Source organism: Glycine soja, chromosome 20 (assembly GCF_004193775.1).
Source record: "Glycine soja cultivar W05 chromosome 20, ASM419377v2, whole genome shotgun sequence".
Lineage (NCBI taxonomy): Eukaryota > Viridiplantae > Streptophyta > Magnoliopsida > Fabales > Fabaceae > Glycine > Glycine soja.
Genome location: NC_041021.1, coordinates 12,556,816 through 12,619,286, shown reverse-complemented (window position 1 = coordinate 12,619,286; position 62,471 = coordinate 12,556,816). Strand labels below are relative to the sequence as shown.

The following is a 62,471-nucleotide window of genomic DNA, read 5'->3' as shown; positions in this document are numbered from 1 at the left end:
TTAAGCTCTTGCAAACCAAACCCTCATCCAACAACTCCTTTACTTGAGGAATAAACTCAAGCCCAAGAGGTGTGACAATGCTAACAAGTGTCTTTTTACAAAGGAGAAAATGTGGAGGTTTTCTAAGAGATAAAGTTTCTGTATTGTTTGTCTTTATTGTAAAATGATTTTCCTTCTTAGCTAACCTTTTGGAGGAGGCACTTACCACCTTACGTTCCTCCTTAACCATTAATGGTTGTCTTTCTTCTTGGGGGTAGTTTTCTTCATTAGATTCTTCCCCTTTTGCTTCTTCACTTTCAATAGAGGAAGGTGAAGTAGTAGCCTCATCTTGGCTACTATAAATGTCTTGGCCCCTCATAATCATGGTTTTCTTGGTGGGGCATTGAGAAGTAATGTGTCCTCTTCCAAGATATTTAAAGCACTTTATAGAGCTAGTCTTCTCTTGCATACTCGCCTTATGGGGTTGCATTTCTATTGTCTTCCCCTTATCATCTTTGGGTTTAGAAGGTGCTGCCCCTAAGATGCCTAGACCTTGGTCTTTCTTTAGATAAGAGTGAGAGCCATAAGATTTTAAAGTAGACTTTCTTTTAAGTTTTTGCTCTACCCTTATTTCCCAATCTAGGTAAGCCTCTACATTGTCCTTCCCATGGAAGTGTGGGAGGTTAATGTTAGCCTCTTGAGGCTTTCTTTCATTTTCTCTCCTATGGGAGTGAGGTCTAAGATGTGACCTATGCCTTCCTTCATAATAGTCACGAAGTTCTTCACTTAGGCTCTTGCAAGAGTTATGACTACTATAGGAGGCATGTTTTTCTTTTTTTTTTAACTCTTTTAGTATTTCCTTTTTTTCTTCTTCCCTTATTTGTTCCCTCTCATCTTGATTTATTTTTACCCTCTCTTTTCCTTTTTTTTTCTTTTTAGTTTTTCTTTCCATAACTTGAGGGAACTCAACTCATCTAAGATTCTAGATAAAGGGTCCTTATGACTAGTACCCTCACCATTAACACTAGATGAATGATGACTCATGTTGGTTCCTAAGTTGTGGTTCTTTCTTGTTGGGGGTTTGAAAATAAGGTAAAAGCTAGGGTTCCAAAAGAACTCAAGATAAGCGTGATAAGCAAGAATAAAGTATTGTGCAATAACAAGATAAGCTAGGTGTGACTAGTAAAGAAAATAAGCTATGAAAGTAAGCAACAAATTAAAGTGAAAGAAATGTAAACTAGGCGGTTCCTAAGAGTGTTTGGATGACCTCATTTAAGGTTCCCAACAAAACACTCACTATCCTAAGGAAAAATTACCTAAAATTATTACATACAAATGGAAGTAGGGTGACCTATTGGAGGCTCCCAACTTACTTCCAATGAAAGGCCTTTTTGTTACAAAATTTGAAAGCAAAGCAAATTGCCAATTACAGAATTACAAAAAAAAGTCCTCAATTTTGGTGGCTATTCTCTCTTTGGTGTTTCACTCAATTTGGAGTGCTTCTTAGTTCAATAGCTCTTAAGGTGGTTGGCCCCTTGCTTCTTGACTCAAATTCTTCAAGGGATGACACTAATCATCCTTTCCAATTCCCTATATGGCAACTCACAAACAAGGAAACAAAGAGACAAGCAATAACCAAAGACTAAGAAAATTAAATGAAATTTAAACAAATAGAGTTTTAACAAGACAAATTTTCAAGGATTATTCAACAATTAAAGCAATAAAAAGCACACAAAAGTAAGCTAGGACTCAAAGAGAAACCTAGAATGGATCTAGAGTAGAGTAATAAAAAACAAAAAAATAAGACTCAAGAAACCTCTAGTTTTGGAACTTGTTTTCACACTAATTTTCAATTGAAATTTCAGAACTAAGATTGGTATGAAATAGGCACCAATTATAGAACAAATTTCGAGCCAAAACAACAAGCACACTTCCCTTTCACTTTTTTTTCCTAGACACTGATTTTTCCTGCCAACTTATGTGATTTTTCGTATTTTTTCGTTTTATCCAAATCACTTGGTTATTTTTTTTTTAAATTTTGTTCCAAATGTCTAGAAAAGTCAGTAAACATTTCAGCTCAAACTTTGTAGTGACCAATTCTCAGTAATTTTTACAAGTTCGTATGTTCAAGCTGCCAGCACCAGCGATTTTAACCTAGAAGTCAAGAGTAGTGTTTATGTTGCTTAAGGCTTGGATTATTACAATTTGTGTTTGCTTATGCTCAAATTTCTTGAATTACAAAATTCAAGAGAGCTTAAGACTTATTTTGATTCACAAATCCAGCCACAACTCAGCACCACAACTCAATTTCTTCATAGGCATCAGATAGGAAACTCAGAAAACAAAACAAAGTTCAACAACAAGACTACTTCTAGGGATTGATTTAGAACATGTTATGAACTAAGTAACATGCATGAATTAGACTCACAATTCAAAAGATAGGCTAAGAATGATAAGTATACAAGAACAAATGTATCTAGAATTCAATCAATGAAATCAAAATTCAACACAAACTTAGAACACAATGTGACAATTATTATGACTAAACATGACTCTAAGACAACATGGATTAAGTGATTTACACTAAGATTTTTGTGTTTTTTTTTCTAATCAATATTTTGGAAGAAAATTTAGATCTAAAGGTTCAGCACAAGAAGATTATGACTGAAAAATGATAGAACCTAAAATCAATACAAAAACATGATTCAAGAGTAGATCTATAAAATTTAAACCATAGAAATGCAAGAACAGATTTAATCGGTTTATTTTTTTGAATCTACTCTAAACAACACCAAACCACAAAACAATGGAGGATATACATGGAGAATAGGATGAAGAATAAGGAATTAAAGTGAATTGACCAAACAAAAAGATAGAGGAAGCAAAAGAACATCATCTAGATGAAGATGCTCTAATACCACATGATGTAGCTCCATTGGAGCTTGTAGGCCTTGGATCTTCTTCATCAATGGAGTCCTTTGTTTCTTGAATTTTAATGGCAGCGGAATGTACAAGAAGAAGAGTTGAGAGGAGATGCCACTTCAAGGAGAAGATGAGTTAAGAAGAAGCTCACCACCATAGGAAGCCATGGATAAGAGCTTGAAGGTAGAAGAAGATGAGTGGAGGGAGAAGGAGAGAAGGGGCACAAAATTTTGTGCCTCAAAAGAGGTCTGAACTTTGAAGTGTAATTATCAAATGATCAAAGTTGGAAAATGCATACACATGGCCTCTATTTATAGCCTAAGTGTCACACAAAATTGGAAGGAAATTTGAATTTCTATTCAAATTTCACTTGAATTTGAAATTGAATTTGTCGAGCGAAATTTTGGAGCCAAAATTTCACTAATTATGATTAGTGAATTTTAACTATGGTTCAGCCCACTAATCCAAGATCAAGTCCAAGATTCTCCACTAAGTGTACTTATGTGTCAATGAGGCATGTAAAGCATGAAGGACATGCACAAAGTGTGACTATATGATGTGGCAATGGGGTGTAGCAAGCAAATGCTCACCTCCCCCTCTAAAATTTAATTGGATTGGGCTTCTCCCAATTCAATTAAATTTATTTTCCAACACACACATCAAATATTCACTTAATGCATGTGAAATTACAAAACTACCCCTAATACAACAACTAGTATAGGTGCCCTAAAATACAAGGGCTGAAAAATCTTACATTTCTAGGGTACCCTACCTACATTATGGAGCCCTAAATACAAGGCCCAAAAATAATGAAACCTTAATCTAGTATGTACAAAGATAAGTAGGCTTATACTTAGCGCAAGGGCCCAAAATCTACCATAAGGCTCATGAGAACCCTAGGGCCTTGTATCTCTGGCAATCTTCTTGCAGTCTTCTATCCAATGCCCTTCGGGGGTAGGATTGCATCAGAATCTCCTTGGGAAAGACATCTTTAAATTCCTGCAATAAGGGTTCAACACTAGGAGAAATAGAAATAGTTAACTCATTAGAATTTTCAATAGAAACTCTACTGCCTTTGCAGTATAGTAGATAGAGCAGCTCACGAGCAAGTAACACTTTCCTCACTTCACTCGCCTTTACTACACAATTAATTTTTCACGAGCAAGTTACACTTTCCTCTTTGGTGTTTCACTCTTTTCTTTCTCTTGTTCTATCTTTTCTCTTATTTTGATTTGGTCATCACACACTTTTCTAGGGGTTAGAGGTTTAAGAATAATTTTTTGGTCATGGTGCTGGAAAGAAATCTTGTTGGTGAAGCCATCATGCATTGCTTTGGTTTCATACTGCCATGATCTTCCTAACAATATATGTGTCACCCCCATTGGAACCACATCACACAACACCCTATCATTGTATCTTCCAATGGTGAGACACATCTCAACCTGCTGAGTCATTTTTACCTCTTCATCTTCACTAAGCCACTGAAGTTTGTTTGGCCTAGGATGGGGCTGAGTATCCAAATTCAGTTTGGACACCAACCTAGAACTTGCAACATTGGTACAACTTCCCATCAATAATTAAAGAGCAAAGATTACAATCAATTATACATTTGGTGTGGAAACTATTTTCTCTTTGGGTGTCGTCCAGTGGCTGTATTTGACTTCCCAAGAGCCTTCTCACCATTTGCATATCACCCTGCATAGCTTCCTCCTCAAGCTCTTCTTCCACTTTTTCTTCTTCATTGATTTCAAATTCATTGGTGATTTCTCCATCTGCCTTCATGATCATGGTCCTCCTGGTTGGATAGTCAGAAGCAATATGCCATCTACATAAGCATTTGAAGCATTTTTTGTTTCTGGTAGCAGTGTTGGATGATGAGGCAGAATTATGCTTGGTTCCAGTACTGGATGCTGCTGACTTTTCATGTGGAGACTGTGTTGATGGACTGGATGAGTTGCCTCCCTCTTTTTTGGATCTGTTGGTCTAGTTCTGGTTGAAAGTGTTGAGTGAGTTCCTTCTTGCTACAGTTTTCCTCTTCAGCTGTTGCTCAACCCGGACGAACTTATGTAGCAAGTCATCCAATTCCACGTACTCCTATAATTCAACAACATCTCTAGTGTCAAGATTTAGGCTACTCAGAAAACGAGCCATTGTGTCCTTAGTTTCCTCTTCTATGTTTGCCCTCACTAGTGCCATCTCCATCTCTTTGTAGTACTCCTCCATAGTCAGACTTTCCTGGGATAGCCTCTGGAGTTTCTGTTGCATGGTTCTACTATAGCTAGTTCGAACATACCTCTTTCGCATAACTCTTCTCATCTCAGTCCATGTATCTATCTCCCACCCTTCCTCTCTCATCATGTCTCTTTGATTTTTATTCCACCAGACAAAGGCATAGTCTGAGAATTCAACTGTTGCTAACTTCACCTTATGCTGTTCAGTATAATCATTGCAGGAGACTACATGCTCAATTTTCATCTCCCAGTCAAGGTAGGCATCTGGATCACTCCCTCCCTTGAAAGGAGGTACATTGAGTTTTAATCCCTCAATTCTGTTCTACCCCTCCTCCATTCAGTTTGGTCCATCATTGCCCCTTCTGTTCCCGCCATAAGGTTTTCCAGCATTCTTATTCATTTGGTGCTCTAGTCCTTCTATTTGTCCGTAGAGCTCTTCATTGGTACGGTTCAGCAAACGTTGCATTTGTGTAGTCATCACGTCAAGTAATAAGTGCTAAGATCCATCCAGTTGATGATATTCACCACCACCATCACCATCTCCTGCCATAATTAAGGGACAAACAATTCTACAATAATTTAAACAAGGTTACATGACCTTTCCACACTCTACTCACATGTTCCTCTCTTTGATGGTAGTTCACTCATGTTTGATGCTCTTAATAGGCTTTTATGTGATGTTTTTCACTCTTGCCTTTTACCACTCATTCCCTCTTAAGTTCCTGGATGAATCAAATTGGACGCACAAAGGTAATAGAACAGGAAAGACAACTTAATTATCGAATAACAGATTGGATAACAACCTTGGATAAAAAACAAACTAACATATTGAATAACAAACTATCAAACTCAATAACAAACTAATAGATAGAAGAAACAAAGAGTCAACGAAACTACTCAGTGACAGAGAACACGAAAAAAAACAGAAATAGCACAAATGACGTGTAAACTTCAAATAGGCATAACTTTTGACGGTTGTCCTTTTGAGGCCCACTATATGTCAAAATACTCAGAATTTAGAGGAGAATCCCTAGGCAAATCCCAATTGGCCTGAGATTTTTTCCAAAAAACGCCTCTAACTGCCTCAAATTCGCATTCAAAGATCAAACACCTTCTCTTTTTTTAATAATGCTTTCTTCTTCTTTTTTTTTCAAAATTCATCTAGGATAATAGACTGTTCATCAATCAATCAACCCCACTGGTCCAAATTCAATAGGCAATCAGGCAATTCATTCAATAGGCAAATTGATTCAAGAGCCTACTAAACCCTAAACCCCTAAATTCTTCCAGGAAGCCAAATTGTCCCCAAACTAAATTTGTAACAGAAGTTGAAACAGAATTTGTAACAGAATTTGTAATAGAATTCAAAAATAATTTCTGCGACACAGAATTTGAAAGAAACAAGAACAAGAGGAAGAACAAGAACAAAAATAAGAACACAACAAGACGCAAACAAGAACGTAATAAGACGCAAACAAGAATGCAACAAGACACAAACTAGAATGCAAACAAGAGCGCAAACAAGAATGCAAATAGCAGAACAAAACATGAACCTGAGACAAATTACAAAAAGAAAAAAATAAAAATTGGATAGGATAGAACCTGTAACAAGAGCCAAAGCTTTGATACCGGATGATGTGATCCTTATTAGGAGCGGATCACTTGATATAGGTTACAGAGTTTTGGATGACGCCACTTCCAGAGAGGGAAGATAAGTTAGGGTAGACGCCACAAGGATTACCTTGATAAGTCTGAGATTGATTTAGTGAGGAACCCGGAGAGAAGTTCTCACAAAGTTTTATCAAATGCCTAAAGTCCTTCTATTGAAAACGAAATCCATACATATAGTGTATTTGAACGGAACAAATAGAAATAGAAATCGGCCTTCAAAACAGTTTGGGCCAAAATTACAATGAAAAAAATTATAAATAAAAAAAGGACATATTTGGCATGGGCCTTCAACAATAATTAATATTCTTAGTAGTGCTTGTGCCTCTGACCCTTCATCTTTCTCCACTTGGGCCTTGTTAAGTATGTCTGCTACCATTTGTTGGAAGGTATCCATTAACTGTTTAGTCCTACTCTTGGTCATAGGTCCTTGTATTTGGGCAGTTTTAGAATTCTCATCAACTGGAAAGTAATCTTAGAATTTGAACTGAATGATTTTACTCTCTAAGTTTCACTGCTAATAATAAAGCATACCGTTTTGATTGTAAAAAGCACAAGAATATAATTGTAATGCTAAGATATTTACTGTATATGCAAGGGATCAATATTTAGTAAATGTTCTTAGGTTCCAAGTGTGAGGAATCGACTTGGGATAATTATGTGTGCATCAGTAATATTAGAAAATGATTTATACATGTTAATCTTATTAAGATACTAAGGGTATAAACGATGAAGTCCAATCCTATGTTTTCTTGAATTAATTTAAATTGTTTTCGCAATTTCCGTATTTCTGACACAATAAATTTTGTGATGGAAGCTTGCATGTGGAGCTTCTATGGAGGATGGATCTTTGAGATTCAATGAGGTCCTTCAATGGTGATTTTCCACCATGGAGATGCAGTGGAAGGCAAAGGAGAAGAGGAAAGGGGAGGCACCATCCACTAGGGAATAAGCCATGGAAGAAGGAGCTTCACCACCAAGACTGTGCCTTGGATAAGAAGCTTGAAGAGGATGCTTTAATGGAGGAAAAGAAAGAGAGAAGGGCGGAGCACAAAATTGAAGGAATAAAAGAGGGAGAGAAGTGGAACTTTGAAGTGTGTCTCATAAGACTTTCATTCATCAAAGTTACCACAAGTGTTACTCATACTTCTTTTAATAGCCTAGGTAGCTTCCTTGAGAAACTTCCTTGAGAAGATTTTTTGAGAAGCTTCCTTGAGAAACTAGAGCTTAACTACACACACCCTCTAATAACTAAGCTCACCTCCTTGAGAAGCTTCCTTGAAAAACTTCCTTGAGAAGATTCCTAGAGAAGCTAGAGCTTAGCTACACACACCTCTCTAATAGCTAAGCTCACCTCCTTGAGATGAGAAGCTAGAGCTTATCTACACACCCCCTATAATAGCCAAGTTCACCCCCATGCCAAAATACATGAAAATATAAAAAAAGTCCGTACTACAAAGACTACTAAATGCCTTGAAATACAAGACTAAAATCCTATACTACTAGAATTGCCAAAATACAAATCCCAAAAGAAGGAAAAACCTATTCTAATATTTACAAAGAAGAGTGGACCCAACCTTGGCCCATGGGTTTAGAAATCTACCCTGAGGTTCATGAGAATCCCAGGGCCTGCTTTAGCAGCTCTAACCCAATCCTCTTTGAGTCTTTTATCCTATACCCTTGCTGGGTAGGATTGCATCATCCCCTCCACGTTGGAAAGGATTTGACCTCAAATCCCGAGGTTCTTCATACTCTAGGCTCCTTCCCTCGACACCTGTAAAAAGAATAAAAACATATGTATTAGTGGTGTTGGGTATGTTAGAGTAGGGTAAGATCCGAAAACCCCTTTCATGGACATCTTCCCATGGGGAACATGGTTCCTCACCAACTCAATGAGTGGTGCTTCAAGTATAGAAAAATATGGGACAAACCTTTTGTAAAAGTTTGTTAAGTCATGGCAACCCCAGATTTCCCTTATACTTGGTGGAGTGGGCCAATCAGGAATGACCTTTATTCTCTTAGGGCCCGTGGGAACCCCTTGATCACTATTTAAAAAATTAAGGAAGGTAATACAATAAAGCGTACCTTTTTTCTGTATTTTCATGTTGATTATTTCTACAAAAAAATATGACAAACCTAAGGTGTCCCATATGAGCACCTAAGTTTGTATTAAAACCAAAAATAAGAACAAACCTACTTAATGAGTCCCTATGTACATGAATCATGAAGATATTGGGTGCATGACTGATTTTACAAAAGAGGGTTGCAACACTCAACATATTCATCATATAACTTATTTTAGGGATTTGGTGCCTAATAATACCTATTTTGGGCACCAACAAAGCACAAGGATTTAAGCTCTTACGAACCAAACCCTTATCCAACAACTCCTTGAGGAATAACCTCAAGCCCAAAACATATGGCAGTGCTAACAAGTGTCTTTTTAGAAAGGAGAAGATGTGGAGGTTGTCTAAGAGGGGAAGTTTCTTTAATATTTGTCTTTATTTCAAAATGACTTTCCTTCTTAGCTAACCTCTTGGAGGAGACACTTACCTCTTTACACTCCTCCTTAACCATTGAAGGTTGTCCTTCTTCTTGGGGGTAGATTTCTTCACTAGATTCTTCCCCTTTTGCTTCTTCACTTTCACTAGAAGAAGGTGAAGTAGTAGCCTCATCTTGGCTACTATAAAAGTCTTGGCCCCTCATAATCATGATTTTCTTGGTGGGGCATTGAGAAGTAATATGCCTTCTTCTAAGATATTTAAAGCACTTTATGGAGCTAGTCTTCTCTTGCATACTAGCCTTTTTTCTATTGTCTTCCCCTTATCATCTTTGGGCTTAGAAGGTGTCACCCCTAAGATGTGTTGACCTTGGTCTTTCTTTGGATAAGAGTAAGAGCCATAAGATTTTGAAGTAGACTTCCTTTTAAGTTGTTGCTCTACCCTTATTTCCCAATTTAAGTTAGCCTCTACATTGTGCTTCCTATGGAAGTATGAGAGGTTAATGTTAGCCTCTTGAGTCCTTCTATCCTTTTCTCTTCTTTGGGAGTGATGTTTAGTATGTGAACTATGGCGCCTTCCATAATAGTCGCTAAGTTCTTCACTTAAACTCTTGCAAGAGTTATGACTACTATAGGAGACATGTTTTTCTTTTCTTAACTCTTTTAGTATTTTCCTTTTTTCTTCCTTCCTTATTTTCTCTTTTTCATCTTGACTTATTTCTTCCACTCTTTTTTATTTCCTTTTTCTTTTCTCTCTTGTTTTTATTTCCACAACTTAAGGGATCTCAACTCATCTAATATCTTATACAAGTGGTCCTTAGGAGTAGAACCCTCACCATTAACACTAGATGAAGAATGAAGACTAATGTTGGTTTCTAAGTTGTGGTTCTTTCTTGTTGGGGCTTTGAAAACAAAAGGTAAAAGAAAATATGGTTGAAACTAGCCAAAATAAACACTAAAAGAGGTGTGAAAGATAAGGTAAAAAGTAATTGGTAAATGGTAAGCTATCTAGGCGGTTTGACAATGGAAGGTAAAGGAAATAAGCTATGAAAGTAAGCAAGAAATGTAAACTAGGTGAATGCTAAGAGTATTTGGATGACCACATTTAAGGTTCCCAACAAAACACTCACAATCCTAAGGGAAAAATTGCCTAAAATTATTACACTCAAATGGAAGTAGGGTGACCTATTGTGATGTGATCCTGACTAGGAGCGGATTGCTTGATACAGGCTACGGAGATTTGGATGACGCCACTTCCAGTGAAGGAAGATAAGTCAGGGTAGACGCCACAAGGATTACCTTGATAAGTCTGAGATTGGTTCAACAAGGAACCCAAAGAGAAGCTCTCACCAAATTTTATCAAATGCCAAAAGTCCTTTTTTGTTTTTTATTGAAAACAAAAACCAATACTTGTAGCGTATCTGAACAAAAAGATAAAAATAGACATGGGCCTTCTATACAGTTTGGGCCAAAATTACAATAAATAAAAATTATTAATAAAAATAGAACATATTTATTATGGGCATTCAAATTAATTTGGGCCTTCAGCAACAATTAATAGTATTGATAATGTCTCTTCCTCTAGGCCTTCATCCTTCTCCACTCGGGGGCTTTGTCCTTCTCCACTTAGGCCTTCGTCCTTCTCCACTTGGGCCTTTAGCCTGTATTTGGCCAGTTTCAGGATTCTCATCATTCCCTCCTTCTTGGAAAACATTTGCCCTTAAATGTCCAGGATCATCACCGGGTTCAAGTACCACTTCCTTCCTTTTCTTGTTGGCTTGCTTGGTATAGCTTTCATTCTTCTTTGCAATTTGCACCTTCACTTGGTCATACAATCTTTTCACATAATCAACTTTGGCTTGTGCATCCTTATGCTGAGTCTCTTGGGGCTTGCTGTTGTAAGTTGGCCTGTTAGGCAATGAAGCTTCTGGAAGGAGATCAACTTGATGTTCTATGCTTCTTGAAGGTGGCAGTCCATGAGGAATGTCCTTGGGAAAGACATCTTTAAATTCCTGCAATAAGGGTTGAACACTAGGAGAAACATAAATAGTTAACTGATTAGAATTATCACTCTCTCTCTTGTGTATCACTCCATCTCTCAAGTGTATCACTCTTCCTTTTTCTAATTCTCTGTGATGCCTCACTATTGTCTCTCTCTTGTTCTCTCTTTTCTCTCCTTCTGATTTGGTCATCACACACTTCTCTAAGGGATAAAGGTTTATGAATAATTTTCTGGTCATGGTGCTGGAAAGAAATCTTGTTGGTGAAGCCATCATGCACTGCTTTGGTGTCCTCTTCAATGTTGGCCCTCACTAGTGCCATCTCCATCTCCTTGTCCTCAACAATCAAATTTCCCTGGGATAACCTCTGGAGTTTCTGTCGCATAGTTCTACTGTAGCTAGTTGGAACATACCTCTTTCGCATAACCCTTCTCATCTCAGTCCATGTATCTATCTCTCGCCCTTCTTCTCTCTTCATCTCTCTTTGATTTTTCTTCCACCAAACAAGGGCATAGTCTGAGAATGTAGTTGCTGCTAACTTCACCTTCTGCTTTTCCAGATAATCATTGTAGGAGAATGCATGTTGAATCTTCATCTCCCAGGTAAGGTAGGTGTCTGGGTCACTCCTGCCTTTAAAAGAGGATACATTGAGTTTTACTCCCTCAATTCTGTCTTGCCCTTCTATTCGGTTCGATCCATCATTGACCCTTCTGTTGCCACCATAACGTCTCCCAGCATTTGGATTCATTTGGTGCTCTAGTCCTTCTATTTGCCTGTAGAGCTCTTTATTGTTACGTTTCAACAAACGTTGCATTTGTGTAGTCATCACGTCCAGTAATAAGCGCTGAAATCCGTCCAGTTGATGATATACACCACCATTGTCACCAGCTCCTGCCATGATTAAGGAACAAAGAATTTTGCAGTAATTAAAATAAAAATTCAGGACCTCACCACACTCTACTCACGTGTTTCTCTCTTTGATGGTAGTTCACTCGTGTTCCCTCTTAAGTTCCTGGATGAACCAAATTAGACACACAAGGTAATATCAAATAAAAGGAAAGACAATATAATTATCACAGACTGAGTAACATATTTGATTTGGGATAACAACTTCGACTTGATTTGGATAGCAGATTGGATTTGATTTAGATAAAAGATTAGATTTGATTTGGATAATATATTAGATTTGATTTGGATAACAGATATGATAACAAATAAGATAACAGATAGGATAATAGATAAGATAACAACTATGACCAGTAAACTTCAAATGCTCATAACTTTTGCTACGGTTGTCTGTTTGAGACCTACTATATATCAAAATGCTCAGAATTCAAAGGAGAATCCAGATAAGGGGATTTGGTACACGATTTTCCGCCCAAAAAAAAGCCTCTAACTGCCTCAATTTCGTGTTCAAAGATCAAACACCCACTTTTTTTTCTTTCTTCTTTTCTTCTCTTTTTTTTTTCAAAATTTCTTCAACTTTTTTTTTACTTGAAACAAAACTCAAGCATATTTATTTTTTTACACAAGTCTGAAAGACACAAGAAACAAGAACAAGAACACAAACGTGACAAGAACAAGAACAAGAATGAAACAAAGACACAAACAAGAACGCAACAAGACACAAACAAGAAAACAAATAACAGAACAAGGACAAAACACGAACCAGGACAAATTACAAAGAAAAAAAATAGGATAGGATAGAACCTGTATCAAGAGCCGAAGCTCTGATACCAGATGATGTGAACCTGACTAGGAGCAGATCGCTTGATACAGGTTATAGAGATTTGGATGACGCCACTTCCGGTGAAGGAAGATAAGTCAGGGTAGACGCCACTTCCGGTGAAGGAAGATAAGTCAGGGTAGACGCCACTTCCGGTGAAGGAAGATAAGTCAGGGTAGATGCCACAAGGATTACCTTGATAAGTCTGAGATTGGTTCAACAAGGAACCCAAATAGAAGCTCTCACCAAATTTTATAAAATGCCAAAAGTCCTTTTTTTTATTGAAAAAAAAAACCAATACTTATAGCATATCTGAACAAAAAGATAAAAATAGACATGGGCCTTCTATACAGTTTGGGCCAAAATTACAATAAATAAAAATTATTAATATAAATAGAACATATTTATTATGGGCCTTCAAATTAATCTGGGCCTTCAGCAACAATTAATAGTCTTGATAATGTCTCTGCCTCTAGGCCTTCATCCTTCTCCACTCGGGGGCTTTGTCCTTCTCCACTTGGGCCTTCGTCCTTCTCCACTTGGGCCTTTAGCCTGTATTTGGCCAGTTTTCAGGATTCTCATGATATTGGAGGCTCCCAACTTACCTCCAATGAAAGGCCTTTTTGTTACAAAATTTGAAAGTAAGTAAATTTTCAATTAGAAAATTACAAAAAGGTCCTCAATTTTGGTGGTTGTTCTCTCATTGGTGATTCACTCAATTTGGAGTGCATCTTAGTACAATAGCTCTTAAGGTGGTTGGCCCCTTACTTCTTGACTCAAATTCTTCAAGGGATGACACCAATCCTCCTTTCCAATTCCCTATATGGCAACTCACAAACAAGGAAACAAAGAGACAAGCAATAACCAAAGAAAAAAATGAAATGAAAGCTAAACCAATGGAGTTTTAACAAGACAATTTTTTCAAGGATTATTCAACAATTAAAGCAATGAAAAGGACATAGAAGCAAGGTAGGACTCAAAGAGAAACTTAGAATGGCTCTAGAGTAGAGTAAAAAAATTGAAAAAAAAAGACTCAACAAACCTCTAGTTTTGGAACTAGCTTTCACACTAATTTTCAATTGAAATTTAGGAACTAAGATTGGTATAAAATAGGCACCAATTATAGAATAAATTTTTAGCCAAAACAACAAGCACACTTCCCTTTCACTCTTTTTTTCTTGGATACTGATTTTTCTGCCAACTTGTGTGATTTTTAGTATTTTTTCCTTTTATGCAAATCACTTTGTTATTTTTTATAACTTTTTTACGGATGTCTAGAAAAGTAAGTAAAAAGTTCAGCTCAAAATTCGAAGTAACCAATTCTCAGTAATTTTTAAAAGTTTGTATGTCCAAGCTGTCAGCACCAGCGATTTCAGACTTTGAAATTTTTTTTAGCATGGAATATTGATTGCCTTGGGCTTACTGTCAACCTTCCTATGTATGTTTAACTCACTAGACTTGTTTACCACAGTTTTAGGAGTTCAATATTCACTTAGAATCAAAATTTCAGCCAGCAATTCATTCACCAAAACTCAAATTCACAATAGACACAATCATAAGGAAACCTAAAAGACCAAGAAAAGGATCACAATCAAAGACTCTAAGAATTTTACATGAACATGTTAAGGAATAATTAACATGAAAATATTTGACTCAAATCAATAATAGGCTAAAAGAATTTCATACACTCATGAACAAATGAGTTAGACAAAGAAACAAGAAAAATAAAATTCAGCACAACATAAGAAATCTTATGAGACAAGTTTCATGACTAGACATGACTTCTATGACAAAACTACAATAGGTGAACAAGTCACTCTATATTTTTGAGTTTTTCATGGACTTTAATGTTTTTGTAAGAATTTTATGGTTTAGGTTTCAGCCACAAAAAATAACAAGACAAAACTCAAAGGAACCTAAACTCAACACAATTCATGGTTCAAGAACAAGAACAAGAAATTTGAACCATAGAAAATCAAATCTAGCTTCTATAGCAAGTTTAATCGGTGGAAACTCTAAAGAATCTTGTTAAAAACATTTAGCACAAGACATGTGAGGAGATACATGGAGAAAAATTAAGAGACAACAATGGAAGAGAAGGTAAAGCAAAAAATTAATGGAGGTTTAAGGAGCACTTACTTGAAGCTCTTGTGCTCTGATTACCACTTGATGGAAGTTTGCTTGTGGAGCTTCTATGGAGCCTGGATATTTGAGCTTCAATGAGGTCTTTCAATGGTGATTTTCCATCATGGAGAAGCAGTGGAAGGCAAAGGAGTAGAGGATAGGGGAGGCACCATCCACTAGGGAATAAGCCATGGAAGAAGGAGAACCAAGAATGTGCCTTGGATAAGAAGCTTGATGAGGATGCTTTAATGGAGGAAAAAAAAGAGAGAATGGGGGAGCATGAAATTGAAGGAATAAAAGAGGGAGAGAAGTGGAACTTTGAAGTGTGTCTCATAAGACTTTCATTCATCAAAGTTACCACAAGTGTTACACATACTTCTATTTATAGCCTATGTAGCTTCCTTGAGAAACTTCCTTGAGAAGCTTTCTTGAGAAACTTCCTTGAGAAGCTTCTTTGAGAAGCTTCCTTGAGAAGCTAGAGCTTAACTACACATGCCCCTCTAATAACTAAGCTCACCTCCTTGAGAAACTTCCTTAAGAAGATTCCTAGAGAAGCTAGAGCTTAGCTACACACGCCTCTCTAATAGCTAAGCTCACCTCCTTGAGATGAGAAGCTAGAGCTTAGCTACACACACCTCTATAATAGCTAAGCTCACCTCCTTGAGATGAGAAGCTAGAGCTTAGCTACACACCCTCTATAATAGCTAAGTTCACTCCCATGCTAAAATACATGAAAATATAAAAAAAGCACCTACTGCAAAGACTACTCAAAATGCCTTGAAATACAAGGCTTAAACCCTATACTACTAGAATGGCCAAAATACAAGTTCCAAAAGAAGGAAAAACCTATTCTAATATTTACAAAGAAGAGTGGACCAAACCTTGGCCCATGGGCTCAGAAATCTACCCTGAGGTTCATGAGAATCCTAGGGCCTTCTTTAGCAGCTCTAGCCCAATCCTCTTGGAGTCTTCTATCCAATACCCTTGGGGGGTAGGATTGCATCATTCTGTTATTTTTACTATTCTTTTACTTTCAGTTAGTTAAACCAAAACCAAATGACATTTGATTGAATTTGTACATAACTATTAAACTAATAACCTTTATTCGAATGAATTAACTAACTCATGTCCCTGTGGAGACGAACTCTTTATTAATGTGAAACGTACAACTACAATTGGTATGCTTGCCAAAAGTGTTAACACTGGGCATGGCATTTCGCGTCGAGCAAATTGTCTCCTTTGTGTGGAATTTCACTTAGGCACTTGTCTCGCTAAATGAGCTATCCTAAGGTTTTATTTTACTAATCCCAATGGTCAAAGTGTGCAGATGTGGTTTAGGAACCGACAATCCAAATGTGACGGTGATCCAATGGTTAATGAGTCTGCAATCATGGTTTTAGCGAAACAAGTTTTGGGTGAATCTCAAAACCACACAATTTCAACATAGATCAATTAAATTCCATATAACTTGGCATCCACACCAAGAAATCTCACAAGGATAATTCACATAACACCTCAATTAATTCAAACTAATCAAATAACACAAGAAATACATCAAACATCTATTTTCAGTTATCAAAATTTCATGGCATTATGAGTTGCACCTAATTGGATCACTTTCCTACAAATTGATGGTGGAGTGTTGCTAGGTGCACCCAGAAAAATTTGTAAATGGCAAAAATGCCCCTGGTGTTTTATTTCATTATAAAAGCCTTTTTTTTCCTGCGTTTCACACAACTGCCATTTCTGTTCGCTGTTTTTTTTTTGTGTTTTTGTGGTTTTTGTGCGGCATTGTCTCCGGTTCGTTGGTTTGTTGTGAAAGGTTAGGTGCGGTGAAGGTGAAGGTGCATTGCGGTGGTCGGCGGCAGCAAATGAGGTACGCAGAAGGTGGTGGCTGTGTAACTATTTTTAAAATTTGATGTTTTTTGAATTTAGTTTCCATTTTTTTTAAAATTATTAATTTGTTTGTATGGCCATTTTTTGTTTGGGTTGGTTAGATGGACGAAGATGAGTGGATGTATGAAATAATGTCTGAACAAGTGGATATGGATTATGAAAATGAAGAAGCATGTGGTGTGAATGAACCACATGTTGATTGTTCGGATGCGTTCAATACTTTTCAGGTTATAATGTTAATGTTTGTCACAGATTTAATAAAATGAATACTGGTAGAAAACTTAAATTATGTGGATTGTTTTGTAGGTGTTTGAGTGTCGAGAGGATGTTTAGCGGTGGGCTCGATCCGTTGCTCATGAAAACGGATTTGTGGCGGTGATTTTAAGGTCGGATACAAACACAGGTAGTAGAGGAAGGACTACGTTTGTGTTAATTGGTTGTGAAAAGAGTGGCGAGTATAGGTGTAGGAAAAAAGAATTTATCTGAAGAGACACTGGGACTAGGAAATGTGGGTGTCCCTTCAAGCTTCGTTGCAAGCCAGTGGTTGGAGGAGAAGGCTGGATGGTGAAGTTGATTTGTGGAGTGCATAATCATGAATTGGCCAAGTCATTAGTTGGACATCCATATGCAGGGCGATTGACTAAAGTTGAAAAAACACTTATTGTTGATATGACGAAGTCCATGGTGAAGCCAAGAAACATTCTACTAACTCTGAAGGAACACAATGCCAATAGCTGTACGACCATTAAACAAATATACAATGCAAGAAGTGCATTCCGTTCTTCCATAAGAGGAAGCGATCTTGAAATGCAACATCTGATGAAGCTTCTTGAACGTGATCAGTATATTCATTGGCACAGAATAAAGTGTTGGATCAAGTGGCCTCAGAATAATTAAGAAGGGGGGGGTTGAATTAATTATTAATGTACCTTGGCTAATTAAAACTTATTCTTCTAGATTCAATTAGGCTTTACTACTAAGTTATGTAACTTAAACAAAAGTAAAGCGTAAAAGTAAAGTGCACAACGGAAATTAAAAAGTGTAGGGAAGAAGAAGACAAACACAAGAATTTTATACTGGTTCGGCAACAACCCATGCCTACATCCAGTCCCCAAGCAACCACCGGTTCTTGAGATTTCTTTCAACCTTGTAAAATTCTTTACAAGCAAAGATCCTCAAGGGATGTACCCTCCCTTGTTCTATTTGAACAAGCAAGTGGATGTACCCTCCACTTGAACTGATCCACAAGAGATGTACCCTCTCTTGTTCTCAGTTACAACAGCCCAAGTAGATGTACCCTCTACTTGTACCACAAAGGATGTACCCTCCAATGTGTTAAGACAAAGAATTCTCAGGCGTTTAGTCCTTTGAATCTTTGTAAGGGGAAACAAAAGATATCTCAGGCGGTTAGTCCTTTGAAATCTTTTGTTTAAGGGAAAGGGAAGAATCAAAAGAATTCTCAGACGGGGTCCTTTGAATTCTTTTGGAAAGGGAGAAGGGAGACACAAAAGAATTCAGGCGGTTAGTCCTTTGTTCTTTTGGAAAAGGGAGAAGAGAGACACAAAAAGAATTCAGGCGATTAGTCCTTGTTGAATTCTTTTTGGCAAAGGGAGAAGAGAATGAAAAGATATAGCACAGTTTTGTTTTCTGCAGAATTTTCACTTGGACAAGAACAAGGTTTAAAAAAGAAACTTTAGAAAGCTTTTTGGCAAAGGAAGAAGAAGAAGAAAGATGAGTAGGAAAGAATTGTAAAGATAGTAAAGGTTTAAAGGTTTCTCCAAAGTTGTTCAAGAAGATGTTCAAAAAGAAGAAAAGATTTTTTGAATGCAAGTCAAGGTCTTGCTTTTATAGACTCTTCATGTCTAGTCAAGAAAACCATTGGAAGAATTATAACCTTGAGAAAATCATGTCAAGAGTTACATCTCTTGACCTTTTATTCAAAACTTGTCACTGGTAATCGATTATCATAATCATGTAATCGATTACACAATGCATTTTATGAAAAGATGTGACTCTTCCCAATTGAATTTGAATTTCAACATTCAGATACACTGGTAATCAATTACCAATATATTGTAATCGATTACACCATTTAAAAAACATTTGGAACATTGAAAATTCAGTTAAAAGCTTTTTGAAATCAAATTCTAACATTGGTAATCGATTACAGGAAACTGCTACTCGATTACCAGAGAGTAAATACTTTGGTAACTTAGAAAAATTTGAAAAAACTCTTTTGTAAAAAAAAACTGTGCTATGTTTGGTTTTTGAAAAATGCTTTTCAATACTTTCCTTGTGAAGTCTTCTTGATTTCTTCTCTTGAATCTTGAATTCATCTTCTCTTGAATCTTGAAATCAACTTCTCTTGAATCTTGAATCTTCTTGATTTCTTCTAATGAATCTTGAAATTAATCTTGATCTTGAACTTGTTGACTCAATCTTGAAGTCATTCTTTTGGGCTTTTTGTCATCATCAAAACTACTTGATTCATACTTCAATCATCATCATGAAGCTTGCTTCTACATAAAGGATGAAGACGTGGTTCATGATATCTTTTGGTGTCACCCTGATGCAGTGAAGTTAGTCAACACATGTAATTTGGTGTTTTTGATAGACAACACCTACAAAACAAACCGGTACAGACTCCTATTGCTCAATTTTGTTGGGGTGACACCGACTGGGATGACATTCTCTGCCGATTTTGCATATGTGGAGGGTGAACGCGTTAATAATTTGGTCTGGGCTTTACAATGCTTTCAAGGCCTTTTTTTAAATTGTGATGCCCTCCCTCGAGTTATTGTGTCACTGACAGAGACCAAGCATTGATGAATGCAGTGAAGGCTGTATTCCCTGACTGTACAAATTTGTTGTGCAGCTTTCACATAAACAAGAATGTGAAGGCCAAATGTAAAGCACTAATTACGCAAAAAAATGCTTGGGATTATGTCATGGATTGCTGTGGATGTCTAACTGATTGTCCTTCAGAACAATAGTTTGATGAATGCCTGAAGAAGTTCAAAATGGCTTGCGCACCTTGGCCAATGTTTGTTGACTATGTCAAGGAAACATAGATAATACCACACAAGGAAAAATTTGTTTCCGTCTGGACTAATAAGGTGGTGTACTTAGAAAACACAACAAAAAACATGTATGAAACTGTTCAACTATTTCTATTAACGTTGATGAGTTGATGGAATTATATTATTGTATATGTTTATTTTTATTTGTGTATTTGAAATGTAGGGTTGAATATGCTCACTCGTCTTTAAAAAGACTGTTACAAAATAGCCTTGGAGACTTATGCAGTGTGTAGGATGCCATGAACAACATGATTACGTTGCAACACATGGAGATTAAAGCATCATTTGAAACAAGTACACATGTCGTTGGACATGTGTTCAAAAAAACCTTATACAGGAGGCTTCTTGGAATGGTTTCAAGGTATGCTTTAAATCAGATTGCTGCTGAATTAGAGCGTGTTGACTATGCTGGCAAGAATCCCTCAAGTTGTGGTTGCATGGTGAGAACCACACTTGGTCTTCCTTGTGCTTGTGAGCTATACAAATATGTTAGTGGTTGCATCCCACTGAATTCAATCCATATGTTCTGGAGGAGACTAAGTTTTTCAGACCAAGGGTTATCTGAGCCCGAGGTGAGCATCAAGGAAGTAATGGAAACAATATCCAAAAGATTCGAAGAACTTGATGTTTGTGGCAAGTTTAATCTGAACACTAAACTTTGGGAAATTGCATACCCTGATCAGAATTCGATGTGTCCTCCTCCAATAAAGGTTAACACAAAGGGGGAACCGAAGAAAGCTATGAGCAGGAACCCAAGGTCAACAAAGCGTGATCCATCTTACTGGGAGTATGTAGATGCTTTTGAATCTATGAAAAATAGCAATTCGCCGGTGAGGCATACTGCATCATCCTCTGAGCAACGGAATCGAAGAACGATGATGCCTATGTTGGACCAGTTTCAGCCATTTATGCATGACTTCATTGATAAGATTGTTGATGTCAAAGCTGATGGTAACTGTGGATATCGGTCGATTGCCGGTTTATTAGGTATGGGTCAAGACTCTTGGTCGGTGGTCTGCAACCATCTGCTTAAAGAACTTGCCAAATTCTCAGAAGACTATATCAAGCTCTTTGGTGGCACAGATAGATTTGAGAAATTAAGGATGTCACTACTTGTTGATGGGTTAACCAAGGTATGTAATTTATGTATTTGATTTTTAAGACTTAACTTTGAAATTAAGTTTGACGTGTATATTTGTTTCATTCAGGTGACTACGGATAAGTGGATGGATATAACGGACATGGGACATGTCATTGCATCAAGGTATAACGTAATCGTTGTATGCTTGTCTAAACAACAAAGCACGACATTCTTTCCTCTTAGAAGTCAACCGCTGGAAAATTCTTCATTGCATCGTACAATTTGTATCGGTCATGTGTATGACAATCATTTTGTTGAGGTACACTGTACATATGAAGTGTTTTTTTATTTATATTTATGCAATGAGTTTTGTAGGATTGAGTTAACACTTTTTTCGCATGTACCACAGGTTTATTTAAAGAACGTTGTCCCTTACCGCCTATAGCATTGTTATGGTCTAGCAATTGTCATCCACAGGCGAAGTCATGGCCAAATCCATATATTAGCAGAATGCAGCATTACAAGAGCTTCATAATGTTCAAGAGAGACTATGTTGACATAAATGATGATTGAACATGTAATTTATAATGACTGATCATTTTGAATTGGATATTCACATTTATGTGTCTTTGTATATTTGTTACGTCCACAACAAAATTATTACTTAATTCTAAAAAAGCATGTATGATATATCGTTGTCTGAGTTGACAACGCATTGTGAAAAAACGTGTATGATAAATTGTTGTCTGCATTAACATAAAGCGCGTGAAAGGACCTTGCACAATATGGCTACACATGCATATATGATGCAAGCTAAAGCATGTCACGTCATTGGTGTAGTTGACCACAGATACAGAAAGCATGTGCATGCGTATTTTTAATCTTTAAAAAATGTAGCACTGATATTAAAACTCATCTATATATATGACACAACCTAACACTGTAAAAAACCACAAGTTTCAGTCGTAACCCAACTCTTACAGAAACTATGGCATTCTTGGGAGAGACAAGCAGACAGACAGTTGTGAACTCCACATTAGGTTTTATTTTTCCAAATGGATCCATTGTTCACAACGACAGTGGCGTTTCCTTTCAAGCTTCCACTCCAGTTCCCATTCGAATGCCTAACAAGTGTGATTTTCAAACGCTAAAAACCAGAATACACAATACCCTTAAGCTAACCAACAAGCAATTTTTGGATGAAATTTACTACCGGCAGCCTTTCACATATGCAGGTAATGAATTTCAGTTTCAATGTATGCAACTGAAAGATGATACTAATGTTAACACAATGTTAATGTGTAATCATGAATTTTCGTTTGTTGGTCTGATTGAGTTATTATGTAGCATTGCTAGAACCCCAGATGGTATTTTAAACTTACTTCAAGTCACTATGACCCCTACTCATGATGCCCTGCTATATTACAATGGGAGGTGGAACATGTCATGCCAAAATGAGTTTGTTGGTTACTCGTTCATAGGAAAAAATCCCAAAAAGTTTGACATTCCCACTGGATGTACAATGGATGAACTGAAGGATTTGATCAAGCAAGTTGCGCCTCCTGGGATTCCCCCTTATGGTATTGATGAAATACAAATGGTAAGACGATTGTTTTTTCGGAAACCAAGTCACCATGAGTATTCAGAAAAAGTTATAAAATTTGAAATAATTGAACTCAAAACCAACGATGACGTGATGAAGGTGTTGATTGAGTCTAACTACTAGAAAAAGATTAGGCTAATAGAAATTTTAGTTGTTTTTAGTAAACCTGTATCAGAAATGAAAGACGAGTTGTCCTTGTCACAAAATTAGCATGAGTTAGTTGTAGTATTTGATGCAAATTTAATTTTGTTCGACTATGCTGAAGTTAATGTACTGTTTGAATTCATGTATCGCAAAATTAGCATGAGTTAGTTGTCGGTCTTGCAATTTTATTTTAAATATAAAAAAACAACTACAATAACCGAAAAATAACAATTAATTATTTAAACTCGAGTAGTTCATTTTTTTTTAATGAAACAACTATAAAATTAAAATTTAATTAAAACATATTTTGTCATCAATTAACAATAATTTAATGTTGAACTAATTAAAAATATTTAACAAAGTACATTTAACTCTGATGCAAAAAATGGATTTTTATTTTTTAGTCTCTTAAAATAAAATATAAATGTTACGCCTAATAATAAAATTATAAAATATAAATACGGATTTTTATCTTAGGAGGAAATAAAAAAACATTTTTTTAATTTGATAGAATAAAATTATAACATTTTTTTAATTAGAAGTTTTTTAAGCATGCGTGTCCATGTTTTCAACTTCTTTATTTCAATTTCCATTTTTTGTTTAATTTATTCTTTTCTACACCCTTTCCATTTTTTTATCTGATGAGAGAAATTAAAAAAAACATTTTTTTTTAATTTGATAGAATCAAATTATAAAATTTTATAAGCTAGATTAGGCAAAGTGAATACACAATCAATGGAAATAAATAAAACTAACATTACTAATGTAAATAAATAAAACCAACATTACTAATGAAATGGGTTCAAGTACAATATTTGTATATACATCGAATATCAATATAAAATGTGTAAATAAACTATGCCTAATTCGTGCGCCACCTGCATCGAGACCTAGCATATACTAGCTGGTCCTGTGTGACACTCCTGACCATCTTGAGGCATTCTTCGATCAGCTCAAGTGTCGATGAGCCTGGCGTGACCACCCCTAGGCTCAGATGGCGCTCCAACCTCTCAGCAATCCCATAGCAAACTTCTTGTTAAATATAAAACAAATAGATTACACAAATTATTATGAAAATATTGACGTAAATGACGTAAATTATTAGTATTACTTATCACTCCATGTCTAGGCTCCTCCACAACGGGCCTCGCAGATGTCGATGGTGCTCCTGGCTCCGACACGTGAGGGATATCTGTCTCTGGGGCCTGAGGGACGACTCGGGGTTACGGAGCATGACCATCTAGCAGAGGATCTGATGCCTGGCCTGGTGCCATGAAAAAATGGGAAATGCGGAAGAACCAGTCTATGTAGTCGTTGGCACACTGACTTGGCACATCGCACACCTCACCTGCTAGAACCATATGATCCGAATAGTGTATCCACTTGTCGTGTATATCATCATACGACACCCATGAGTCGGCAGGCGGAGTAGGAATGGTCTGGGTGTATCCAAACTGCCGCATGACCTTCTCTGGTCGATAATACACAACAACAGGCCCCCAGCGTAGGAGACCGGAATAACATGAAATCATATGGAAGTCCTGGACCGGTCGGTGCTCCCCATATGGGATGCAACAGACATCCAGAATCCGAAGTCGGTCCAGGCACTCCCTGTACGCCGGTGTATGTATGCTCTTCACGGTCTTCTTCGTGGCAATCCACCTACAGGCACGCAATGAATCCTCGTCGTAGTCCTGATCAGCAGTGGACTCCGTGACTGAGGGAAAGTGCTCGTATATCCAGCACTACAAAGGTAACATCAAAATGATAAACATTAAATTTGAAAGTCTAAAAAAATTTAAAGTTAAACATTTTTAAACCTCAACGAATGAAAAACATGTTTGCTACCTACAGCAGCGTGATGTAATCGCCAAGTTGTCGACTGCTGCTGATAGAGGCATCGTTCAGGTGGTCGTACATATGCACCAATGCAGCTACTCCCCAGGAGTACCTCCCAGTCTGACTGAGGTCATGAAGGGCCTCCAAATACACAACATGAACATTGGTTGCACTCTTGTTAGCAAACAGAGTGCAACCCAGAAGATGAAGAAGATAAGCGCGAGCCGCAACTGTCCAATGACCTGCCTGGCATTGGCGCTCGTAGATATCACATACAGATTGTAGGCGTACATACGGTCCACGACACTGCCCTGTCTCAGCCCTGGCAGCCTTTGCAGAGACCATCAATAAATCCACCAGCATCTGAACCGCATCATCCACATGCAAGGGCTGAAAGGCATGCAAGTTGCCAACCACGGGCAGATGCAAAAGTGACGAGATGTCATCCAGGATGATCGTCACCTCTCCCACAGGGAGATGAAAACTAGACGTCTCATGGTGCCACCGCTCGAAAAACAAGGACAAAAGTCCCCGATTGCCAGTGTTTACCGAACACGCGATAAGAGGACTTAGTCCTGTCCTAGCAACTAGTCCCTCGATGGCAGGGACAGGCCTTCCTAAACTATGGACCTTCCTCCCATGAGATGATAACTTCAACTCAGGACACTCCTGAATTGAAGTATAAAGGAAGACAAAATTCATTAAAATCATCATTTGAAAACTAATTTCAATCATAAAGTATAATTAACAAGTAACTAAAAATAAATATTATAAATACTTCTCCCGTCCATACGCTACAAGCAACGTGATCCGCATACTGGGTCAGCACGGATGGGTCGCTCGGACCACCCGGAAATCCCTCATGCTCATCCTCAGCATCCTGGGCGCCTGTGTCTGCAGGAATGTCTACCCCAGTGTCCTCTACATCAGCTGGTGCCATCGGGTCATTCGAAAATACGTCAGCCTCTACATCTGGCGCAGGGAGCACTGGCTCATCGTGCGTTGCAGTCACAGGTACTCGCTGCCTCCATGTGGATGCGGTAGGCCATCGACGCTGCGGAGCATCATCGGAATCATCACGATCTCCTTTGCCCACACATTTGTCAGTAACGTGACCTAAGGCACGACCTATTCCTCTGGTCCTAACCATGATCTACAAATGAGTACCGTAAATTCCATCACTGATTTCATTCTCTCAAATTTCATTGGTCTAACGCATATAGGCATTATCTTTTTTCAGGCACTACTTGATAGAAAAAGGATATTCACTTTGAAATTAAGATATATACATTGCTTAGAAGTGAGACTGATTTGGAAAGGTGAGAAATTTAGGAAGGAATATCCCCTTCAAAGTTAGAATCAGACAAGTTGAGATGCGTAAGTCTCACAAACCCACCAAAGACAGATGACAAATGAGAATGATTAAAATCATTGAAAGCAAGGTTGAGTGAGTGAAGATGAGAAAGATGGAATGAGAGGGTGTCATAGGGAGGAGTTTTTTAAGTGCAGCAAGGCAGAGGTGTCATGGTGAAAAACAAAGGATGAGAAAATGGGAACACAAAAGGAACCAATAGTGATGAGCAATTGCAACAAATGTGAGCCAATAGTTATGCCAATATTTGGATAATTTCAGACAAGCACTAGGTATCTTTTGGAATTTTTTAAATCAAGAATATTGTCATTATCATATGTTTGGAAAATATCTCTAATCATCAATTATGTGAACCAATAGTTATAACTTTGTTCCCAAGGGTGCAAGAAATCAATAATTTTCAAGGAATCCGAAGATTCGATTATTGCAACTAGTGGAATGCTCACAATTACCACCTTAATTTGGTCAGATTATCACCTCTCGCTGTAAATTAACATCAATTTACTTTGACAAAATAATAAGGTTTCCGTAGTGCTTGAATGATTAACCCCTTTATAATACCATAAATAATGTACATGCGTGAAGAACAAAGCAAAATGCAACATTTAGTATTAGTGACTTGATAGAGAGCAAAAAACTATGCTAATCTACTCCTAAGAAAAACACTATTAAAGACTATAAAAAAATAAAAGGAAAACAATATTTTATTAATTTCTCATTCATTCATTTCCCTGAAAGAGGATATATTTATATATAATCATAATTAATGCTAATCAATATATACTATTTATCTATATGTCAACATCTCATTATTTACAACCAAATTGTGACTAAGGTCAAAACAAATTGTGACAACAATCTGATAAGAATGATCCAAATTACAGGTAATATTTACTCTTCTGCCAAAGTAATATTAAACGTTGAAAAAAATATTCTATAATATATAAAGTACTCACGTTGTTCAGAGTTCAAATGAACACCTTGTGACAAAGAAATAGCCTTGATGAAGTAAGCTGCAAATTTCAGAAACAAAAACACATCAAATTCAGATTTAACAATTTTTAAAATGCATATTCAGACAATTTACAGATCAAGTTGATCTGTAAGGTTCTTTCAGATCAACATGATCCGAAAGAACCTTACGGATCAACTTGATCCGTAACGTTCACGTTCAATCTTATTTTTTTAAAAATGCTAAATATTACATAAATAACAAAGTTAAGTATACTCTAAGAAGACCAACTTCAAGCTCTTAGGCGTGAGTTCGCGAAAGCTCAAAACTATATAAAAATCTTTAATTGTCTTTCCAAGGCATGGAGCAAAAAACCATAATATAAACCTTACTTAAGAGATTGAGTCCACTACTACTCTAACCAATAATATTTTGTTTCTATATAGGATAGTTTAGTGTGCATTTGTTTGAAAGGAAAGAAATAATGTAAAAGGGAAAGTTTGTACTTTTTTTTGTGGGATGCACATCTCTCTACTTTAATTCAAAACAATTTCTTCTATTTCTGTCTTATTTATTTTTCTCCTGTAAATCAAATACACCCTTAAATTTATCCTTAAAAAAAGTTGTCTTTTAAAATTCAGTAAAATCTTAAGAGCCATGCTATATGGTACGAAGGGAAGGGAGTGAAATGCACAAAATTGCTTGGTATAACTTCATAATTAAAAGGGCTAACATATTATTGTTTATGATATGTAATTATTTTTAAAAATAATTAATTAAAATTTATCAAATAACTATTTTATCAAATGTCTATAATCAGGAGGTGGATGCATTACCAAAATGAGCCAAGGCTTTTCTTAATCATTCTAAACCATTTTAACTACTCACCAGTGTCTTGGAATGAGTCGAGGCTTTTCTTAATGGTTTTTTCTAACTACTAATTAAATTTGAATTTTAAAATGAGCCAAGGTTTTTTAAAATTTTCCTCATTTAAAATTTAATATATAAATTTCAATTTTCTCACAATTTATCTAATATTTAGCATTTTTAAAAAATTAAGATTGACTGTTACGGATCAACTTGATCTGTAAAGTGTGTAAACAAATGTTATGGATTAAGTTGATCCGTAACTTCCACTGCTACTAACGACACCGATGAACTCAGTGCAACGATGCTTACCTCGCCAATGCCGACACGCGGAGGCAGCAACACCACCGTCAACTTGGCTGGGATAGTCAACACCCACGGCGGCGCGGTCACAGAATGAAATGCCGACGAAGAAGACGACGACGACGCTCACGGGGAAAACAAATGCGGTGCGGATGATGACGATGGTGGGTCTAGCTTTTTTTAGACCAGCCTAGACTAAAAGGAAGAAGAACGAAGGTGACGTGAGGTGAGGGGTGAGGAAGGAGACCAAAAGCTTCAGTAAGGAAGAAGAAGAAAAAATGGTGAAGAAGAAGAAGCGAAACGCGGGAGGGAGGGAGAGAGACGAGAATGAACCATTTTTTTTAAATAATTAAGCTAGGGGTACAAATGTCTTTTCTCCTTAAGTGCTGGGTGCACCTAGCGGCACTCTTGATGGTGGTGCTTTGAGCCCAACGTGAAGATTCACTTTGGGAAGCCCAAATTACAAGTACAACTTTTGACATTTTATTTATAATTTTTGTTCTACTTTTAGGCTGAATTTTCTGATGACTTTTTATTTTCTCTTAGCCTTACTAAATGCTTCCTAGAAGTGCTCCAAATCATTTAGTGGCTAGTGGGAATAAATTTTCATGTTTATTGTCATTTTCCTAGGTAGTGGGCATGCAATTATGAATGCATGTTAGTGGGAATTTATTTAGCATTTCAAGATTAGCCTATAAATAGGGAACTCTTGTACTCTCCAAAGGAAAAATTTGAAGATTAATCAAATTTGAGATTTTCTCTATTATGAGAGTTTTTCCTTTGTTCTTTGGTTAAGAACTCGATAGTGTTGGTTCTACCGACAAGTCATGGTGAGAGTCATGCTCCTTTTGATAACTTTGATTTTACGGGTAAGTCGCGATTTGAGTCAAGTTTCTTTTTTTTTTTTTTTACTTTTTCAAGATAGTGCTATGTGTTCTCTTATTATAATATATTGAATTTAAATAACAACGCATATGTTAAATAAAAAATAGAGACAAAGAAAATCATTACATGTTATGAAAACACAGAACAAACAACGATGACAACCAAGACGGGTGAAATCATAACTTAAAAACAATAAACATCAATGACCATGGAAATAGGAAAAATGATAATCTAAAAACTACACAGACCACAACAACCAAGATACTTGTTTGATTAAAAGTTCCTTCTTACCTTGTCATTAAACAACACACAAAACATTACAAATTCATTGAACTTTGTCAATGAAAAAGATTGGGAAAATCCAAAGTTGTCACTATTCATTGAGCATGAAAGTTGCATCGATTTATTTTTTGCGATAAAGAATGGACTGAACAAGACTTTGTCAATCCATGTCAACGAAAAAGATCTTGCAAATTCAAAATTTGTTACTGTTTATGTGTGTCAAAATTTGCACAAATTCGTGTTTTTGGATCAGACAAAGGAGTGACCAACATTTCACCGATTTGTGTTAATGCTTGACATCGTGGGAATCCAAAGTTGTTACTATTCATTGAACACGAAAGTTACAATGAATTTATGTTACTATTCTATAGACCACAATTCACAACAACCTTTTAATAATAAAAAATGCAATGACATTTTAGTTAACTTTACAGTAATTTTATATTCTACAAATAATAGATGAAATAAAAATTTTCTAAAAATTAAGTTTATTATGAAACATTGAAAATTCAATATATAAAACATCACCTATTACACTTCCTTAAGACAAATTTTAATTTTAAATATTTTTAAAATATATTTTTAAATGATATTGTTACGTAATATTATTTCTTTTTTTAAATAATATTATTGCATATATTTTTAAAATATTTAAATGTATTATTGATTAAATATAAACCTAAAATTTTAATAAATTATTTAAAAGTATTTAAAATGTAGAATCATTTTACTTCGATTTTTTTTATAAAAAAATAGGATCATAGAAGAGGAAATTAACATTTTGTTTTGTCTAGCTGCAAAAAAATCATAAAAAGGTATTGGTTTAAGTTGGTTGACAATAGCTGAGAAACTTCCTTAAATAATGGAAATTGAGAGGAAAGGCAGTATAATTCTTTGTCAACAATTGCAGTACTCTTCCATCTGTAGATGCTTCTTACAAGTTACAACCTTAATACTTTCACAATTCAAATGTCTAAAATTTAATTTCATGTATGATCACAATTGAAATTTAAAGGTAAATAGGTCATCATCAAACCATAATAATATGAAAGAATTGAGGGCACTTTGTAGAAGAAAACAACACAAGAAGGAGAGTTAAATTCTGTTTTTAGAAATTTTATTTCTTTGACCAAAAACACGTTTATCGTCTTATACAAGTTTTAAATAAAAAATAAAGGATATTGAAAAGAGCTTTATTAGGAAATGGTTTTTTATATTAGATCAAAACAAATATAAGATCAAGTTTCCACTAACTTATCAAAAGTTACAAATATTTTTCATTGCCACTTCGTGCTCTTACAAAGACAAGCTCTACCTGAAGCTTGACTTCAACCTAATATTCTTTGTCCTATCAAGTTACTACTAGTTCTAAACAAATCAACTAGATTTGTTGGAAGTTTGCACAATGACTAAGTTTGTCACTTCGTGCTCTTACATGTTTATAGGTTGGCATGTTAGGCACTTTAGCAAAAAGTCATGTCTTCCATTAGAGTAGGTCTACATAGGTAGAGTGTGCCTTTTGATAAAGATCAACACTTCCAAAATTTGGACTTCATTTATTCTTAATAGGACTTTGATAGGTCCTAGGAGAATGTTTTCTACAAGAGAGAATCTCAGACATAGAGTATTAAATGAAGGTCATAAATGTACTACTTAATATTATGTTAGAGTGTCTTATATGGATGTATCGTCTGAAAGCACATCATACTCAACTTTTATCATTTGTATTTATTTGCATCTATTCAAAATAATTAAGAGTTTTGATTCATATTTAAGACATAAATGTCTTTAGACTTAACAATCTCCCTTTTTTTGATGACGTCAAACAAATGCATATGTAAAAGTTGAAGACATATATATGATATATGATATGATAGTTAAGTGCATATATATGACATATGATATGATAGTTAAGTACAATGTCAGTCTTATCAGATGCAACAAAACAATTATAAAACACAATATGCATCATAAGACATTGAGATAAAGTCCTTTCAATCAGAAAAGTCTCATTTTATTCATCAAAGATATATTACATAAACAATTAAGATGAATAAGAGTTTAAAGATTTTGGAAACCTCCCCCACAAATGATGCTTAGCTCCCTCTTAATATTTGCATCTTATGCTTCTGCTCTGCATAGCTCTCTGTCGCAACGTGCCCTTTTGCGGGCGAGCGAGGCGAGGCTCACGGGTGCGCTTTCCAAAGGAGGAAAAGATGCGCGGAGTCGCCACCAACGTTTATTTGTGGAAAACGTCGGGAAAACCGAAGGAAACCGGTCAAAATGAAAATTCTAAGTTTGGGAGTTGTATTTACGTTTGAGGAAGGTATTAGCACCTCTCACGTTTGTCTCAAAGGACAACAACCTATTTTTTAGAATTGTGGAAATTGTATTGCCTTAACTTTTATTTCTTTTTATTTTTTGAGGTCGACAAAAGCGGGGCTTTTGCTCCTATGTACCCTCCTTTGGAGAGGAAATCAGACCTACGTAGTTCTTTCTTAAGAGTGAATCAAGCGATTCTTTTTACTTGAATTTGTGATCATTTTTAAGGCGTTGGACCTTAAAAATGATCCTTTTTACTTGGTAAGAAACTGAAATGATAAACTTTCAAACCCTATTTTTTGTGGACGAGCTTGACTAGGCGAGTTGATTTTAGCCTTAGTTTCACTTTAGTTATTAGTCAATCCAATTAAGAATGAGAAATCCCAAAGAGAAAACGTCCGATTGATTTTTTCGCTTCATTTTACTAAAAGATATTTTTTATTATATTATTATTTTACCTCTTTTTTTATTTCCAACGTGGTTACGGCACGACCGAACGGTCGGAATTCATTTTAACCGAAATTAACGGATGATACAATTCAAATGATCGGTGGAAATTTATTTTATTTTTTGATTAGGCGAGAAATGACTTAAATAAATGACTGAAGCACGTCAAAAGGGGGTATAGAAAGCGAATGAAAACGAGAATAAAAATACATGAAACAAAATGTGGACCACCACGGGTACATAGAATGAATTGAAAAGCTCGGTTTGGGGTACTTACCAGTTGAAGACTGAAGAAAACGAAGAACGAACAATGAATGTCGAAGAACGGTTGAAAATCTTCGCGTAATTACTCACGGAAACGTTACGGAAGCGCCTCGGCTTGGATTTTCTTTACGGCAACAATTTTCCTCAGCAATTTCGAGAGAATAAGAAGTGCCAAGAAGGCTGAACCCTTCTCCCTTCACTCCTCCCCCTATTTATAGCAAAATAGGGGAGGAGCTTGCCACCCAGCTTGCCCAGGCGAGCAAGGTTGCTTCCTCCAGAAGCAACATCTTTCTGGAGGAAGAATCTGGAAGGCCCAAGTGGGCCTGATTGTCGTTTGTACCCCCCTTTTTACTAAATGCACCCCCCTTTACCTTTTTTGGTAATTCTTTTTCCGTAACGTTACGAAACTTTACGAATTTCGTAACGATACTCATTTTCCTTCCGCAAGGTTACGAATCCTTACGGATTATGTATTTACTCTTTTTTAGCTTTCGAAGAAGTTACGAAAACTCACGGATTGCAAAAAACACCTCCTTTCGATTTCCGTCACATTACGGAATTTTCATGGATCGCGTAAGCCTGCTTCCTTTTGATTTTCGGCACGTCTCGGGACTTCACATATTGTGCAACAAAGGGTGCCAAGTATCTCGAAGCGGCCAATCAAAGGTTGTATATCATCAAATAATAATCCTCGGACGAAATTAGGGTATGACACTCTCCTTCAACTATTACTTATTCTCCCCTTTTTGTTTGGCAACTTCTTCTTCCTCTTTAATCTTGTGAAAGAACTCATCTCAAGAGTCGTCATCAGAAGAGATATTTACTAGGGCACCTCTTGGCTTCTCTTTTAGATCTTAGACAGTTCTTTAATCAAATATTATTTTGGATAGTTTTGAAATATGTTGTAGGTTGACATGCCCAAGTCTTTTGTGCGAAAGCCATCTTTCATCCTCTCTAGACAACATACACGTTACATTATGTTGGCTAAGATTTATCACATCAATCTCATCCAAATTATTGTGTCGTATGGTAGTAAAGAAGGACTTGTCATCTTTTGTCTTGACTATGCACTTGTTTTTGTTGAAGGAGATAATATAACCACTATCACAAAATTGACTTATGCTAGGCTGGTTATACTTCAAAACTTTAACATATAAGAGGTCGTCTATGGAAGCTAGAGAGGAAATACCAATTTTACCTACACCGGAGATCTTTCCCTAACTTATGCCTCCAAAGGTAGCTACTCCTCCCTCATGTGGGTTTAGGTCTAGGAACATAGACCTTTCCCCCATCATATGTCGTGAGCATCCACTATCGAGGTATTGACTTAAACCTTGGCCTTTCACTACTAAGGATATTTGCAACAAGTACTATTGGAGATTTTGGTAACCATATCTTTTTGGGTCCAACATAGTTAGTCCCTTAGACATTTGTTTATTCTTATGGATGCATTTGAACTTAGAGTGTCCAAATTTACAACAAGTCACATTTGTCTGAGACCAAAATTATGGATGTTGTTCCCTTTCCAAAGCCAAGGCAAAATTTTTCATGGGGTGTTGATGGAATTTCAAAAGAGTGGTGAGAGTCTTTGAACTTTCCAAGAACATCCCAGAATCCTTAGTGAGATAGGCTACTTCCTCCCTTAGCTTTTCAACTATGGAAGTTTTGTCTGTCTTATTGGCCAAACTTAGACTCTCTTTTAGAGGGGATCTTCTTTTTCATATCTTCATTTCATTTCCTTAATTCAGTGTTTTTAGAAATAAAAGCTTTAAATTTTTCTTCAAAATTTTTTCAGTAAAGGGAAATGATGATAGTTCTAAAGAAGAACATCATAGGGCATGTTCTCTTCATTGTCTGATGAAGCACAAGAAGAAGTATTTGATTCAGAGAAAGATTTTACCTAAGTCTTATCATTTGTATCTGCCATGAGACAAATGTTGGCTTGTTCATCGTTTGAACTGCTACTCTTCTAACTATATGAGTTATCCCAGGTGACCATTAGACTTTTTCTTTTTGTTGTCATTATAGCATCTTCTTTTCTTCAATTTAGGACATTTAGCCTTCATATGTTTAGGCTTTCTACACTCAAAGCATATGCAAGAATTTTCAAGTCTCTTGCTTCTTGGATGACTGTGGTCTTTGGTTCCCACACCTTGGGAAAACTGTCCAACACCTTCAGGATTATCTAAGCCTTATAGTACGATTGTCCAAGGGCTTCCAAATTTTTAGAAGAACATGAAGTCTTCCAAAAATATCACCTATAGACTCTCCATCCTTCATTGTGAAGCTTTCATAATGCCTGGTTAGATTCTCAACCTTCCTCAGTCTGACATCCCCAGTGCCATCATAGTTTATGCTTAATGAGTCTCAGATCTCTTTGGTAGTTCTTAGTCTATAGATCTTGTTGTACTCGTTTTTGGATAGGGCACATGTCAGAGTGTATCTAGCTTTTGTGTTAAACTCCATAATTGTGAGATTGTCATTTTTCCATTCAACTTTAGGTTTGGGAATAGGAATATCACTATTGGTGATGATGAGCTAGGTTTTATACTAGGCAGACTTGATGCACATCTCCTTTCTGTCCTACTAGTAGGGGTAGTCTTCTTTAGCGAAGCCTGATGATCCTGTAAAAGATTTTCCCTTAGTGATGAAATGACTGTGATTATCTGCCTCTACATATTTTCCTCTAAACACTATTAGGTGCTCTAACCTTAGAGGTTGAGCTCTGATACCAAATATTAGAAGCAAATAACACAAAAGGAGTTGAATTATGTTTTTAGAAATTTTAAATTTTTTCTTTGACAAAAAACACATTTATCATTTGATACTAGTCTTACATATAACAAAAAAAAGGATATTAAAAAAATATTTATCAAACAATGGTTTTCTTTATCAAATCAAAAATAGATATAAGATCAAGTTTTCACTAACATATCAATTGTTACGAGTATTCTATATTTCCACTTCTGGCTCATAAAAAGGCAAGCTCTACCCCTAACTTGACTTCAACCCAGTATTTTTTGTCCTACGAAGCTACTGTTGGCTCTAAACAATCAATAAGATTTCTTGGAAGTTTGCATAACGACTAAGATATGATCGCCTTACAGACAGATATATCACTAAGCACTTTATTCTTTTCTCTCAAGGTTTATAAGGCGTTTTAAGAGCTTTGTATCTATGCAAAAAATTTACAGGAAGCTTTACCAGAAAAAAATGAATGAATGATTTGTGCAATTTGATTTGTATCTTGTATCTTATGAAGGTTCTTCTATTTATAGCCTTCATCTTCAAGTATTTGTTGTCTCTTAACGAATGGATTCTCCACTCTGGTTCTTCGTCTGAAGTCTTGTGGTCATTGAAGCATTTAATGTTGCATTAAATGCACATCCCTACTTCATGAGAGTCCATGTTGAGAAGGGAAGCAACATGAATAAGCAGAAGAGATTTGACTTTTACATGCTCAACTCCTTATTGAGTGGCATTTGTATTGCTTGTTTCTTTTTATCTTTAGTTTATCTTTAGAAGTAGGAAGATAGTTTCTAAGATAAGAAACATCTTCAGTGCTATATAACTCATTGCTTTAATCGATTACTGTCGCATGTAATCGATTACAAATGTTTTTGAGAAACTTGGAAAGAGTTCATAGTTCTAGCTTGATCGATTACCATATATTCGTAATCGATTACACAATTCTTTTTTAGACCATTTTTGTTTTCTTGGGTCTCTGGTTTAATCGATTATAGGGATATAGTAATCGATTACATCATTCTTGAAAGTGTTCCCGAAAGTGATCAATAACACTTTAATAGATTAAATCAAGATCGTAATGGATTACATTGTTCTTGAATGTTTTCTAGATTTTGGGGAAGAACACTTTAATAGATTAAATAGGAAATCTAATTGATTACTTTCTTGAAATAATCAATTACATTGTCAATTTAATCGATTACAGATGGTTATAATTGTTTTCTCTATATACATCCACCTTGTGTTTTCACTTTCAATGATTGAAAAACAAGTTTTTGAATAAACTTTTATGTCTCAAAAACTTCAGTTTTCATTTCTTGGATCTTTCAAAAGGAAAGTGAGTTGTAAACACATTCGAGATCAAGAGAGGTCTATTCAATCAAGTCTTTTGTTCTTGCATTTGAATGTAATAGTTGTATCTCTCCTTGACTCCGTTTCATATGGTTTTTATATATTGTTACCGCATGTACAAGAGTTTTTACAGCATGCTAGAATAGGTGTTTCTAGTTTGAAGCTAAGAGTAGGTTTCTCATAGGCTTAGATTCACAAATAACCCTAGGGTTTGGGTGCCTAAGTTTCATTTTCTAGGTAGAATTTGATATTACTTGTGATTGCTTGTAAAACTCATATTGCATAGTGAAAATCTAACTTGTGTTGATTAGATAAATGGATGAACTTCTTTAGAAATAGAGAGTGAAAAAGTATAAATCTTGTTATCTATCTTCTCTTTAACTCTCATCTCTCTCTATTGCATTCGTTATCAATTTGTTGAGTTTCAAGATATTTAAAATTATGTACCTTAACAAAAAGATACTATGTTCACGTGATTGATTCCATATTGTTTTAAAAGATATTTGTGATATGATCTTTGGGATACAAAACTTTTAAAACTCTTTTTTTTTCTTTCAATTTGATTTTAAACCAATTCACCCCCCTGCCTCTTGGTTTGGTTAGTCCCATTGTCTTTTTTAGTTTATAGGTTGGCAAGTTTGGCACTTTAGCAAAAAGTCACTTCTTCTATCAAAGCAGGTCTACACAAGTATAAATAAAGATCAACACATTCAAGCATTTGAATTCATTTATTATTCATAGGACTTTGACATATCCTAGGAGAATGTTTTCTACAAGAGAGAATATCAAACATAAAGTATTAAATGCACTACTTAATGCTATGCCAGATCATTTTAGAAGGATGTTGATGTAAGCTCCATTGGAGCTTGTAGGCCTAGGATCTTCTTCATCAATGGATTCCTTTGCTTCTTAGAAGATGAATGGCAGTGGAATGGAGAAGGAAGAGAGAGAGAGGATACGCCACTTCAAGGAGAAGATGAGTCTAGAAGAAACTCACCACCATAGGAGGCCATCGATAAGAGCTTGGAGGAAGAAGGAGATGAATGAAGGGAGAGGAAGAAAAGAGCATGGAATTTTGTGCTCTAAAAGAGCTCTGAAATCTAAAGTTTAATTTTCAAATGATCAAAGTTGAAAAAATGCACACACATAACCTCTATTTATAGCCTAAGTGTCACACAAAATTGGAGGGAAATTTGAATTTCAATTCAAATTTCACTTGAATTTGAAATTGAGTTTGTGGAGCCAAAATTTCACTAATTATGGTTAGTGAATTTAAGTTATGGTTCAGCCCACTAATACAAGATCAATTCCAAGATTCTCCACTAATTGAGCTTAGGTGTCATGAGGCATGTAAAGCATGAAGGACATGCACAAAGTGTGACTATATGATGTGGCAATGGAGTGTAGTAAGCAAATGCTCACCTCCCCCTCTAAAATTTAATTGGATTGGGCTTCTACCAATTCAATTAAATTTATTTCCCAACACACACATCAAATATTCACTTAATGCATGTGAAATTACAAAACTACCCCTAATACAAAAACTAGTCTAGGTGCCCTAAAATACAAGGGCTGAAAAATCCTATATTTCTAGGGTACCCTACCTACATTATGGAGCCTTAAATACAAGGACCAAATATAATAATATCCTAATCTAATATGTAAAAAGATAATTGGACCCAACCTTGGCCCATGGGCTCAGAAATCTACCCTAAGGTTCATGAGAACCCTAGGGCCTTCTTCAGCAACTCTAGCCCAATCCTCTTGGAGCCTCTTGCTCATGGCTCTAGTGACTGGTCCCTTCCTAGAGAGGATTGCATCATCCCCTCCTCCTTGAAGAGGATTTGACCTCAAATCTATTAGTTCCTCTTCCTAAATATCAGCTCCACCTGCAAAAGGAATTAAATCAGAAATGTTAAAAGTGGTGCTATCTCCATACTCTTTTGGGAGGTCCAACCTATAGGCATTGTTATTAATCCTCTCCAAAACCTGGAAAGGTCCATCCCTTCTAGGGCCAAGCTTGGATTTCCTTTTAGTAGGGAATCTATCCTTCCTAAGATGGAGCCAAACCCAGTCACCCTCATTAAGAATTAGCTCTTTTCTTCCTCTATTACCTTTAGTTGTATACACCTTTGTTTGGTTCTCTATTTGGTTCTTAACCCTCTTATTCAACTTCTTTACAAACTCTGACCTAGATTCCCTTTCTTTATGTATAAAGAAGTGTCCAGTGGAAGGGGAATGAGGTCTAACGGTGTTAGGGGATTGAACCCATAGACAACCTAAAAAGGGGATTGCTTGGTGGTTCTATGAACCCCCTTGTTGTAGGAAAATTCTACATGAGGAAGATACTCATCCCAAGACTTATGGTTGCCTTTCAGAAGAGCCCTTAAAAGGGTGGATAAAGACCTATTCACTACCTCTGTTTGCCCATCAGTTTGTGGATGACAAGTGGTAGAGAAAAGAAGTTTAGTTCCTAGCTTAGCCCATAAGGTTTTCTAGAAGTGGCTAAGGAACTTAGCATCTCTATCTGACAAAATGGTCCTAGGTAAACCATGGAGTCTCACAACTTCCCTGAAAAAGATTTTTGAGATGTGGGAAGCATCAATCCACCTTGTGGCAGGGTATAAAGTGTGCCATCTTGCTAAACCTATCCACCACCACAAAGATAAAGTCTACACCTCTTTGGGTTCTAGGAAGCCCAAAGACAAAGTCCATACTAATGTCTACCCAAGGTGCAGATGGGATGGGTAAGGGTGTGTATAGCCCATGAGGCTTCACCCTAGACTTGGCTTGTAAACAATCCACACACCTAGTGCAATGCTTATGGACATCTTTCTTCATATGAGGCCAATAAAAATTTTCTTTGAGGAAGACAAGGGTCTTGTCTATCCTAAAGTGGCCCATGAGTCCACCCTTATGGCTCTCTTTCATAAGTAATTTCCTAATGGATCCTTGGGGTATGCAAAAATTTCCCTCTTTGAACAAATACCCCTCAACCAAATAGAATCCATCTTGGGCCTTTTCCCCACAACTCTCATAAATGGGAGAGAAATGTTCATCTAAAGCACTCTAGTCCCTAATGTTATCAAATCCTAAAATTTGAGCTCCTAAGGAGCAAAACAATGTGTGTCTCCTAGAGAGGGCATCAGCTACCACATTTGTTTTTCCCTTTTTGTATTTGATAACATATGGAAATTGCTCTAGGTACTCTACCCATTTTGCATGCCTTTTGTTTAACTGACTTTGCCCTCTAATGTACTGAAGTGATTGATGATCACTATGAATGAAAAATTCCTTGGAAACAAGGTAATGTTCCCAAGTTTGGAGGGCTCTTATTAAGGCATAAAGCTCTTTATCATAGGTGGGGTAGTTGAGCGTCGCACTATGAATTTTTTCACTAAAATAAGTGTCGCAACATGCCCTTTTGCGGGCGAGCGAGGCGAGGCTCACGGGTGCGCTTTCCAAAGGAGGAAAGATGCGTGGAGTCGCCACCAACATTTATTTGTGGAAAACGTTGGAAAAACCGAAGGAAACCGGTCAAAATGAAAATTCTAAGTTTAGGAGTTGTATTTACGTTTGAGGAAGGTATTAGCACCCCTCACGTTTGTCTCAAAGGACAACAACCTATTTTTTAGAATTGTGAGATTGTGTTATCTTACCTTTTATTTCCTTTTTTATTTTTGAGGTCGACAAAAGCGGGGCTTTTGCTCCTACGTACCCTCCATCGAAGAGGAAATCAGACCTACGTAGTTCTTTCTTAAGAGTGAATCAAGCGATTCTTTTTACTTGAAAGGTAATCATTTTAAGGCGTTGGACCTTAAAAATGATCCATTTACTTGATAAGGAAAACTGAGATGATAACTTTCAAACCCTTTTTAGTGATTTTTTGTGGACGAGCTTGACTAGGCGAGTTGATTTTAGCCTTAACTTCACTTTGGTTATTAGTCAATTTGATTAAGAATGAAAAATCCCAAAGAGAAAACGTCTGATTGATTTTTTCGCTTCATTTTACTAAAAGGTATTTTTTGATTATTATATTGTTATTTTACCTCTTTTTTTTATTTCCAACGTAGTTACGACACGACCGAACGGTCAGAATTCATTTTAACAGAAATTAACGAATATTACAAATCAAATGATCGGTAGAAATTTATTTTATTTTTTGATTAGGCGAGAAATGACTTAAATAGATGACTGAAGCACGTCAAAACGGGGTACGGAAAGTAAATGAAAACGAGAATAAAAGTACATGAAACAAATGGGGACCACCACGGGTACATAGATGAATTGAAAAGCTCGGTTTGGGGTACTTACCAGTTGAAGACCGAAGAAAACGAAGAACGAACAATGGATGTCGAAGAACGGTCGAAAATCTTCGCGTAATTACTCACGGAAATGTTACGGAAGCGCCTCGGCTTGGATTTTCTTCACGGAAACAATTTTCCTCAGCAAATTTAAGAGAATACGAAGTGCTAAGAAGGCCGAACCTCTTTCCTCTTCACTCCTCCCCCTATTTATAGCAAAATAGGGGAGGAGCTTGCCACCCAGCTCGCTCAGGCGAGCAAGGTTGCTTCCTCTAGAAGCAACAGCTTTCTGGAGGAAGAATCTGGAAGGCCCAAGTGGGCCTGATTGCTATTTGTAACCCCCTTTTTACTAAATGCACCCCCTTCTATTTTTTTGGCGATTCTTTTTCCGTAACGTTACGAAACTTTACGAACTTCGTAACGATACTTATTTTCTTTCCGTAAGGTTACGAATCCTTATGGATCATGTATTTACTCTTTTTTAGCTTTCGATGAAGTTACGGAAACTCACGGATTGCGCAACAACACCTCCTTTTGGTTTCCGCCACATTACGAAATTTCACGGATCGCATAACACTGCTTCCTTTTGACTTCCGGCGCGTCTCGAGACTTACATATTGTGCAACAAAGGGTGCCAAGTATCTTGAAACGGCCAATCAAAGGTTGCATGTCGTCAAGTAATAATCCCCAGACGAAATTAGGGTATGACAATAAGCAATAGGGTGCTCACCTTGTAACAATACAGCTCCAACTCCCACTCCAGAGGCATCGCGTTCTAGCTCAAAAGTTTTAGAAAAGTCCGGAAGAGCTAGAACAGGTGCCTTAGTAAGCTTTTCTTTGAGAAAAGCAAAGGCTTACTCTTGTTTTTCACCCCAAGTAAATGCCACATCCTTCTTCACCAGCTCATTGAGAGGTGATGCAATTGTAGAGAAATTAGGAACAAACCTTCTATGGAAGCTTGCTAACCCATGGAAACTCCTAATATCTCCCACATTTTTTGGGGTGGGCCATTCTTGGATGGCCTTGATTTTCTCAGGGTCCACTTGGACCCCATTTCTACCAACTACAAACCCTAAGAAAACTATATTATCTACACAAAAGGTACACTTCTCTATATTTGCATAGAGGGTGTTTTTCCTAAGGACTGAAAGAACTTGCCTGAGATGTCCTAAGTGATCATCTAGGCTCCTACTGTACACTAAAATATCATCAAAATAAACAACTACAAATCGACCTATGAAATCCCTTAAGACATGATGCATAAGCCTCATAAAGGTGCTTGGTGCATTAGTGAGCCCAAAAGGCATCACTAGCCATTCATACAAACCAAACTTGGTCTTGAAAGCGGTTTTCCACTCATCACCCTTTTTCATCCTGATTTGGTGATAACAACTTTTAAGATCAATTTTTGAAAAGATATTGGCACCATGCAACTCATTAAGCAAATCATTAAGTCTAGGAATGGGGTGCCTATACTTTATAGTGATGTTGTTGTTGGCCTTGCAATCTGTACACATTCTCCATGTACCATCCTTTTTGGGCACCAACAACACTGGCACAACACATGGGCTTAGGCTCTCTTGGACCCAACCCTTCTCCAAATATTCTTTAACGTGAGATTCTATCTCCTTAGTCTCATGAGGGTTAGTCCTATAGGCTGGCCTATTAGGAAGGCTTGCTCCTGGGACTAAATCTATTTGATATTCTATTCCCCTTAAAGGAGGTAGCCCAGGGGGTATCTCTTTGGGAAATATATCACCAAATTCATGTAAGAGTTCTTGGACCTTTAGGGGTAAGGTCTCAAATGTAGGAATTGTGGCAGTGCTAAGGGATGTTTCCCTTGGTAGGAGAAGGTAGAAAGATTGTTTAAGAATGAGTGCTATTTTAATATCACCTTTTATTGCAAAATGATTTTCCTTCTTAACAATATTCTTGGAGGAATCCTTTCCCTCTTTTTCCTTTCCCTTGGCCTTTGAAGACAAGGCCTTACTATCCTTCTTGTTGGACCTTGTGGCCTCAATAACTTACGAAGGGGTGAATTAATTTTCCACTAACAAACTTTCAACCCCCTTCTAAAAGAGATAGGCTTAGAATGCAGAAGAAGCAACAATAAATTTAATAATGTTCTTTAAACATGCAAGACACAATTGATTGCAAAAAAATAAATAAGATATGGGAAGAGAGAATACAAACACAGTTTTATACTGGTTCGGCAAATTCCGTGCCTACATCCAGTACTCAAGCAACCCACTTGAGATTTTCCACTCCCTTTGTAAAAACCCTTTACAAAGTCTGAACCACATAGGGATAACCTCTCCCTTGTGTTCAGCATTCCATATAACTTAAGAGACCCTCGGTCCCTTAATCAATCTCTTTGAATGAGAAGAAAGAAAGAAGAATTCTCTCTTGAAGAGAATGATATTACAATTGAAGTCCATGGAGAAACTCTTAATGGATTTGCAAGTGTTTGCCCAAGAGTTTCTTTTGAGAGAGCATTTGGCAATGTAGTTCTCTTGGAATCTCTCTCATTTTCTTTTGAGAGGATAAGACATTCTGAGCAAGCAAAACTCTCTACAATTTCGTCCCAAGTCACACATATATATAGGCCTTTGATGGCCATTCAAAATCCAAATGATAAGATGTGACTGTTGGCGATATTCCTTGAAAATCCTCTCTAGTAATTGATTACAACATTAGTTTAATAGATTACACAGTTATTTTTCTTGAACAGTTGTGACTCTTCATTTAAAATTTGAATTCCCAACGTTCAGAGTCTTTGGTAATCGATTACATATGATGTGTAATCGATTACACACTTTCAAACCATTGGTAATCGATTACATGTGCCTTGGATGACTTGAAACCTTTTGTTTTGAGGCAAGGCTTGATCTTGAAGAAATCTTGAATCAAGGCTTTGTTTGTTGAAACAATCTTGTATTAATCTTGAAGCAAATGAGCCTTGTTTTGATTCTTCTTTTGACATAATCAAAATCATATATACATACATTCACACTTCTTTTTCTTTTATTTTTCTAGTTTTTCTTCCTCATCCCTCTTATCTTTCATAGTTAGTTGATCTTTGGCCACCTGTCAAGGTGTTTGAGGATGCAACACAAATTTAGTGCCAAGATGGGTGAGGGTAATCTCATTAGTTAGGCCATTGTAAATGATCTTCCTATCAAATTGCCATGGCCTTCCTAAAATAATATGTCCTGCCTCCATGGGAACTATATCACAATTAACTTCATCCTTCTATGTCCCAATGGAGAAAGGTACCTTCACTTGTTGGTTAACTATCATTTCCCCTTGCTCATTGAGCCATTGAAGTTTATAAGGTTTTGGGTGGGGAATGATAGTGAGGTTCAACTTGGAAACTAATCTTGTGCTACAACAATTGCAACACACTATCCACAATGAAAGAACAAGTTTTATCTAAAATTTTGCATCTTGTATGAAAGATGTTCTCTCTCTGGGATTGAGAGAGATCACAAGACTGACCTCTAAGGAGCCTTCTAACCATTAAGAGGTCACCTTCTTCATGGTGGTAGACTTCCTCACTAGACTCTTCACCCCTTACATCATCTTCACTTCCACTAGAGGAAGGGAAAGAAGTAGTCTCCTCTTGACTACTATAAATGTCTTGACCCCTCATGATCATGGTTTTCTTTGAGGGGCATTAAGAGGCAATGTTACCTCTCCCAAGACATTTGAAGCATCTAATGTTGCTAGTCCTTTCTTGGGAACTAGTCTTAGGGTGCATTTCTCTATGGTCTTACCCTTATCTTCCTTAGGTTTTGAAGGTGCAGCCCCCAAAATTCCATGGGCTTGGTCCTTCCTTGGATAAGAGTGAAAGCTATAAGATTTTGAAGAAGGCTTTCTTTTAAGTTGGTGCTCCATTCTTATACAAAGTTGAACTTGCTCATCTAGGTCCCTATATGGAAGGAGTTCAACCTTGTCCCTCACTTCTATAATAAGCCCACTAAGGAACCTAGCTATGCTTGTTCTTTCCTCCTCCCTAAGTCCAACTCTTAAAAAGAGTAGTTCCATTTGTTGTCTATATTCTTCAACACTCATACTCCCTTGTCTAAGCCTTTGGAGCTTGTCCATAAGCTCCCTTTCATAGTAGGAGGAAATGTGCCTCTTCCTAAGGGCACTCTTAAGATCATTCCAATACTCTACTGGAGAAGACTCCAAGAAGATTGGACCAAAGATGCAAGAGAAGGCCCAAGGGTTCTCATGAGCCTTAGGGTAGATTTCGGGCCCATGGGCTAAGTATGAGCCCACTTATCTTTGTACATATTAGATTAAGGTTTCATTAATTTTTGGTCTTGTATTTAGGGCTCCATAATGTAGGTAGGGTACCCTTGAAATATAGGATTTTTCAGCCCTTGTATTTTAGGGCACCTAGACTAGTTTTTGTATTAGGGGTAGTTCTATAATTTCACATGCACTAAGTGAATATTTGATGTGTGTGGTTGGAAATAAATTTAATTGAATTGGTAGAAGCCCAATCCAATTAAATTTTAGAGGGGGAGGTGAGCATTTGCTTACTACACCCCATTGCCACATCATATAGTCACACTTTGTGCATGTCCTTCATGCTTTACATGCCTCATGACACCTAAGCACACTTAGTGGAGAATCTTGGAATTGATCTTGGATTAGTGGGCTGAACCATAACTAAAATTCACTAATCATAATTAGTGAAATTTTGGCTCCACAAATTCAATTTCAAATTCAAGTGAAATTTGAATTGAAATTCAAATTTCCCTCCAAATTTGTGTGACACTTAGGCTATAAATAGAGGTCATGTGTGTGCATTTTTTTTAAAACTTTGATCATTTGAATATTAACTTCAGATTTAAGAGCTCTTTTAGAGCACAAAATTTCGTGCTCTTCTCTCCCTCTCCCTTCATTCATCTCCTTCTTCCTCCAAGCTCTTATCCATGGCCTCCTATGGTGGTGAGCTTCCTCTAGGCTCATCTTCTCCTTGAAGTGGCGTATCCTCTCTCTCTTCCTTCTCCATTCCGCTGCCATTTATCTTCCAAGAAGCAAAGGAATCCATTGATGAAGAAGATCCTAGGCCTACAAGCTCCAATGGAGCTTACATCAATCCCCATGAAACCTTTGTTCCCTAACAAGGGAAGTCCACCAATAGAGGGCATACCCTTGAAAGCTAAGGGTAGCCAATGGAACTTTTCTCTCTTCGCTAATATGATGGCAAGCAAAGAGTTGTTCAACCTTCATTTCCCAATCTAAGTAGGCCTCAACATTATCTTTTCCATGGAAATATGGGAGGCTAATGTTAACCTCTTGAGGCCTTCTATCCTTTTCTCTTCTTTGGGAGTGATGTTTAGTATGTGAACTATGGCGCCCTCCATAATAGTCGCTAAGTTCTTCACTTAAACTCTTGCAAGAGTCATGACTACTATAGGAGACATGTTTTTCTCTTTTCATTTCTTTCATTATTTTTCTTCTTTCTTTCTCTCTTATTTTGTCTCTTTCATCTTGACTTATTTCTTCCACTATTTTTTTACCTTTTTCTTTTCTCTCTTGTTTTTCTTTCCACAACTTAAGGGATCTCAACTCATCTAATATCATATACAAGGGGTCTTTAGGAGTAGAACCCTCACCATTAACACTAGATGAAGAATGAAGACTCATGTTGGTTCCTAAGTTATGGTTCATTCTTGTTGGGGGTTTGAAAACAAAAGGTAGAAGAAACTATGGTTCAAACTAGCCAAAATAAACACTAAAAGAGGTGTGAAAGATAAGGTAAAAACTAATTGGTAAAAGGTAAGCTATCTAGGCAGTTTGACAATGGAAGGTAAAGGAATTAATCTATGAAAGTAAGCAAGAAATGTAAACTAGGCGAATCCTAAGAGTGTTTGGATGACCACATTTAAGGTTCCCAACAAAACACTCACAATCCTAAGGGAAAATTGCCTAAAATTATTACACACAAATGGAAGTAGGGTGACCTATTGGAGGCTCCCAACTTACTTCCAATGAAAGGCCTTTTTGTTACAAAATTTGAAAGCAATGAAAGTAAGTAAATTGTCAATTACAAAATTACAAAAAGGTCCTCAATTTTGGTGGTTGTTCTCTCTTTGGTGATTCACTCAATTTGTAGTGCTTCTTAGTCCAATAGCTCTTAAGGTGGTATTCCCCTTGCTTCTTGACTCAAATTCTTCAAGGGATGGCACCAATCCTCCTTTCCAATTCCCTATATGGCAACTCACAAAAACAAAGAGACAAGCAATAACCAAAGAGCAAAAAAATGAAATGAAAGCTAAACCAATAGAGTTTTAACAAGACAATTTTTCAAGGATTATTCAACAATGAAAGCAATGAAAAGCACATAAAAGCAAGCTAGGACTCAAAGAGAAACTTAGAATGGCTCTAGAGTAAAGTAAAAAAACTAAAAAAAAGACTCAAGAAACCTCTAGTTTTGGAACTTGTATTCACAGTAATTTTCAATTGAAATTTCAGAACTAGGATTGGTATAAAATACGCACCAATTATAGAACAAATTTTGAGCCAAAACAACAAGCACACTTCCCTTTCACTTTTTTTTTCCTAGACACTGATTTTTTTGCCAACTTGTGTGATTTTTCTTATTTTTTCCTTTAATCCAAATCACTTGTTTATTTTTTCATAATTTTGTTCCAGATGTCTAGAAAATTCATTAAAAATTTCAGCTCAAAAACGTAGTGACTTATTCCCAGTAATTTATACAAGTTCATATGTTCAAGCTGCCAGCACCAGCGATTTCAACCTAGAAATCAATAGTAGTGTTTATGTTGCTTAAGGCTTGGATAGTTACATTTTGTGTTTTCTTATGCTTAGTTATCTTGGATAACACAATTTAAGAGAGCTTAAGACTTATTTTGATTCACAAATCCAGCCACAACTCAGCACCACAACTCAACTTCATCATAGGTGTCATACCTTAATTTCGTCCAGGAGTACTTGCGGTCGGTCCTTGAACCTTGTTTGCTCCCTTCAGAACCCTCGAAACAAGCATCGTTGCATAATCCATAAAGTTTCGCAACATTCCGAAAGGAAAAATGTGCATTGTTACATAATCCGTAAAATTTCGCAACATTCCGGAAGGAAAACAGCTGTCGTTGCGTAATCCGAAAAGTTCCGCAACGTTTCAGAAAGAAATCAATAAAAAAAAACACAAAGGGGGTGTATTTAGGGAAAATGGGGGTGCAAATAGCAACCAAGCCCACTTTGGCCTTCTTGAGGGTTCCAAAAGAAGGCGATGCCTTCTGGTGGAAGCAACCCAGCTCGCTTGGGCAAGCTGGGCGGCAACCATCTCCCTCTTTTCTCCTATAAATAGGGGAAGGAGGGCAGAGCAAATGGGTTCAGCCTTTCTGGTATTGATAAATCTCTCAAAATTAGTGAGAAAAATTGTTTCCGTGAAAAAAATCCAAGCCGAGGTGCTTCCGTAACACTTTTGAGACGTTTTCGTAAGCGATTTCGTGGAGATTCTTCGTCGTTCTTCATCGTTCTTCACCGTTCTTTGTTCCTTCTTCAGTCTTCAACCAGTAAGTTCCCGAAATCGAATCTTTCAATTCATTCTATACACCCTTAGTGGTCCCTACTTATTTTGTGTACTTTTATTTTCATTACGTTTATTTTCCGTACCCCTTTTAACGAGCTTTTAACCGTTTAATTAAGCCGTTTCTCACCTAATAAATGATAAAATGAATTTCAACTGATCATTTGTGTTGTAATGTCGTTTAATCACTGTTAAAGCAAAATCTAACCGATCGTTCACGCTGTAACCTCGGTTAAACCAAAAAAAGCAAAATAATAATAAAATAATCAAAATATCTTTGAATAAAATAATAAAAAAATGAATCGGACGTTTTTCTTTGGAAGTTTCCTTGAATGAATTGACTAATAACCAAAGTGAAACTAAGGCTAAAATCAACTCACAAATCAAGCTTTGTCCGCAAAAATCACTAAAAACCGTTTTAAGGTCTAACGCCTTAAACAGTCCTTTTTGCTTTTATCGATTAACATGGACCGTTCAAAAGCATAAAATCAACATGTAACTTTACCACTTTTGCAAGAACTTTGTCGGTCTGATTTCCTCATCGCAATTGAGGATACGTAGGAGCAAAAGCCCCACTTTTGTCGACCACCCCAAGAGATCGTTAATGGTCCAACGCCTTAATGTTTCTCTACTTTCAAAAACAAGAGATCGTTAATGGTCCAATGCCTTAACGTTTTTCTCCTTTCAAAATCAAAAGATCGTTTAATGGTCCAACGCCTTAAATGACCTTTTGTTCGGTTAAAATATATCTTGCGAAAAAAGATAAAAACAACTTAACCAACGTTTAGTTTTGAAAGAACTACGTAGGTCTGATTTCCTCTTCGCAATTGAGGATACGTAGGAGTGAGGGAAACACCTTTGTCGACCACACCAAAATTAAAAACATAAAAAGCATAAAAACACAAAAAGACATAAAAAAAAGGGAAAATAAAACATTTTGAAGTCATATTTGCACACTTGATTAAAGGTTGTCGTCCCTTGTGATGGATGCGTGGGGTGCTAATACATTTCCCGTGCGTAAAAACAACTCCCAAACCTTTCACGATTAAAGTTCGTGGACCACACCTTTCCGGTTTTTCCGATGTTTTCCTCAAATAAACGTTGGTGGCGACTCCACGCATTTTCCTTTCTTGGAAGACGCACCCGTGAGCCCCTCGTCGCCCTTCAGACGAGGGGTAGGTTGCGACAGTTGGCGACTCCACTAGAGACTGTTTTTAGAGAGTTAGGCCTTCTAATATCATAGCAGGGTTTTTGCTCCTACGTATCCTCAATTTGTGATGAGGAACTCAGACCTATGTAGTTCTTGATAACTGTGAGACTAAAAATAGTCTCGGTGTTTTCTTCACTAAAATGCGAACATGCTTTAGTAAAGAGACAAAACTTCCAACTGATCAGAACAACATATGCTTTTTTTTTAAAAAAAATGATGTGTTTATCGGGGAAGGAGAGTATGCTGATGAAATTTTCTCATAACCGTAAATGAGATTTTGGATGTTATCATTTCGTTTCTAAATGACCATTTAGAGGAAACACTGGGTCCAACAAAGATAGGAGAAAATCACTCAAAGTGTATCAATCTCACACAGGTAAGTGTTTTATCCTAATTCCGAACCATAGATATGTCATGACTTGATTTTGCAAATCATTTCCTATCAAATCAAAGATTACATGCGTGATCATGGATCAATAGGACTTATTTTGGGAATGGTTTTTAGGTGGGGAATTTGGCTTTGAGTGTTTTTGCCTTTTCCTCTTCTGTTTTTGTTTAGTGCGTGGCGAGAAAGTCGCTAGCGCACAGGATTTTGTCGGCAATCAAAGGGAGAGTACCACTTTAGGTCGTGGTTTCCTTTTTCTTGTTTGCTTGGTGACAATTTTGTATTGTTCAAATATTGTCTGGTCCAAAGACCTTTCTGGATGTTTCTTCTGTTTTCTTCCGATCCTTGATCGGGAATTTTCTTTCCTTTTTTTTGCTTTCTCCCACTCTTTGATTGGGAATTTTTCTTTTCTTTTTTTTTTTGTTGTTTTCCGAGGGCAAGGATTGACATTCTCACCCTGGGTCAAGGTTTATGATAAGTTGGGATTTTGGCTCAAGGCTTGTAGAATGGCTGGTCATGATATATGTCAGGGTTTGGCCAGCAGTTCGGGGATAAAGGGGATGTCCTACATTATTTCCATGATACACATGCAACAATGATGATTAGAAAATTTTCTGCAAAACTGGTCATGCATGCACCCATGTGGACACTCAAGCATCAAGTTTTTATGGTCATGTGACACTAGGGCTCAGGATTCATTTTCCCTAGTTTAAGTCAACCCAGTGTTTCCAAAATATGTTCTTTTATCAAATCATGCCTTCATCCGAGTCCATTTTGGGCGTTTGGAAAATTTTCACAGCATTCACTCTTCAGGTGTATACACATTTTTTTCAAAAACTGGTTAAGATCAGTAAAATCTTTCAAAGAAAAGTTGGAAATTATCTCTTTTCACAAGCATGTTGTTTTTTAGCTAGACAACTTTTTATTATTTTTTTCCTTCTTTTTCTTTTCTTGTTCGCTCTCTTTTTTTTTCATGAGATATTTTGCTACCTAAACATACGTATATTTTTGTGAGGTATTTTGTTATATACATGCGTGTCCAAGGTATCTTGCTACCTAAACATACATATATATGTTTTGTGAGATATTTTTGCTATATACATGCATACCCAAGGTATCTTGCTATCTAAACATACATATATATATTTTGTGAAGTATTTTTGCTACATACATGCATATCCAAGGTATCTTTCTACCTAAACATACATATATATATTTTGTGAAGTATTTTTTGCTACATACATGCATATCCAAGGTATCTTTCTACCTAAACATACATACATACATATATATATATATATATATATTTTTGTGAGGTATGACTACCTTCCGAGCTTGTGCTTGTTTTATTTAAATTCCTAGGATCATGAGCAACTAGGTGTGTCTTGCTATGACTTGAGAAACAAAAGTGATCAAATAACAAGCAGAGATTTAAAAGGTACTAGGTTGCCTCCTAATAGCGCTTCTTTAACGTCTTGAGCTGGACGCATGATAACTTGTCGGCCACGGACCTAGCACCTTGCTTACCTTTGGCTTTGGACTTGGTCGCCTATTGGTCAGCCATGGGTCGTAAGCAACGCTCTAACATTTTTGTGGATGAGCTGAGGTGAACTCTAGAGGTGATGGCGGTGCGTCTGTTGCCCGCTGCCGGCCATCCCCAAGCTGTTGTGGTGTTCCGCCCTGCGCCTACCTGGGGACGCAGTACTTCTTGATGAAAACTCGATTAGTAGGGGGCCTGATGACTTTGCTGGGGGTGACAGGCACTCCGTAGAACTGACAGAGGCCCGTAATTAGAGCTTGGCAACTCCAAGACCCTGTTGGACTTCTTCGGGTCCACTGGGTGTCTTGCGGGCGCGATCCCTGCAAACAATAGATGACATCAGAAATCAGTTGAGCGATGTGCATACTTACCTATGTCATGATGACGTGACCTTGCCGAGGGGGAACGGGCACCCTGTAGGACTACAGAGGCCCGTAACCAGAGCTGGAAACCTCAGGGCCCTGTTGGACTTCTCCGGGTCCACTGGGTGTCTTTGTGGGTGCGATTCCTGCAAACAATAGATGGTATCAGAAATCAGTTGAACCATATGTATACTTACCTATGTCATGATGGCATGACCTTGCTGGGGGAACGGGCACCCTGTAGGACTTACAGAGGCCCGTAACCAGAGCTGGAAACCCCAGGGCCCTGTTGGACTTCTTCAGGTCCATTGGGCGTCTTGTGGGTGCGGTCCCTGCAAACAATAGATGACATCAGAAATCAATTGAGCCATGTGCATACTTACCTATGTCATGACGGCACAAACCAACTGATACATCTGCAGGGGGAGATTGGCATTGTGGTCGCTGGGCAGAATGTTGCTAAGTAGCAACGTCATCCATATCCATGTAAGAGTGGTCATGTTGGTGCACATGATCCGCACTCGTCTTTTTGTAGCGGCACGGGTGAAATCTTGCCCCGGTATGCATAGTAAATGCATGATAGCCTCCCTCTCTGGATGTGCTCGCACAGTTGGTCACCTTCCAATATCAGGGGGTGGCCCAGGAACTGATAAAAGGAAACTACTGGCCCCTTAACCGGGAGTGCAAGTCTCGGTGAAGCATCTAAGGGCAAAGGACCTTATATTCTCTTAAGTTGTGGATATGGAGCACACTGAAAATGAGGACGCGTTGCCCTCTAAAGGCGAGGGCGTGCAGCCCTCTGCAAGCGAGGATGTGCAGTCCTCTGATGGCGAGGACATATAGTCCTCTAAAGGTGATAGGTACTAGTACCCAAGGGTCCACCTTTATGAGAAAGCAAGATATCGACTCATCGAGAGGGTCGGTCATCCAAAAAGATTGGACACGAGATGTAGGAAATCTATGCAGTTAACATGATTTTTAGGGATGCAGACGCATGCAACCTTTGTCGTGAAATTTGGTAATGCTGACCTCCTATGAAACAATGCAATGCAATGGAAAGTTGTACAATGTTTATGACATTCTTTCCCTATTTTGTGATTTTGATTTTGATTTAATTTTTTTGGAAAACACAGATTGACTATCCTTTTGAAAAAGGTGATAATTCATGCAACCTTATCCTATCTTTTGCAAATCTCTCCGGGAACTCCCTCAGAGTGTATGTTTTGTTTGATTTAGTCACTTGACCATTTTGGAGTGACGGCAATGGAGCCGTTTGACGTTTAATCAATCTATTGAAATTCCAGGGTTTGTCTCCCCTTTTTTTCTTGTTTAAAAACATCGACGGGTGAGAACTTCTGATCTGCCCCTATGTTCACTTGAGGCTCATGCACGATGCCCCTCATTGCCCCAGTGTAAGGCTTTGAGGTACCAATTGTTATCTTCGTCATGACCTTGTAGCTGGGAACCTATTGGGTGAGAACTTCTAATCTGCCCCTAGGTTCGCTTGAGGTTTTTGCATGGTGCCTTTCATTGCCCCAGTGTAAGGCTTTGAGGTACAATCGTTGTCTTTCATCATGACCTTGTAGCAAGGAACCTATTGGGTGAGAACTTCTAATCTGCCCCTAGGTTCGTTTGAGGTTTATGCATGGTGCCTTTCATTGCCCCAGTGTAGGGCTTTGAGGTACAATCGTTGTCTTTCATCATGACCTTGTAGCAAGGAACCTATTGGGTGAGAACTTCTAATCTGCCCTTAGGTTCGTTTGAGGTTTATGCATGGTGCCTTTCATTGCCCCAGTGTAGGGCTTAGAGGTACCAATTGTTGTTTTGTTTTCACAACCTCGTAGTGAGAAAGAATGAAAGAAGCAGTTGATTCTTGCAAAAAGAATTTTCCAAGGACGAGAAATAGTTGAAGGATTTTTCAGTTGATGGATTAAGTCAAATGACTCCTATGTAGAAGCAAGATGTTTTGATGTCTTGATGATGCTAAAGGATCAAGTTCTTCTAAGTTTTATTCAAGACAAGAATCCAAGAAAATCAAGATATACGATCAATTTGATCTCTAGAATCTTTAGGAATAAGTTTCCAAATTGAAAAAAACAAAAAGAATTCTATCATTTCAAATTGAGATTTGCTCTCTGGTAATCGATTACCAGCAACTGAAAATGTTTATAACAGTCACTAGAAATTTGAATTCAAAATTTATAACGTGTAATTGATTACACATGGATGGTAATTGATTACCAGCAGTTTATTGAACGTTTCAATTCAAATTTTTAAAACCTGTAATCGATTACACAAGTCTTGTAATTGATTACCAGAGGGGATTTTCAGAATATAATTTCCAAGAGTCACATCTATTCAAATGGTTTATGAATGGCCATCAAAGGTCTATTTATATGTGACTTGGAAACACGAATTTAAAGAGAGTTTTCACTGCCCAAAAAGTTTTATCCTCTCAAAAGATTAAGAGTTTTTCTGAGTTGAAATGTCTTATCCTCTCAAAAAGATTCCTTGGTCAACCACTTGCATATTTAATAAGGAATTTTGATTGATCTTCATTGTACAATCTATCTCTTTTAAGAGAGATATCTTCTTCTCTTCTTCTTATTTCTGAAAAGGGATTAAGAGACTGTGGGTCTCTTGTTGTAGAGGATTCCTGAACACAAGGGAAGAGTTGTCCCTATGTGGTTCAGACTTTGTAATAGGAATTTTACAAAGAGAGTGGAAAATCTCAAGTGGGTTGCTTGAGGACTGGACGTATGCACGGGAAGTGGCCGAACCAATATAAATCAAGTTTCCATTCCTCTCTTTAAACTTCTTTTATTTATTGCCATCTATCTTTTGCTTTAAAGAAGTTTATTTTGAATGGTTTTTTGAGTAATTCATGTTAAGGGTGCATTGTTAATCCAAAACAAAGAGAGTGAAAGTTTAATTGGGGAATATTCTTTGTATCTTATTTAACCCCCCCCCCCCCTTCTTAAGATAACTGAGGCCATTTGTCCAACATCCTATTCTTGGTAACTCAATTCTCTCTAAAAAGACAAACTTTTTGGAATGATAAAATGAGGTTACATGAACGTCTTGAAAGCACAGTTAATCAAATGCTCCTTTTTTTTCTCTTTTTCTTTTTGAACCTTTTTTTTATTTTGAAACTTATTTGTTTTGAACTTTACTCGTTGTTTTATGGCACCCCCACCAACATGCAAGATGAGTAATCTCTGATTGAATGGTCTTGGAAGTCAACACTCAGGAGCGCAGGTCGCTTGAGCAAACAGACCAATGGCTTGCATCCACATTCCGATGAAAGTTGAATAAGCAAAGATGCGTTTGTGAGAGGATGAGGGACAAAGATATCAGATTTATCAATTTTATTTAGCTTTGTAATTGTGGTTTACAATAATGGTATAAACTTTAAAATCTTGATGAGTCATTAGAGACATCTAACAACAGCTTTCAAAATTGCCCCATGTGTGGTGTCGCTTGTCAATGTTAGGATTCAACAAGTGATTCTCCTCAAATTTTAGCTAGCCCACATCAATTGGACCTTGCACCTTACGCTTCAGGGTCCTACAATGCTCAAGGGAACGCCTCGGGGCTTCTCCATGACAAGCACACGCTGCGTTTGAGTCGTATTTTCGGAGAAATGGAGGTTGAGAAACCTTGGTTGGGGTTATGGCTATCATTGAATTATCGAGTGGATATGGGAGCAAGTCATCATAGGACACCAGAATTGGGGTGAATTCTACAGGCTTTTTCGCTGCAAAATTCATTTCTTGGTTGGTGTTTTGGTTTGTGCTAAAGGTGGTGTTTAGCATTGGTTGTGTGGTAGGTGGGTTTTGTGGTTTGATTTGGGGATGGCCTTTGTGGATAACTGGGTGGTGGGTAAGGAAATGGATTGTTATTGGCTGAGTAATGACAATGTTGGGTTGGTGGGAAACTTGGCCAAATAGGAATGACAGTCACAGCATGGGCTTCTCCCTCATTCTCACCCTTTTCATTTGCCCCAGTTTTTTTGCATTTATCAAAGCATGATGATCAGATTTGCCTCTTTTTAGACCCACTTTGATCCTCTCGTCGGTAAAGACCATATCCGCAAAGCTTGAAGGTGTGTAACCCACCATTTTCATAGTAGAATACTGGTAATGTGTCTACCATCACGATTACCATCTCCCTTTCCATCATTGGGGGTGCCACTTGGGCGGCCAGATCCCTCCACCTTTGGGCGTATTCTTTAAAAGATCCATGCCCCCTTTTTTGCACATGTTCTGTAGTTGCATCCTATCCGGAGCCATATCAGAATTGTACTGATACTGCCTAATGAAAGCAACCATTAGGTCTTTCCAAGAATGGACTCGGGAAGGTTCCAAGTTAGTGTACTAGGTAGCAATTACCCCCGTAAGACTTTCCTAGAAGAAATGTATCAACAGTAGTCCTCATCTTTTGTGTATGCCCCCATTTTCCGACAATACATCTTTGGATGGTTCTTGGGGCAAGTAGTCCCCTTGTACTTGTCAAAGTCCAGCACCTTGCACTTGGGAAGGGTGATGATATTGGGTACTAGGAACAACTCTTCTAGGCACAATCTTCACTTCCTTCAATGGCCCTGAGCCTTTCCTCTACATGATCCAACTTTTCCATTTCTGCCATAGCATGAGGGTTTTTAATCGCTGTGGAATGCAAGGGGTGTGGTTGTGGGTGATACTGAGGGCCCTCCAAAGTGTTTTGCAGGGGTATATCACCAACTGCTTGCCCTTCAGTGGCATATCCGAGGCAAGGCTCGGAGTCGGCTGGATTGTGGTGGGGAATTTCATGTGTCTCCCCCACTATTTAAGAGACATGTGCATGATCATTTTGGGGTTGCTGGCTCTCAATGGGTATAGGAGTTATTGACATTCTTATTGGGAGTGTACGCCACATTGGGTGACGTATAGTTAAGAGGCAAGCCATATGGCGGGAAGGCGTGCTCGTTTTGAATTTGCACATCATGGGGGCCGCCCGTACTTCCCAAATCTTTGCCTACCATAGCTGAGGTTGGATGATTCATTTGGTTGAGGCCAGATGAGGGCATCGGGTTCACCTTAGCAACAGTGCTGGTAGCGGCAACTACAACTGCATTGGCTTCCATTATCTTCCTCATGCTCATCATGGCCATCATCGTGGCCATTTGCTCTTTCATGGCCTCCATGTCGGCCTTCATCTTCTCTTGTACCTCCTCTACTTCACCCATTACTCTAGCTCTAGCACAGGTTCGGTGAGGGCACCGTAAAGCATGTTTTTTTTTATAACAATGATTAAGTTCATTTTATTTTATTTTATTTTTCAAGGAAAGAATGTAATGAGCAATGCAACCAATGAAAAGCATGGATGTATGCAAATGATGCATAGTTGAAGTATTGCGAATTTTTACGCAGGACATAGGGTTGAATCAATTTAGATTTTCAACATGGTCCATGACATCTTTGTCAAGGTGAAGCTGGAAGTAACAAGGATATCAACAATCCTAAACGTGTTTGGCAGTAGACGAAGCAATGATGTAACACGATCCATCTTTTGCCCCAATTTTGCAAGATGGTTACTTCCTTACTTCAACTTGACTCGATGAACCTTTTCGTAAAAGCACGAGCTTGGTTCAACCCCATAACCCAGGGAATGGCAATTTTGATCGCCAATACTTCAACAACATTTCATAGGGATGAAAGACTCGGGAATACGCATGCTATGCATGGAAAATGTAATTATGAGATTGAGATGCCCGAAGAGACATCCTTTCTTAGTTAACCACGCATTAGGTACCATGCTCAATCATTTTGTTTTGTTGTTTGTGTTTTTTTTATTTTAGAAATGGGTTTATGATCCCAACATGGTTGGCTCATGGTACCTAACACATGCAACTAAGAATGCATCATGAATTTTCATGCTTCCCTTTTTTTGTTTTTGTTTTGTAGAGGAAAACACAAGGATCATGTATGAGCAAACTTGTAGAACAAAAAGTATGTTGAACGCATATGCATGATGATGAAATGACTCATGCAAAATGTGAGGCTAGAATGTGATAACGGACAAATGCAGGAACGATATGTTCATTATGATGATGGAGAGATGTTTATGCGATGCATGATATGAATGCATTTACGGACACGAGAGCCCGAAAAATCATTTCTCCTTACTTGCGCATTTGGGGGCGCAGTGCCCCATGTGTGCATGTAAGAAGACGATATGGATATTCCGACTTCCCACGACAAAAGACGAGACCCACATACAACACATGTGTGACGGCATGATGCAGATGCGCAAAAGCGCAACAGAGGGATTTACACAGCATGGCAATATCCTCAAATAATCATACAACAAAGGCGTACATGACATTTAGGTTATATGCATGACAGTGTTTAAAAGGCACGCAGCGTGTTCGCTTCGTGCCCCTATTTTAGGGACCTATAGGATAATATCTAGGAGTCTCTAATAACTACTCCCAACGATCCATATCTCACATGGCTGTTTTCTAGAGGTATCATCACTCAAGATAATAATATTGCGGCGGTATGGAATACCAGCGACAACACATTATAAAGAGAGAAAGCTCTAGACGAGGTTTCACTATTATCAAGCAAGTCGGAGACCTAGCATGACCATAGATTCACCTCCACTCCTTAAATTCCCATGGACTCGGGTAGAGGGCCGCTTTTTTACTCAAACCCGTGGGTGCTTAGAATGCGGTGTAAAAATGTGGAAAAGATAGCATTTATTATATTTACACATTTCAAAAATGCACACACAAAGTTTCACAATTCCACAATTTCCTAAAATAGGCCTAACTCACAAAAACAGTCCCCGGTGGAGTCGCCAACTGTCGCAACATGCCCTTTTGCGTGCGAGCGAGGCGAGGCTCACGGGCGCGTTTTCCAAAGGAGGAAAATGCGCGGAGTCGCCACCAACGTTTATTTGTGGAAAACATCGGAAAAAACCGAAGGAAACCGGTCATGAAGAATATTCCAGATTCGGGAGTTGTATTTACGTTTGAGGAAGGTATTAACACCTCTCACGATTGTCCCAAAAGACAACAGCCTTAGATTAGAATTGTGTGAAATTGTGTATCTAAACTTTTATTTCTTTTTTATTTTTGAGGTTGACAATAGCAGGGCTCTTGCTCCTACGTACCCTCCATCGAAGAGGAAATCAGACCTACGTAGTTCTTTTTTAAGGGTGAATCAAGCGATTCTTTTTACTTGGAAGATGATCATTTTAAGGCGTTGGACCTTAAAAATGATCCATTTACTTGGTAAGAAAAACTGAGATATTGAATTTTCAAATCCTTTTTTAGTGATTTTTTTGTGGACGAGCTTGACTTTGCGAGTTGATTTTAGCCTTAGTTTCACTTTAGTTATTAGTCAATTCAATTAAGAAAGAGAAATCCCAAAGAGAAACGTTCGATTGATTTTTTTGCTTTATTTTACTAAAAGGTATTTTTTTATTATTATATTATTATTTTACCTCTTTTTTTATTTCCAATGTAGCTACGGCACAACCGAACGGTCGGATTTCATTTTAACAGAAATTAACGGATATTACAAATCAAATGATCGGTGGAAATTTATTTTATTTTTTTATTAGGCGAGAAATGACTTAAATAAATGACTGAAGCACGTCAAAAGGGGATACGGAAAGTAAATGAAATGAGAATAAAAATACACGAAACAAATGGGAACCACCACGGGTACATAGAATGAATTGAAAAGCTCGATTTGGGGTACTTACCGGTTGAAGACCGAAGAACAGCGAAGAACGAACGATGAATGTCGAAGAACGGTTAAAAATCTTCGCGTAATTACCCACGGAAACGTTATGGAAACGTTACGGAAGCGCCTCGGCTTGAATTTTCTTCACGGAAACAATTTTCCTCAGCAATTTCAACTGAATACGAAGTGCCAAGAAGGCTGAACCCTTTTCTTCTTCACTCCTCCCCCTATTTATAGCAAAATAGGGGAAGAGCTTGCCACCCAGCTCGCCCAGGCAAGCCAGGTTGCTTCCTCCAGAAGAAACCGCCTTCTGGAGGAAGAATCTGGAAGGCCCAAGTGGGCCTGGTTACTGTTTGCACCCCATTTTTTACTAAATACACCCCCTTTGCTTTTTGTGGTGATTCTTTTTCTGTAACGTTACGAAACTTTACAAATTTTGTAACGATACCTGTTTTCTTTCTGTAAGGTTACGGGACCTTACGGATCATGTAATTACTCCTTTTTTAACTTTCGAAAAGTAACGGAAACTCACGGATTGCGTAACAATACTTCCTTTTGATTTTCGACACGTTACGGAATTTCACGGATCGCGTAACAACGCTTCTTTTTGATTTCCGGCACATGTCGGGACTTCACATATTGTGCAACAAAGGGTGCCAAGTACCTTGAAGCGGTCAATGAAAGGTTGCATGCCATCAAGCAATAGTTCCCAGACGAAATTAGGGTATGACACATGAGATTGACTCAGTCCTGCAATTTTGTCATTCTTCCGCACCAGGTGGCCATCTTGGCATACAGAGGACAGCTCGCAAGGTGCTTGACTGCGGTTTCTATTGGCCCACCATCTTCAAGGATGCGTGGAGAATCTGTAGCACTTGTGAGCCTTGTCAGAGAGTAGGCGACTCACTTTCATGGAGACAGCAAATGCCTCAACAATCCATGTTATTCTGTGAGGTGTTTGATGTTTAGGGTATAGATTTTATGGGGCCTTTCCCTGTCTCTTTTGGTTTTGTTTATATTCTCATTGCTGTTGATTATGTTTCAAAATGGGTGGAAGCCAAACCCACCAGAACTAACGATGCTAAGGTTATTGTAGATTTTTTTAGATCTAATTTGTTTTGCAGGTTTGGAGTCTCGAGAGCCATCGTTAGTGATCAAGGCACCATTTTTGTAATAGGTCCATGTATGCCTTGCTCAAAAAGTATGGGGTCGTGCACAGAATTTCCACACCTTACCACCCCCAAACTAATGGGTAGGCTGAGATTTCAAACAGGGAGATAAAAAGGATCTTGGAGAAGATTGTGCAGCCGAACAGAAATGATTGGAGCACCAGGATGGATGATGCTCTTTGGGCGCATAGGACTGCCTACAAAGCACCCATAGGAATGTCACCTTATCGGGTTGTCTTTGGCAAGGCATGTCATCTTCCTGTAGAGATAGAGCACAAAGCCTACTAGGCTGTAAAAACCTACAACTTCTCTATGGATCAGGCTAGAGAGGAAAGGAAGTTGTAACTAAGTGAGCTAGATGAGATTCGTTTAGAAGCCTATGAGAATTCCAAATTCTACAAGGAGAAGACCATGAAGCTTCATGATAGTTTGATAGCTAAGAAGGACTTTGTGGTTGGACAAAAAGTTTTATTGTATAACTTTAGACTCGGACTCATGAGTGGTAAGTTGAGGTCAAAGTGGATTGGTCCTTTTGTGGTGACTAATGTTTTTCCTTATGGTACAGTTGAGATCAAAAGTGAATCCACAGATAAGAGCTTCAAGGTCAATGGACACCGACTGTAACCATTCCTCACAAATCTCTGCTTAGTGGATGTAGTGGTAGAGGAGACCTCCTTACTTCACCCTACTTCTCTTCCGCCATGACTTAGAGAGTTTTCTTTTTCTGTCTCCTTCTTTACTTTTATTGCACTTGTCCAAATTTATTGATTGTTTTAATTGTTCTTGATCTTATGATAGTGCTACATTGAGGACAATGTGTTGTTTAAGTGTGGGGGGGGGGGGGGAGATTGTTCTTTAAATTTTTTGGGTATTCTAGTTTAATTTTATTAGGTTTTTCTAGGTTAATTTTGTTATTTTGGTTTTATGTTTTGTGTACAACATTGCATGTTTCTCTTTGAATTTTGGGTTATGTACAGGTAATGGGTAATTGTTTTCGAAATAGGAGTTTCTTGGCATTTTGTGAATTGAAATCCTTGTTTTTCTCTACATGTCAAGTTAGTTTTGAAAGTTCGAATTGAAAGTGATAGGTTTATCCTTGGTGAGAATTTGAGCAATCATCATTTATTTTATTCGGTGTGTTTTGCCCCATTGATTGCTTGCACAATAGCCTTGGCTTGACTCTTGTTGATACTTCTTGCTTCACATGCATGTTGGGAGATGATTTAGGCATTTTGTTCTTATAAGCCTCTAGCCAAATGAGCCTACCTTGAATTAATTCCTTTGATAGCCCCTTTGAGTCTATGTTCCCCTTTCTTTGTTTTGAAGATCATTACAAGCCTTAAGTGAAAAACCATGATCTCATCCTACCCTTAAGGAATTTTGGAGCTTTGGAATTATTTTGGGAATAAGTGTGGGGGGGTATGTTTCATTGGATGATATGTTTTTGTTGGCCATGCTTGATGATGTATTTTGGCCATGCTTGATGTATATACATATATTGCCTAATTGTTGCTTTAATTTTCAAATACTTTCAATTGCTACTGTTCACAATATATATATATATATATATATATATACAAAAAAAGAAAAAAAAAAGAGAGAATGAAGAT

The 62,471-nt window shown here is 37.5% G+C and overlaps 2 pseudogenes; one reads left to right on the top strand and one right to left on the bottom strand.

Annotated features, from left to right (window-relative positions):
* Positions 1-17,177: 17,177 nt before the first annotated feature.
* Positions 17,178-21,780, top strand: LOC114401874 (annotated as a pseudogene).
* A 2,036-nt stretch (positions 21,781-23,816) lies between these two features.
* Positions 23,817-25,943, bottom strand: LOC114401873 (annotated as a pseudogene).
* Positions 25,944-62,471: the final 36,528 nt, after the last annotated feature.